Consider the following 61,318-nt stretch of genomic DNA (forward strand, 5'->3'; position numbering starts at 1 on the left):
AACCAGATTTAGACTGTTTGCACTGATGAGGCGTCCCCTAGTAGGAAGTCCACTGTCTGCAGCTCACCCTGCACTAACATAAATAAAATTAGAATATCTACTTCTCCTAAACTTCCCAGTAAAGCAATGAAAACAAAAACAAAATAGCCCATGTTAACATATGTAGTTTAAGCAACAAGGTTCCTGACATCAATCATTTGCTAGTAACACAATACATTCATATTCTGACCATCTCTAAAACTCACTGAGATAATACTCTTGATGATACAGTGGTAGTAATTCAAGGTTATAACATTTACAGAAAAGACAGAAATGCTAATGGTGGAGATGCTGCTGTTTATATTCAGAAGCACATACCTGTAAAGCTTAGAGAGGATCTCATGTTAAATGCTGTTGAAGTAATATGGCTACAGGTTCATCTGCCTCACCTAAAGCCCATTCTTATGAGAAGCCGCTATAGAACACCAAGTATCTGGATAACGTGTGAAATTCTTGATAATGTATATGATATCAACAGAGGTATATTTTCTGGGTGATTTAAATATTGACTGGATTTCATCAAGCTGCCCACTTAAAGAAAAAGCTTCAAACTGTAACCAGTGCCTGCAACTTGGTTCAGGTTATCAGTCAACCTACCAGGGTAGTTACAAACAGCACAGGAATGAAATCATCAACATGTATTGATCACATCTTTACAAATGCTGCAGAAATTAGCTTGAAAGCAGTATCCAAATCCATCGGATGTAGTGATCACAATAAAGTAGCCATATCTAGAAAAACCAAAGTTCCAAAGGCTGGGCTAATAGTGTATAAGAGGTCATACAATAACTTTTGTAGTGATTCATATGTTGTTGATGTAAAGAATATTTGTTGGTCCATGGTGTGTAATGAGAAGCAAACAGACGCTGCACTTGACACATTTATTAAAATTGCTTATTCCAGTAAATAATAAGCATGCACTCAATTGAGAAATCATGTGACTATACTGCATAAAAATAAACTACACTATGAAAGAAAGATAAATGACAAAGAATGATAGTAAAAAGCTTTAGAGCACCTTAAATGCAATTTTTGGGAAAAAGACAAACAGATCCATCAGTCATTGAATCAGATGGCTCATTCATCACAAAACCGACTGATACTGCCAACTACTTTAATGATTTTTTTCATTGGCAAGATTAGTCAACTTAGGCACTACATGCCAGCAACAAACACTGACACTACACATCCAAGTATATCTGATCAAATTATGAAAGACATGCATTGTAATTTTGAATTTCGTAAAGTGAGTGTGGAAGAGGTGAAAAAAGTATTGTTGTCTATCAATAATGACAAGCCACCGGGGTCTGACAACTTGGATGGAAAATTACTGAGGATAATAGCGAACTATATTGCCAATCCAATTTGCCATAAATCTGCGATAATTGAGAATTTCAATAAGCATTTTTCTACAGCTGGCCATGCTTTCCACCTGGCTACCCTTACCCTAGTCAACAGCCCTGCACCCCACAGCAACTTGCCCAAACCTCCCCCATTTCTCCTTCACCAAAATCCAGATAGCTGATGTTCTGAAAGAGCTGCAAAATCTGGACCCCTACAAATGAACAGGGCTAGACAATCTGGACCCTCTCTAAAATTATCCGCCGAAATTGTTGCAAACCCTATTGCTAGCCTGTTCAACCTCTCTTTCGTATCGTCTGAGATCCCTAAAGACTGGAAAGCTGCCCCTCTTCAAAGGGGGAGACAGTCTATATCCAAACTGCTACAGACCTATATCTATCCTACCCTGCCTTTCTAAGGGTTCAATCCTCGGGCCGACTCTTTTCTCTGTATACATCAATGATGTTGCTCTTGCTGCTGGTGATTCTCTGATCCACCGCTATGCAGACGACACCATTCTGTATACATATATATATATTTATCTCATCTCATTGCTTAAATGTATGCATAACTAAGACCTTATAGATGCCAAGTCATGGTCATGATATGGCCCTTCTTTGGACACTGTGTTAACTAACCTCCAGACGAGCTTCAATGCCATACAACTCTCCTTCCGTGGCCTCCAACTGCTCTTAAATGCAAGTAAAACTAAATGCATGCTCTTCAACCGATTGCTGCCCACACCTGCCCACCCGTGCAGCATCACTACTACTTAGAATATGTTGACAACTACAAATACCTAGGTGTCTGGTTAGACTGTAAATTCACATGAAGCATCTCCAATCCAAAATTAAATCTAGAATCGGCTTCCTATTTCGCAACAAAGCATCCTTCACTCATGCTGCCAAACATACCATCGTAAAACTGATTTTTACCAAACAGCCTCCAACACTCTACTCAGCAAATTGGATGCAGTCTATCACAGTGCCATCCGTTTTGTCACCAAAGCCCATATTCTACCCACCACTACGACCTGTATGCTCTCGTTGGCTGGCCCTTGCTTTATATTCGTCACCAAACCCACTGGCTCCAGGTCATCTATAAGTCTTTGCTAGGTAAAGCCCCGCCTTATCTCAGCTCACTGGTCACCATAGCAGCACCCACCCGTAGCACACGCTCCAGCAGGTACATTTCACTGGTCACCCCCAAAGCCAATCCCTCAATCGGCCGCCTTTCCTTCCAGTTCTCTGCTGCCAATGACTGGAACGAACTGCAAAAATCACTGAAGCTGGAGACTCATATCTCCCTCACTAGCTTTAAGCACCAGCTGTCAGAGCAGCTCACAGATCACTGCACCTGTACACAGCCCATCTGTAAATAGCCCATCCAACTACCTCATCCCCATACTGTTATTTATTTTGCTACTTTGCACCCCATTATCTCTACTTGCACACTCATCTTCTGCACATTTATTACTCCAGTATTTAATTGCTATATTGTAATTACTTCGCCACCATGGCCTATTTATTATCTTAACTCCCTTATCTTACCTCATTTGCACTCACTGTACATAGACTTTTTGTTTTCTTTTGTTCTTCTGTATTATTGACTTTGTTTCGTTTATTCCATGTGTAACTCTGTGTTGTTGTATGTGTCGAATTGCTATGCTTTATCTTGGCCAGGTCGCAGTTGCAAATGAGAACTTGTTCTCAACTAGCCTACCTGGTTAAATAAAGGTCAAATAAAATAAATAAAATAAAAATACAAATAAATAATACCAACTGAAGTGTGAACATAAGCGAGTGACATAAAGGGGAGGAAATGATGAAGGTAATGAAGTCCAGGTGTGAACCATAATGATTAACAGATGCGCTTAATGATGAGTGCCAGGTGTGCGTAAAGATGAATCCCAGGACCGGTGGTTAGGATTTCGGTGATGTCATATGTCGGAGGAGCAGATGTGACACCCCCCGCCCCCTCCACCGGAACCCAACAATGCTCCTCTGGGCCATACCCCTCCCAGTCCACCAGATACTGGAGCCGACCCCCACGATGTCCAGGGGGGTGGAGGTGTGTTGTGGGGGACTGTATCGGCTAGGTGACCAGGAACCACCAGCCTGAGAAGGGAAACATGAAAAGAGGGTGAGATACGATAGTGACTGGGTAGTTGTAACCTCTACATCACCTCGTTGACCCTCCGGAGAACCTTGAACCTTGAATGGATAGATGTGACCAAGGTCGCTGAGGCACGGGAAGCGGCAGGAGCTTCCCTGCTGGAGCATTCCAGGGTGACATTATTTGAGCACATACGGAACAGGAGTTGACATACCAAGTGATATCCTGCACCAAGGTGGGCCACCAGTACTTCTCAGCGATGGAGTGGATGGTGAGAGAAATACCTGGATGTCCAGCGACAACAGTTGTGCGTGCCCAGGTCAGCAACCAATCCCTTATCCCTGTGGGAACATAGATGCGCTCGAGAGGACAATTCCGGGGTGCTGGCTCCCTCTCTAGAGCCTGGCGGAGGTACACATCTATGTCCCAAACCACTGGACCCACGACTCGGGAAGATGGGATTATAGGTGCCCTCTAGACAGGAACCACTCCTGAATCGTAGATATGGGACAGAGCGTCGGCCTTGATTTTCTTAGAACCTGGGCGATAGTTCAGCGTGAAGTCGAGCACTGTCCATATGTACTCTAGGTTCCGATGGTCGGTGAGGATGACGAATGGTTCTTTGGCGCCCTGCTTTATGGCTGATGGGACCAACGGGAGAAGGTACCGATATCTCTTAGGGATGTCATTGAGTCCTCGGTAATTGATACATGGGCGTAATCCTCCCTCCTTGTTCACGAAGAAGAGACCGGAGGGGAGGAGCAGGAAAAGATGTGGCAACAGTCAATGCCAAAACATGTCAGAGAGTAACCAGGGTAAGTATGGAGAGCCAATCTCCAAAAGAAAACAAGACTCCGAGTCAAACACAGGCGATTCATGCTTTTCACCAACTGTTACGGTAAGAATGGAAACCGACCTTATAAAGTCAATAAAGGATCAATTGGGCATACCTGAACTAGCCAGTAAAGATATGAAGGCCTTCAGAGCCTCGAGATGAGTGACAAGAAAGCCGTGACACTGGAGAAAGAAACTGTTCTGAGGGCAAAAGGGATGCGTGCAACTCAATATTAGGAGATTATTTCCAAGCCTTTGATACTGGGTAAGCCTACAAGGTAGGGAGGGATTTACTTTCTATTTGTCGAGATTGACAGTGGTGTTGAAAATGCAAACTATGATATTGTTGTGCCCGTTATTGGTATGCTTTGTTGATTGTGTGTGTGGTGCATTGGCACAGAAACCTATTGGTGGAAAATTTGTTGCATATATTTTATATAATTATAAATACGGTATCAACATGTGGAAAATCTGATTTCTCCCTAGCTGATCATTGTCTGCAGCCGGCTCTGATCGTAGTTAATGAAACAAGCAGGGAGAGTGAGCTCATCTGTGGTGGTCGGCGAACCCTCAACCTTCTGACCCGTAGCCCTGTGTGGCATTGACTGTGCCACAAAGGCACGCTGAAGTGGATATCGGTGTGTATAAACACAGGGTTGCTACAATTATTGTTATTTGTGGTCGTAAACATTATTTTGAGTTAATTCTATGAGGGGGGAAGGTGTTCAATTTATTTTACAGTACAAGGGGAGGGTAATGTGGGGAGGGGGGGTGCATTTTTTTATGACACTTTTAGTTGGACCAGTCCCTCCCCCCAGTTAATGTTGATCTGTCCCTAAATGCATCGAAAAATAATTAATAGAATGTGAGTCTCCTTTCATGTCAATGAGCCATACTTTCTATTCATGTCATGTCCTGACCTGAGATATCTCTGTTTTCTTTATATTTTGGTTAGTTCAGGGTGAGACTAGGGTGGGTACGTTAGTTTTTGTTTTGTCTAGGGTTTTTTGTAAGTCTAGGGTTTTTGTAGGTCTAGGTATTTGTATGTCTATGGTGGCCTGATATGGTTCCCAATCAGAGGCAGCTGTTTATCGTTGTCTCTGATTGGGGATCATATTTAGGTAGCCATTTTCCTTTTGGTGTTCCTGGGTTCTTGTTCTATGTCTGCACTACTCATATTAGCTTCACGGTTCGTTTTGTTCGTTTGTTCAGTGTTCATTGTTAAATAAAGAAGAATGTACGCTTACCACGCTGCACCTTGGCATCCTCCTTACAACGGCCGTGACAATTCATTCTATTTCTATGCATTTAATCCCACCCGATAGGTAAAATCCAGATAGATAACTATAGAAAAATTGGGCCCTAAAGACCAAGCTCTGATATCAACTGTTTATGTTTCAGTTTTACTTATGAATTCATGGGCCGAGCAAAAGTTAGCTGTGTAGTTGGGAAGCGATGATTTATTATTTCCAAAACACTGCACACAATGATGAGGTCACAGTCGCTCCTCAAATGTAAATTGCGTCCTCATGCTAATGTCTAAGAGCCTCCTATCACAAATAAAATTACCAAGGATGTTTGTACGTTTTTCCTAAACAATCCTTGGGCGACTCGGGGAGGGAGCATGAGTGAGTGGATGTCAGGGAGCTTCCTCCTTTGTATTTCAGCAGGAAGTGTAGAGGCTTACTAGTTGTTGAATAGTCAAGCAAGTGGCCGCTTATCTGACGCAGTGACAACATACAACATGCATAAATTAATGATTTACAATATGTGTACTTGGGGCCAAAGGATCAGATACATATTTTGAGAGATGAACTACCCTTGAAGGTTATTAAACATGGTGTCCCTTACAGATAGGTGTATTATGTAATGCATGTAGATGTGTATGAGTATGCTTACCTGTGTGTGTGTGAACTGGTGTAGAAGCTGTGGCTGCAGGGTCAGAACTGGTGAAGACTGGACAGATGACAGTCACCAGAGCGGTCCTCAGCCTACTAGGACAGACCGAAGTCAAGGACTCGCACGCTACTTTGCACGCTACTACCAGAACCAGACACACACAGTGAGTCCCAAAGTTCCACAGATGACATTAAAAGGTTAATTCATGCTTAAACCAAGTTATAAAGCAATATACATACAAAATATTTCTGATGGGTCACGGTTTAACACCCTTTGAAAACAAGAAGCGGATCTCTATGTTGATCTGTTATGAAATAGAACAATAAATACACAGCCAGGAGAGTGTTAGATTCTCATTTTAATTTGTGTAGTTTATCTTCTATTATTCATTTACTTTATCAAATAGAACAGACAACTTAATTGCCTATCAACAATGCTTGACAGGAATTTGTTTTACTGTGAATTATGTTACAGACAATACAATCAGTACAGTGCTGTGTGACACCATTCTTCCACAATAAATTCCATAATGTGGTGTTTTGTTGATGGAAAACGCTGTCTCAAGCACGGCTCCAGAATCCCCATAAGTGTTCAGTTGGGGTGAGATCTGGTGACACACACACACTCCCAAAAGAGCATAAACCCCATATGCTCTTTTGAGACCCCTCTTTCAAAGTCACTGAGATCTTATAGCCAAAATAAATGGGCAACTGGGCATTTTTATACACGATGGGATGTTAATTAACTCAGGAACCACACCATACCTTCTTTCAATATACTTTATATGCCTAATTTACTCAAGCATTTCCTTTATTTTCGCAGTTACCCAGTGCGGCAAGTTATTGATTATGTAAAGATGTTGATTATAATAGTACTGAATTCATGTTGGAGGTAGTGCTGTCATGGTGCTAGATTTTTTACTTCAATACCGATACCAGGTTTGGTATTATATACTCTATACCGAAACGATACTCAATACCGAAACAATACCAGATTTTTTTTTATATCTAATTAGCTAAAGTCACAGAATATCCACGGGGGTTTAATATATTTTTTTTTTAGATTGAATAATTTGTTGATAACTGGTAGAACAAATGGAATTGTCACGCCCTGACCATAGTTTGCTTTGTATGTTTCTATGTTTTGTTTGGTCAGGGTGTGATCTGAGTGGGCATTCTATGTTGTATGTCTAGTTTGTCTATTTCTATGTGTTTGGCCTGATATGGTTCTCAATCAGAGGCAGGTGTTTGTCGTTGTCTCTGATTGGGAGCCATATTTAGGTAGCCTGTTTTGTCATTGTGGGTTGTGGGTGATTGTCTATGTGTAGTGTTTTGTCTCAGCTTCACGTTCGTTGTTTGTTATTTTTGTATAGTTCGTTCAGTGTTGTCACGTTCCTGACCTGTTTTCCTTTGTCATGTATTTGTTTTAGTTGGTCAGGGCGTGAGTTGGGTGGGTTGGTCTAGGTTTGATTTTCTATGTTGGGATTTTGTGTTCGGCCTGGTATGATTCTCAATCAGAGACAGCTGTGAATCGTTGTCCCTGATTGAGAGTCATACTAAGGCAGCCAGGGTTTCACTTGTGTTTTTGGTGGGTGTTTGTTCCTGTGTCAGTGTTTGGGCCACACAGGACTGTTTCAGGTTAGTCACGGTTGTTGGTTGTTGTATTTTGTAGTGTTTGTTGTTTTCCCATTAAAACATGAATACTTACCAATCCGCATCTTGGTCCGATCCATGCTCCTCCTCGTCTGAGGAGGAGAACGACTACGACAGCCGTTACAAGTGTTCTCTTTTCTAAATAAATTCAAGATGAACACTTACCTTGCTGCATTTTGGTCCTCCGATCCTTCCAACTACTCCTCTTCAGACGAGGAGGACGACGAGCGTGACAGGAATAGGTTTCTATTCTATATTACACCATATTAAATATCAGAAAAATACCTTAACTTTTTCTTATGCAAAACAATATTGGAGACTCAGAGCAGAATCGTTTTTTTCACAATTACAACCATAGAAAAAAATTATTTGATACATTTCAGGGTTCATTTGCTCATCGATGGCCATAAGTGTTAACCTGTTGAGGACAGAGGGCGCTGTTTTCACTTTGGGGGAAAATCGTGCCCAATTTAAACGGCCTCGTACTCAATTCTTGCTCGTACAATATGCATATTATTATTACTATTGGATAGAAAACACTCTGTAGTTTCTAAAACCGTTTGAATTATATCTGTGAGTAAAACAGAACTCATTTTGCAGCAAACTTCCTGTCAGAAAGTGGAAAATCTGAAATCGATGCTCTGTTCTAGGGCCTGCCTATAAATGTCCTTGATATTTATTAGTATACATGCACTTCATACGTCTTCTACTAGATGTCGACAGGCAGTGAGAGAAGAAATGGAGTGTATAACTTGATCTGGGGTCGAATAAAAGCTCTTTGTATGACGTGTCACCAGTTTCCTGTTTTCTGGAGCGCGCGCGAAGGGACCTGGTATTGCCTTCTGAAAGGCTGTCGTTATAGACGACTAATATCTCCGGCTTTGATTTTATTTGATAAATGTGACAATATCATCGTAAAGTATGTTTTTTCAATATAGTTTTATTAGATTATTGAAATTTATTCGGGACGTTAGGCGTGTTGCGTTGTGTGCCTTTGTTCAGGAAGGAGAGCTTTGCGTTACTTTGCTAGCTTTCCGTGCTAATTGAATGGAGAAGAGGACATTCTAAAACCAAACAACGATTGTTCTGGACAAAGGACCCCTTGTACAACATTCTGATGGAAGATCATCAAAAGTAGGACCCATTTTATGATGCTATTTCATATATCTGTCGAACATGTTGTACTAGTAGTTTGCGCCCAGATTTTGGCACGCTCTTGCTATAACTAAGCTGGATGTCGTAATGAAGTTATTTTTAGAATTCTAACACGGCGATTGCATTAAGAACTAGTGTATCTATCATTTCCTATACAACATGTATTTTCTAGTAACGTTTATGTATAGTTATTTGGTCAGAATAGTTGAGTGTCATAAAAATATCCGCACATTCTGGGAAAAAGATGCTACGTTAGCACAATGTATAACCACTGATTTCAGCTCTAAATATGCACATTTTCGAACAAAACATAAGTGTATGTATAACCTGATGTTATAGGACTGTCATCTGATGAAGGTTTATGAAGGTTAGTGAAAATTTATATATTTTGCTGGTTTATTCCCTATCGCTAACGTGCCTATTGCTATCGCTAACGTGCCTTGATGAATGAATGCGGTAGTGTGGTAGGCTATTGTAGTAAGCTAATATAATGCTATATTGTGTTTTCGCTGTAAAACACTTAAAAAATCGGAAATATTGGCTGGATTCACAACATGTTTGTCTTTAATTTGCTGTACACCATCGATTTTTCAGAAATGTTTTATGATGAGTATTTAGGTATTTGACGTTGGTGTCTGTAATTACTCTGGCTGCTTCAGTGCTATTTCTGACGGTAGCTGTGATGGTAGCTGCAATGTAAAACTGATTTATACCTCAAATATGCACATTTTTCAACCAAAACATAGATTTATTGTATAACATGTTATAAGACTGTCATCTGATGAAGTTGTTTCTTGGTTAGTTTGGTTGGTTCTTGGTTAGTTAGGTTGGCTTTGTGCATGCTACCTGTGCTGTGAAAAATGTCTGTCCTTTTTTGTATTTGGTGGTGAGCTAACATAAATATGTGGTGTTTTCGCTGTAAAACATTTTAAAAATCGGACATGTTGACTGGATTCAAAAGATGTGTATCTTTCATTTGCTGTATTGGACTTGTTAATGTGTGAAAGTTAAATATTTCTCAAAAATATTTTTTGAATTTCGCGCTCTGCCTTTTCAGTGGAATGTGGGAGGAGTTCCGCTAGCGGAACCCCGGTGCCAGACAGGTTAAATGACATTCATTAGACCTATAATTCATTTATTCATAACAGCTAAATAAGTTAATGTATTAAATGAATTGTTTAACCACTCCACAAATTTCTTGTTAACAAACTATAGTTTTGACAAGTCGGTGAGGACATCTACTGTGTGCATGACACAAGTAATTTTTTCAACAATTGTTAACAGACAGATTAATTCACTGTATCACAATAACAGTGGGTCAGAAGTTTACATACACTAAGTTGACTGTACCTTTAAACAGCTTGGAAAATTCCATAAAATTATGTAATGGCTTTAGAAGCTTCTGATAGGCTAATTGACATAATTTGAGTCAATTGGAGGTGTACCTGTGGATGTATTTCAAGGCCTACCTTCAAACACAGTGCCCCTTTGCATGACATCATGGGAAAATCAAAAGAAATCAGCTAAGACCACAGAAAAAAAATTGTAGACCTCCACAAGTCTGGTTCAATCCTTGGGAGCAATTTCTAAACGCCTGCAGGTTTGGGTTTTTTTCACCTTTATTTAACCAGGTAGGTTAGTTGAGAACAAGTTCTCATTTGCAACTGCGACCTGGTCAAGATAAAGCATAGCAATTTGACAAATACAACAACACAGAGTTACACATGGAATAAACAAAACATACAGTCAATAATACAGTAGAAAAAAAAGAAAACAAAAGTCTATAAAAAGTGAATGCAAATGAGGTAAGATAAGGGAGTTAAAGCAATACGTAGGCCATGGTGGCGAAGTAATTACAATATAGCAATTAAACACTGGAATGGTAGATGTGCAGAAGATTAATGTGCAAGTAGAGATACTGGGTCGCAAAGGAGCAAGAAATAAATAAATACAGTATGGGGATGAGGTAGATAGATGGGTTGTTTACAGATGTGCTATGCACAGGTGCAGTGATCTGTGAGCTCCTCTGACAGCTGGTGCTTAAAGCTAGTGAGGGAGATATGAGTCTCCAGCTTCTGTGATTTTTGCAGTTCGTTCCAGTCATTGGCAGCAGAGAACTGGAAGGAAAGGCGGCTAAAGGAAGAATTGGTTTTGGGGGTGACCAGTGAGATATACCTGCTGGAGCGCGTGCTACGGGTGGGTGCTGCTATAGTGACCAGTGAGCTGAGATAAGGCGGGGCTTTACATAGCAGAGACTTGTAGATGACCTGGAGCCAGTGGGTTTGGCGACGAGTATGAAGCGAGGGCCAGCCAACGAGAGCGTACAGGTCGCAGTGGTGGGTAGTATATGGGGCTTTGATGACAAAACGGATGGCACTGTGATAGACTGCATCCAATTTGGTGAGTAGAGTGTTGGAGGCTATTTTGTAAATGACATCGCCGAAGTCGAGGACCGGTAGGATGGTCAGTTTTACGAGGGTATGTTTGGCAGCATGAGTGAAGGATGCTTTGTTGCGAAATAGGAAGCCGATTCTAGATTTAATTTTGGATTGGAGATGCTGGTAATTGACAGAGTCGAAAGCCTTGGCCAGGTCGATGAATACGGCTGCACAGTAATGTCTCTTATCGATGGCGGTTATGATATCGTATTATTATTATGTATGTGTTATAAATTACTAAATGGGTGAGACTTTATAGTAAGTACAATGTCATGCGATAGAGTCTTTATGGATGTGCTATGAATGGCCGAAGGTGTCTCACTTTAAACAAATTATTACAGGACACTAAATGAAGTGTACATAAATTGGTTATTAACGTTCTGCTGATTTATGAAGGCTCTCTCATGATCCACAGGTTACTGTAGGGTGTGAGAGGTATTTAAATGGTCCATCCATGGGTTGATGGAACTGCTAAGCATGCATTTGTGTGTGTGTGTGTGTGTGTGTGTGTCTGAACCAAGATGATTTAATTAACATAAATACATTTAGCAACTCCTCGTTTCCACACACAGCCCACTGATGCAGACCTTTGAAACATCTACATTTTAAAAAGTCTAATAAATCCATGTAATATAGCCTACACCTAAATCCATTATTTATTTTAGACAGGAATAACGAGACATGATATGAAGAAAATGTATTCAATTTCAGAATAACAGAATAGGGTACTCTCAGTTGTCCTTATGTTAGGCCCTGATCTGGCTATGCCATAGGGCTGTGGGCTACACTAGTTAATTTAGCAGACAAGATTTGCTTAGAATTCCGTGGTATTATTTTATAGTTTGAAGAATACAATTGAACAAAGCTGAATAAAATAAAGAATATTTTCACCAAACAATGAGGTAGTGGGCGCATGCAGCTATTCAAGCGGTTAACAAAGAAACAGGTACTCCAAAATGCTTAATTTAGAGTTATTTATGTAACTTTAGTTGTGATACAAATGTGGGGCTATATGTTTCGATTTTTAATACATTCTAAGGCTGCATGATGTGACTCTAATCATGATTGCTTTTTAAGTCACATGAGCTCAGCTTTTTTTTGCAGGCTGTACACACTTCATCAGTCTCTCTGTCACAATTTGACAAGCACTTGATAATACCTCGAATTTCCCGGCGGCATCCCTTTGTGTGGCCATAATGCCCCCTAAAAAAATCCATGCCTTTTGCAGTCAGTGGCCGTTGTGCCCATAGGCTGAAAATAATAATAATTATAATTCCATTCTCCCTGGTTGCTGCATGCTCCGAACAACCTCTCACTCACATGGCTCTCTGTCGTATGATGGGTTCTGTAACGTTCTGACCAGAGTTCTTATGTGTTTTGCTTGTTTAGTGTTGGTCAGGACGTGAGCTGGGTGGGAATTCTATGTTGTGTGTCTAGTTCGTCTGTTTCTGTGTTCAGCCTAATATGGTTCTCAATCAGAGACAGCTGTCAATCGTTGTCCCTGATTGAGAATCATATATAGGTGGCTTGTTTTGTGTTGGGGATTGTGGGTGGTTGTTTCCTGTCTCTGTGTTTGTGTTCTGCACCAGATAGGACTGTTTCGGCTTTCACGTTTTGTTATTTTGTTATGTGTTAATGTTCACCGTGTAACGTCTGATTAAACATGTTGAACACTAACTGCGCTGCATTTTGGTCCTCTCCTTCATCCCAGGAAGAAAGCCGTTACAGGTTCTTTCTCACAGGCTGCAAGTGAAGACACATCCGGGATGCACCTGTGTGTGTCCTTATCCAATTTCGAGGCGCATATTGAAGATATTGGAAGAACTGTCCACATTTAGTACAAAAGTTGACCTATTCTGTGCGAGAAATAAATATTCCAAACATAGTCTGGGACTGTTGTGGCATGCGATAGATTCCAAATTAATACAACCACTAGCATCAAAAAAAGGCTGACGCAACATATCAGAATGTTTATCTTAAAATGTTGATAAACTATTAGGCTATTTCATCACATTATAAGCGCAGCAAGCGCGCACGGCAGTAGGCCATAAGCACGAATGTTCCATTAATGGGAAAACACCATTATCAAAAGTGACTGCAAATGCGATTATTCACGTAATGCTTTTATCATGAAGGTGCATTTTTATGTAGAAAATTTGTGCGCTGTGTATGTACTGTATGACAGTTAGGCTCTACACCCAGTTGTAAAGCAGATTAATGTGCTTAATTTTAAGAACTTATTTGGCCACTTTAGTTGTGATACTAACCTTATCAAAACATGTAGGCCTATGGGCTAGGCTACAAATAAAAAGGTCAGTGCCTTCGGGATGTAGTCAGAAAGCTTGACTTTCCCACATTCTGTTAGGTTCCTCTAAAGTTGACTCAATTGGAGGTTTTTTCTTCATCAATCTACACACAATACCACATAATCACAAAGCAAAAACAGGTATTTAGAAATTTTTGCTAATTTATAAAAAATGTAAAATCACATTTCCATAAGGATTCAGACCCTTTACTCAGTTTTGTTGAAGCACCTTTGGCAGTGATTACAGCCTTGAGTCTTCTTGGGTATGACGCTACAAGCTTGACACACCTGTATTTGGGGAGTTTCTCCCATTCTTCTTTGCAGATCCTCTATAGTCTCTGTCCGGATGGATGGGGAGTGTCGCTGCACAGCTTTTTTCAGGACTCTCCAGAGATGTTCGATCGGGTTCACTCAGTCCGGGCTCTGGCTGGGCCACTCAACGACATTCAGAGACTTGTCCCAAAGCCACTCCTGTGTTGTCTTGACTGTATGCTTAGGGTTGTTGTCCTGTTTGAAGGTGAAACTTCACCCCCAGTCTGAGGTCCTGAGTGCTCTGGAACAGGGCACTCAGTGAGTGCTCATTAAAGATATCTCTATACTTTGCTCTGTTCATCTTTCTGACTAGTATCCCAGTCCCTGCCGCTGAAAAACATCCTCACAGCATGATGCTTCCACCACCATGCTTTACCGTAGGGATGGTGCCAGGTTTCCTCCAGACTTGACGCTTGGTTATCAGGCCAAAGAGTTCAATCTTGGTTTCATCAGACCAGAGAATCTCGTTCCTGCGAGTCTTTAAGTGCCTTTTGGCATCCTCCAAGTGGGCTGTCATGTGCCTTTTACTGAGGAGTGGCTTCCGTCTGGCCACTCTACCATAAAGGCCCGATGGGTGGAGTGCTGCAGAGATTGTTTTCCTTCTGGAAGGTTCTCCCATCTCCACAGATTAACTCTAGAGCTCTGTCAGAGTGACCATCGGATTCTTGGTCACCTACCTGACCAAGGCCCTTCTCCCCCAATTTCTCAGTTTGGCCAGACGGCCAGCTCTAGGAAATGCCTTGGTGGTTCCAAACTTATTCCAATGAAGAATGATGGAGGCCACTGTGTTCTTGGGGACCTTCAATGCTGCAGAAATGTTTTGGTACCCTTCCCCAGATCTGTGCCTCGACACAATCCTGTCTCGGAGCGTTATGGACAATTCCTTCGACCTCATGCCTTGGTTTTTGCTCTGACATTCACTGTCAACTGTGGGACCTTATATAGACAGGTGTGTGTCTTTCCAAATCATGTCCAATCAATTGAATTTACCACAGGTGGACTCCAATCAAGTTGTTGAAACATCTCAAGGATGATCAATGGACAGGATGCACCTGAGCTCAAGTTTGAGTCTCATAGCAAAGGGTCAGAATACTTATGTAAATAAGGTCTTTGTGTTTTTATATTTGATAATTTTGCTTACATTTCTAAAACCCTGTTTTAGGATGGTTTCCCATTTTAGCTCCCCGCAGCTGGTCTAGGCGTATAGTCAGAGACATGGGGCTACAGATAACTTGAGGAACAACCTGTTATTGTTTCCAATCATCTTTGATTCTGAGAAATTTGGTCACGTGGCATAAGACAAAGAGCCTTTGAGAGTGTCCACAGTTCTTCAGTCCATCCTGTTCTTTTTCTGTCTTCCAAGGGCACAGCTGTGTGGAGATATGAAGTGAAGAGAGGCTGGCTTGAGCATCATTGACAATTCTATCGGCAGATAGGAGTAAAGTTATCACTTGGTTGTGTGCTATGACCTCACACATCCGGTACACATAGCCACAAGAAGAAAACAAGGTTGCTTATGATGCCCCGAGGGGTGGAACCAACCATGACAAAGAAGTTTTTTGGTTTCCATATGAACCCCTTGCGTTTCTGTATTATTTGTTCTCTCAACGATCACTTATTGGTGGTCATTGACCAGCTCCATTATTGCAATAATTAATCGACATTACAGGTTGATTGTTTGAAGAAATTGGAAGTCTCTTCTCCCTTACTTGATTAGAATTTCCACGACATAGGCCTGGCCTATAGAAAGCTGATGGGATTCTCCTCTTTTTAATGGTGGCCTTCACTCTGTTTTCTAACGCAATTGCATAGCTTATAGAAATGTTGCGCACCATGAGCTCATGGGCTCTCATGATGTGTTTGAGTAGATTTTTGATTACGGAGCTAGCCAACAACACAATCACTGAAGCTGTAAAGACAAACTAGCTGCACCATTTCGTTTGACCTTTTTTTCAACTGACATTGACTGGCTGAGAAACGCTGCCTGCCTGTCTATCGTCCCTACTCCTGACCCCTGACCCTGACACATGGAGATTGAATATTGAACCACTTTTGCAAATGTCGAAGAGACAGACAGCAAGGTTTATACAAATAAGTACAGCAAGGTTTATACAAATCACCGCAGTTGAAAAGTAAATGTTAGTCTAAAAGAAATGTGAGATAATGTCTAGATGCTTTAATAGTGGAGATCAATTGTATAATTTGCCTGGCTGGGCAGGTGAGACAGTGGATTGCGCAGTCAGATGGAACAGAGTATAAAGGCATTTATATTAGTAATTTGTGGAATAGACACCGGTTGGAAAGCTCTATTAACCAATCAGTATTCAGGATTATAAACACCCATTGTATAACTATAGCTAAACCCTGCCCATTTCCACAATTTATGTACTTAAATTTTGATTTTAAACCTAACCCTAACTAATGAAGGCCAAGTTTGATGCGTCGGTCAACCAGACCTTCCACGCTTTTGGGTGGACAAAATTAGGTGTAATGTGACTAACATGACATCCCTTTAGAGCATATGCAGTCCTTCAGCACAACATGTCACCCTTTATAAAGCACATGTTTATATTTGACATAGTGGGTTGTGTAACTTTTGACACTGGTGATTGTCACACAGTAATGCCACATTTATGACGCCTTTATATAGTGTAAAGTACGTTTTTTTTCAAGAAATTAAAATAAGCTTGTTTTCCAATGTCATTGATTATGCTACTGGCCCTCATTTTCACTGCTTATTAAGTGCGGCAGATCAGCTGCAATTCAACTCTAGACTTGTCTTGTATATGTGCTCTTTTGTTCATTTTTAGTTCCAAGTGTCCTAAGTCTGATAAAGTTTGCTACTTTCAGTTTTATTTTCAACTTTTTGTCATTTTAAGGTTCTCCTGCAGTCATGGACCAGATGCTTGAACAGCTGTTTCTCATTTGCGCATGTCCCTCGAGTCGGTGGCTTGTACCACTCTGTTGCTTGCTGTGACTATTACGCAGAAAGGAATGTCGGCCCCTATGATGGAGCCTAATTGCAGGAGCTAGTGAGATGGGCTAGGGTCTAGGGCAGGGGACTGCAATGTGTGGCTCTGGAGACGCATGTAGCTCTTTAACTGCTTGTTTGGGTTCCCAACCCCTGGGCTAGTGGCTAGGAAACTGCAGCTAACAATGCACACCGTCTTTCACCGTCACGCAATTTATTTTCAGGAACTCTGTAGTCAAAGCTGCATTTTACCTTTCCAGCACTTTGTTAAGTCTTTTAGTGACCTGATAATGGATTGATTACATTAACAAATGAAGTCTAATTAGTACAGGTGATTGAACGTGAAATAGATTAATCCAGGCTAGGCCCAGCAATGTGGAGAGTGCCATGTGTCTCTCACACTTTAGTGATGTGAAATGAATACGGGAAATATCTGGTCTGCTAGTGACTGCACATTTCACCTCCTCTGTGCCCATTTCACAGTTCCCAAAACCAGTCGAGCCATCACCACCACAGACATCAGCCATCTGTTTTGGATCTGCTCTCTGCCACACAAAATGGCAGACTGGTATCAGCAGAAAAGGTTCAATCTGGTACTTTTTCCCCAAAAGATAGCAAACAAAGAACATGAAGCTTACATTGTATTCAGTGGGGGGGGGAGATTAATGTCACAATATTGACGCCTAGAGACAAGCCTCAGAGACATGATGACTAGGTGAATACATTGCATTCAATGAGATTGACGCATAGATACTGTATAGGTCAAGTTGTTGACACAAGTCAGTTGCATTCATGATGTCAATTCTCTCTCTATTCTCTAATCCAGGAATCAACAATTATATTCAGTCACGGGCCAATTCTTTCTCGTAGCAAATTGCCCACAAGAAGCCCAGACAGATATAATATTTAACTAAATCATTATAATTTCAAACCTTGTTTACATTTGTGTACGATCATATGTCTCTCTGTTATGCGTGGGAATACTTGCGAACAGATTTCCAACATTTGAATCATTTAGAGCTGATTTCCTGGTGTTTTTACAGTCTTTTTTGTCCAACAATAAACACCCCCCCCCGCTCATAATGTTGCTACCTGTATACTAGTAGCATTACACGCCTACACTGCCTGCAACATTTTTTTACCAGATAATTTAGCCAAAGCATCATAGCCTCTCTTTTCTAGCTAGCAACCGTATTCAGCTTGTTAACTTGTGACTGTGACCTGCTCCAAAATCATATCTACACATTGACGCGATTGAGACATGGGAGCCAGCCAGCCACATTTCTAACATCAGCTAAAGATTTTAATGCTGATGGTCCTGTTGGTCAATGTCTTGGTATTGCATACCAAAAGTTGTCTGCCAAAGTTTAAGCGCCAAAAATGATCCGCCCAATGAAGTCAATATAATTGCACTGCTTACCAAAAGTTGTACACCAAAAGTTGAGCGCCCAAAATTGCCTGCCAAATTAGTCAATTTACCATCTAGAAAATAACACGATACTAGCTACAGTGCCTTGCAAAATGATTCATCCTCCTTGGCATTTTTCCTATTTTGTTGCATTACAACCTGTAATTTAAATTGATTTTTATTTGGATTTCATGTAATGGACATACAGTCGTGGACAAAAGTTTTGAGAATGACACAAATATACATTTTCACAGTCTGCTGCCTCAGTTTGTATGATGGCAATTTGCATATACTCCAGAATGTTATGAAGAGTGATTATATGAATTGCAATTAAAGTCCCTCTTTGCCATGCAAATTAACTGAATCCCCAAAAAACATTTCCACTGCATTTCAGCCCTGCCACAAAAGGACCAGCTGACATGTCAGTGATTCTCTCGTTAACACAGGTGTGAGTGTTGACGAGGAAAAGGCTGGAGATCACTCTGTCATGCTGATTGAGTTCGAGTAACAGACTGGAAGCTTCAAAAGGAGAGTGGTGCTTGGAATCATTGTTCTTCCTCTGTCAAGCATGGTTACCTGCAAGGAAACACGTGCCGTCATCATTGCTTTGCAAAAAAAGTTGATTCAGCTGCGGGCAGCAGGCAGGTGTGAGTGCATCTGCACGCACAGTGAGGCGAAGACTTTTGGAGGATGGCCTGGTGTCAAGAAGGGCAGCAGAGAAGCCACTTCTCTATAGGAAAAACATCAGGGACAGACTGATATTCTGCAAAAGGTACAGGGATTGGACTGCTGAGGACTGGGGTAAAGTCATTTTCTCTGATGAATCCCCTTTCCGATTGTTTGGGGCATCCGGAAAAAAGCTTGTCTGGAGAAGAGAAGGTGAGCGTTGCCATCAGTCCTGTGTCATGCCAACAGTATTGCATCCTGAGACCATTCATGTGTGGGGTTGCTTCTCAGCCAAGGGAGTGGGCTCACTAACAAGAATTGTCTAAGAACACAGACATGAATAAAGAATGGTACCAACACATCCTCCGAGAGCAACTTCTCCCACCATCCAGGAACAGTTTGGTGACGAACAATGCATTTTCCAGCATGATGGCGCAAAAGTGATAAGTGGCTAGGGGAACAAAACATCGATATTTTGGGTCCATGGCCAGGAAACTCCCCAGACCTTAATCCCATTGAGAACTTGTGGTCAATCCTCAAGAGGTGGGTGGACAAACAAAAACCCACAAATTCTGACAAACTCCAAGCATTGATTATGCAAGAATGGGCTGCCATCAGTCAGGATGTGGCCCAGAAGTTAAACGACAGCATGCCAGGGCGGATTGCAGAGGTCTTGAAAAAGAAGGGTCAACACTGCAAATATTGACTCTTTGCATCAACTTCATGTAATTGTCAATAAAAGCCTTTGACACTTATGAAATGCTTGTAATTATACTTCAGTATTCCATAGTAACATCTGACAAAAATATCTAAAGACACTGACGCAGCAAACTTTGTGAAAATTTATATTTGTGTCATTTTCAAAACTTTTGGCCACGACTGTAGATGCTGAAAAAGCGTTTGATTCAGTGGGATGGGATTATCTATTCCAAGCCATTGAAAGATTTGGTTTCAACAGAAAAGTGATACAGTGCATCAAAACAATGTATTCGTGTCCAACTGTCACAAACAATAAAATTAGAGCGAGGGGCAAGACAAGGCTGTAATCTTTCACCCACGATCTTCTCCTTGTACATCGTGCCATTAGCACAGGCAATTAAACAGGACCCATCTTTAGAGGGAATAACAATAAGAGGTAGTGAACATAAGATATGCATGTATGCTGATGATGTTCTGTTATTCCTTAAAGACCCAGGCTCAAGTGTACCAAGATTGATGGATGTTTTACAAACATTTGGAACATATTCAGGATATGTGCTTAATGTACAAGACCCAAGCCTTAGTATATAATTATACCCCACAGGAAGAGCTCAAGAGCAGGTATAACTTCCAGTGGACCTCTTCATCCATTAAATAACTTGGAGTAAATTTACCAAAAGATAAACCCAAACTTTATGACATGAATTACGATCACATCAACAAGAAAATATATGATGACCTGGACAGGTGGAATCTTAGTAGTAGAATTGAAACAACAATGAACATCATGCCAAGGTTACTGTATTTGTTCCAATCACTGCTTATAGAAATCCTACCTAAACAGTTTAGAGAATGGGATAATGTCAGAAATGTCAGAAATGTCAGAAATGTACATACACCTTAGCCAAATACATTTAAACTCAGTTTTTCACAATCCCTGACATTTAATCCTGGTAAAAATCCCTGTTTTAGGTCAGTTAGAATCACAACTATATTTGAAGAATGCAAAATGGCAGAATAATAGAGAATTATTTATTTTTAGCTTTTATTTCTCCATCACATTCCGAGTGGGTCAGAAGTTTATGTACACTCAATTAGTATTTGCTAGTATTGCCTTTAAATTGTTTACTTTGGGTCAAACTTTTCGGGTAGCCTTCCACAAGCTACCCACAATAAATTGTCTGAATTCTGGTCCGTTCCTCCTGACAGAGCTGGTGTAACTGAGTCAGGTTTGTAGGCCTCCTTGCTCGCACACGCTTTTTCAGTTCTGCTCGCAAATTTTCTATAGGATTGAGGTCAGTGCTTTGTGATGGTCACTCCAATACCTTAACTTTGTTGTCCTTAAGCCATTTTGCCACAACTTTGGAATTATGCTTGGGGTCATTGTTCATTTGGAAGACCCATTTGCGACCAAGCTTTAACTTCCTGACTGATGTCTTGAGATGTTGCTTCAATATATCCACATAATTTTCCCGCCTCATGATGCCATCTATTTTGTGAAGTGCACCAGTCCCTCCTGCAGCAAAGCACCCCCACAACATGATGCTGCCTCCCCGTGCTTCACGGTTGGGATGGTGTTCTTTGGCTTGCAAGTTTTGCGCTTTTTCCTCCAAACATAACGATGGCCAACAGTTCTATTTTTGTTTCATCAGACCAGAGGACATTTCTCCAAAAAGTATGATGTTTGTCCCCATGTGCAGTTGCAAACCTTAGTCTTGCTTTTTTATGGCGGTTCTGGAACAGTGGCTTCTTCCTTGCTGAGCGGCCTTTCAGGTTATGTCAATATAGGACCCGTTTTACTTTGGATATAGATACTTTTGTACCTGTTTCCTCCAGCATCTTCACAAGGTCCTTTGTTGTTGTTCTGGGATTGATTTACACTTTTCGCACCAAAGTACGTTGATCTCTGAGACAAAATGTGTCTCCTTCCTGAGCGGTATGACGGCTGCATGGTCCCATAGTGTTTATACTTGCGTACTATTGTTTGTACAGATGAACGTGTTTCCTTCAGGCATTTGGAAATTGCTCCCAAGGATGAACCAGACTTGTGGAGGTCTACAATTTTTCTTTTGATTTTCCCATGATGTCAAGAAAAGAGGCACTGCGTTTGAAGGTAGGCCTTGAAATACATCCACAGCTACACATCCAATTGACTCAAATTATGTCAATTAGCCTTTCAGAAGCTTCTAAAGCCATAACATAATTTTTCTGGAATTTTCCAAGCTGTTTAAAGGCACAGTCAACTTACTGTATGTACACTTCTGACCACTGGAATTGTGATACAGTGAAATAATCTGTCTGTATGTCACGCCCTGGCCTTAGTATTCTTTGTTTTCTTTATTATTTTAGTTAGGTCAGGGTGTGACATGGGGAAGGTTTGTGTTTTGTCGTTTTGGGTGGTTATATGGTAAAGGGGGTGTTGGGTGTAGTGTATGAGTTTGTGTTGAGTGAATGTTTCTAGGTATGTCTATGGTTGAGTGAATGTGTCTAGGTATGTCTGGTTGCCTGAGTGGTTCTCAATCAGAGACAGATGTCTTTCATTTGTCTCTGATTGGGAGCCATATTTAAGGCAGCCATGGGCATCATGCATTTGTGGGTAATTGTCTATGTCTAAGTGTTTAGTGTCAGCACTTATGTTTGATTAGCTTCACGGTCGTCTGTTTTGTTGTTTTGTTTAGTTGTATAGTGTTCGTGTCGTTTTCGTCTTCTTTCTTTAATAAAGAAAATGTACTTTCCACACGCTGCATTTTGGTCCTCACTCTCTTCGCAAGACGATCGTGACAGAATTACCCACCAATGCGGGATCAAGCAGCGTGATAAGCGGCAACAGGAGCAGCGGCAATGGGAGCGTAATCTGGACTACACTACGTGGGAGGAGATCGACAGGTGGGCGATCGACCCAGGGCGAGTGCCGGAGCCCGCCTGGGATTCTCTAGCGCAGTGCGAGGAGGGATACCGGCGAATGGAGGCAGCACAACGACGCGGTAGGAAGCCTGTGAGTCAGCCCAAAAAAATTCTTGGGGGGGGGCTTAGAGGTAGTGGGCCGAGGGCAGGTAGGAGACCTGCGCCCACTTCCCAGGCTAACCGTGGAGAGCGGGAGTACGGGCGAACACCGTGTTACGCAGTAGAGCGCACGGTGTCTCCTGTACGTGTTCATAGCCCGGTGCGGGTTATTCCACCTCCCCGCACTGGTAGGGCTAGATTGGGCATTGAGCCGGATGTCATGAAGCCGGCCCTACATATCTGGCCACCAGTACCTCTCCTCGGGCCGGCTTACATGGCACCAGCTTTACGCATGGTGTCCCCGGTTCGCCTACATAGCCCGGTGCGGGTTATTCCACCTCCCCGCACTGGTCGGGCGACGGGGAGCATTCAGCCAGGTAAGGTTGGGCAGGCTCAATGCTCAAGGGAGCCAGTACGCCTGCACGGTCCGGTATTTCCGGCGCCACCTCCCCGACCCAGCCCAGTACCACCAGTGCCTACTCCACACACCAGGCTTCCAGTGTGTCTCCAGAGCCCTGTTTCTCCTCCACGCACTCGTCCTATGGTGCGTGTCTCCAGCCCGGTACCACCAATTCCGGCACCACGCACCAAGCCTCCTGTGCGTCTCCAGAGTCCTGTGCATCCTGTTGCTGCTCCCCGCACTAGCCCTGAGATGCGTGTCCCCAGCCCGGTACCACCAGTTCCGGCACCACGCACTAGGCCTAATGTGCGTCCCCAGGGTCCAGTATGCCCTGTTCCTTCTCCCCGCACTAGCCTGAAGGTGCGTGTCCTTAGCCCAGTGCCTCCAGTTCCGGCACCACGCACCAGGCCTACAGTGCGCCTCATCCGGCCAGAGCCATCCGTCTCCCCAGCGCCATCTGAGCCATCCGTCTCCCCAGCGCCATCTGAGCCATCCGTCTCCCCAGCGCCATCTGAGCCATCCGTCTCCCCAGCGCCATCTGAGCCATCCGTCTCCCCAGCGCCATCTGAGCCATCCGTCTCCCCAGCGCCATCTGAGCCATCCGTCTCCCCAGCGCCATCTGAGCCATCCGTCTGCCCAGTGCCGTCTGAGCCATCCGTCTGCCCCGAGCCATTAGAGCCGCCCGTCTGTCCCGAGCCGTCAGAGCCATTAGTCAGTCAGGAGCCGCTAGAGCCATTCGTCAGTCAGGATCTGCCAGAGCCGCCAACCAGACAGGATCTGCCAGAGCCGCCAACCAGACAGGATCTGCCAGAGCCGCCAACCAGACAGGATCTGCCAGAGCCGCCAACCAGACAGGATCTGCCAGAGCCGCCAACCAGACAGGATCTGCCAGAGCCGCCAACCAGACAGGATCTGCCAGAGCCGCCAACCAGACAGGATCTGCCAGAGCCGTCAGCCAGCCATGAGCGTCCAGATCCGTCAGCCAGCCATGAGCAGCCAGATCCGTCAGCCAGCCATGAGCAGCCAGATCCGTCAGCCAGCCATGAGCAGCCAGATCCGTCAGCCAGCCATGAGCAGCCAGATCCGTCAGCCAGCCATGAGCAGCCAGATCCGTCAGCCAGCCATGAGCAGCCAGATCCGTCAGCCAGCCATGAGCAGCCAGATCCGTCAGCCAGCCATGAGCCGTCCAGCCAGGATCCGCCAGAGCCGTCCAGCCAGGATCCGCCAGAGCCGTCCAGCCAGGATCCGCCAGAGCCGTCATCCAGCCAGGATCCGTCCCTCAGTCCGGAGCTGCCGTCCCTCAGTCCGGAGCTGCCCCTTATCCTGGTGCTGCCCCTTAGTCCGGTGCTACCCCTTAGTCCGGTGCTACCCCTTAGTCCGGTGCTACCCCTTAGTCCGGTGCTGCCCCTTAGTCCGGTGCTGCCCCTTAGTCCGGTGCTGCCCCTTAGTCCGGTGCTGCCCCTTAGTCCGGTGCTGCCCCTTAATCCAGTGGGGTTAATGTGGAGGGTGGTCATTTGGAGGAGGCTACGAAAGCGGGTAGTGACTATGGTGGGGTGGGGACCACGACCAGTGCCAGAGCCGCCACCGTGGACAGACGCCCACCCAGACCCTCCCCTAGACTTTATGCTGGTGCGCCCGGAGTTCGCACCTTAAGGGGGGGGGTTATGTCACGCCCTGGCCTTAGTATTCTTTGTTTTCTTTATTATTTTAGTTAGGTCAGGGTGTGACATGGGGAAGGTTTGTGTTTTGTCGTTTTGGGTGGTTATATGGTAAAGGGGGTGTTGGGTGTAGTGTATGAGTTTGTGTTGAGTGAATGTTTCTAGGTATGTCTATGGTTGAGTGAATGTGTCTAGGTATGTCTATGGTTGCCTGAGTGGTTCTCAATCAGAGACAGATGTCTTTCATTTGTCTCTGATTGGGAGCCATATTTAAGGCAGCCATGGGCATCATGCATTTGTGGGTAATTGTCTATGTGTAGTGTTTGTGTCAGCACTATTTGTCTATATAGCTTCACGGTCGTCAGTTTGTTATTTTGTTAGTTTGTGTATAGTTGTTCGTTTCTTGTTTTTCTCTCTTCTAAAATAAAAGAAGATGTATTTTGCACACGCTGCGCCTTGGTCCAATCTCTCACAAGAAGACGATCGTGACACTGTAAACAATTATTGGAAAAATTACTTCTGTCATGCACAAAGTAGATGTCCTAATCGACTTGCCAAAACTATAGTTTGTTAACAAGAAATTTGTGGAGTGGTTGAAAAACGAGTTTTAATGACTCCGTCTTAAGTGTATGTAAACTGAAAAAGAATTGACTGACGAGTTTCAGAAGAAAGTCTTTGTTTCTGACCATTTTGAGCTTGTAATCAAACTCACAAATGCTGATGCTCCAGATACTCAACTAGTCTAAAGAAGACCAGTTTAATTGCTTCTTTAATCAGAACAACAGTTTTCAGCTGTGCTAACATAACTGCAAAAGGGTTTTCTAATGATCAATTAGCCTTTTAAAATGATTGTCACGCCCTGACCGTAGAGAGCTGTTTATGTCTCTATTTTGGTTTGGTCAGGGTGTGATTTGGGTGGGCATTCTATGTTCATTTTCTATGTTTTTTATTTCTTTGTGTTTGGCCGGGTGTGGTTCTCAATCAGAGGCAGCTGTCTATCGTTGTCTCTGATTGAGAATCATACTTAGGTAGCTTTTTCCCACAAGGTTTTTGTGGGTAGTTATTTTCTGTTTAGTATTTTGCACCTTACAGGACTGTTTCGGTTTCATTTATTCTCTTGTTATTTTGTTATAGTGTTGTAATAAAAAATGAATGAACACTTACCACGCTGCGCTTTGGTCCGACTACTCTTCTTCAGACGACGAAAAGCGTTACAATGATAAACTTGGATTAGCTAACACAACATGCCATTAGAACACAGGAGTGATGGGTTAGTGATAATGGGCCTATGTAGATATTCCATAAAAAAACTGCCGTTTATGCTACAATGGTCATTTAAAACATTAACAATGTCTACACTGTATTTCTGATCAATTTGATGTTATTTAAATAGCCAAAAAAAATAGATTTTCTTTAAAAAACAAGGACATTTCTAAGTGACCCCAAACTTTTGAATGGTAGTGTATACTGAGATCATGTGACACAGGTGGACGTAAGTTAACTAATTGTGACTTCTGAAGGTAATTGGTTGCACCAGATCTTATCCCAAGGGGGATGAATACTTTTGCAAGGCACTGTACTTAGTAATTGTGCATTAAGTTGTATGCCTTGTTCAACTTTGAAATGTAATGTTTTTTGTTTGGCATACATTTTAAAGTGAAAAATCAGAGTCTCAGCACATTTGAATTACTATTGAATTGCCCTTTTCCAGGCAGGGTTGTAGTATGGCTCTGATTTATCAATGAAAACATGAGTATAGGTTTCGTCCGATAATTGAACCTGGATGGTCAGCTCCCAGCATATTCATGCAGTGTAGTAACGACATGATTTGGCACAATGTTCATTGTTGTTTTACTAGCTAGCGTTAGCTGGCTCCCTAGCTGACAGTGTTATTCGTATCCTACAGCTGTTTGCTTCGCTAGTTAGATCCTAATGTTAGCTAGCTAACATTGAACCTGGATGGTTAGCTCCCAGCATATTCCTACAGTGTAGTAACGACATGATTTGCCACTATGTTCATTGTTGTTTAACTAGCTAATGTTAGCTGGCTGGCTCGTTAGCTGACGTGACGTGTGTGATCTTACATGTTGTTTGCCTAGCTAGGTTCATTGTTTACTTAGCTAGCTACATGTCTTAAACTACAGTGTACATCACGAGTTGAATATGGCCAGTGTCAGTAAACGTCTGCAAAGAAGTGTAATGAAATTGTTTCCTGCAGAGCTGGTTAGGCTATTTTCATGTTATCCATAGTTAAACAACTCATCGGCCAGAGCGTGCGCTCTAAATGCTCCGAGGGCGAAACAAGATGGGTGGGGCTAAAGCTTAAGAGGGTGTGAACGATGCTGAATGGGTGTAGACAAAGAGCTCTTCATTAGATACCAACCCATTCAAAGGCCAATTTCTCAAAAGTGTGTTTACAAGTTTATCAACTTTCAAAGCAGAATTACTTTCCCATTGTTCCTCAACAATGCATTATGATATACAATTTTGTACCTCTAAGTCTCTACGTTTATCCAATGTAAAAAAAACACCATTTCAAATTTTGCTACATAAGACCGAATCCAGGTGGTGAGTCACATTTGTTGTGCATGCATATCCTAGAATACGCCAGAATTTAGTAAGAAATGTACACATGGCTGATAAATGAGGCTGTGTTTACATAGGCAGCTCAATTCAGATATTTTGCCAGTTATTTATATCTCATCTTTTCCCTAATGAGTTAACAGCAAAAGAAACACATGGAATCGGATGATTTTACCACCTCAACATGTGGATCTGAATCCTGATACAAACCCAATCCTTCATATGTGATCTCTGTCTGGATGCAATTTTTTTTTTTACCATGACAACCACCCAAATTTTAAAGGAACACTGACAGGAAATGAGCATTGCACCATTCTTGAATGGTGGTGGTAAAATGCAGTCCCTTGACTTTGGCACCATGTAAAAACATGACAAATAATACATTTTCTGTTTTATTTAACTGTTATTTAATAAGAAAACATACACTGAGTGTACAAAACATTAAGAACACCTGCTCTTTCCATAACATAGACTGGCCAGGTGAATCCAGGTGAAAGCTATGATCCCATATTGATTCCACTTGTTAAATCAACTTCAATCAGAATAGATGAAGGGGAGGAGACAGGTTAAAGAATGATTTTAAAGCCTCAAGACAATTGAGACATGGATTGTGTATGTGTGCCATTCAGAGGCTGAATAGGCAAGACAAAATATTTGTGTCTTTGAACGTGGTATGGTTGTAGTTAGGTGCCAGGCGCACCGGTTTGGTGTTAACCAACAACACTCTACCAACAGGTCCTGACCCTGACTCTTTGCTGTCACTATATACAGTAGGCTACAGCCAGCTATAGCGCGAAAGAGCATGGCTGCTCAGAGGACAGACAGACGTGTAGCTTGTGAGAATAATCTAGTAGTATGGTTCAGTGGTGGTCTCAGGCTAGCACCTAACGCAGTGAAAACTCGGACACTGTTCTGACCAACTAGTTCTGAGCTGACGGCTTGTTAGCAAGTTTATTCTAGGCTAAGTTTCTCCGCTCACCCTATATAGATCTAGCAATTGTGATAATCTCAAAAGGATGGAGTCAGGACATGATTAGGAGAAGGCGACCTGTGTTCTCTGTGTAGAGCCTACATGGTGTTTGTGTGATCAGCGTTATTTTCAAAAGATGACTGATGTCCACACTGAGATGCAGCTGGTCCATCGGTGCTATTTGTCCATCACCCTCAGCCTTACCACACCTCAACACAATAAACGGAAGGGGTGATGGACAGCACCTGTCAGCGTTTGGACTAAATGAGAGTGCAGACTGCTCTGATTATTTATGGAAGGTCACTAAAAAAGATCCATCAGTGAATTATTAAATGAGAGTCGAACATGAGGCTTGTTTTGTTTTGCTGCATCGTTGACCGTATATGTCCATGGCGGACAAAAGAAACACACATAGATATCAACAGTATTGTTGACGAACCCACCTATGTCTGTCTGGATCATGTTTAAGCTATTGCTAACCCCAAAGTGGTAAGGGACTATAATAATAGAAACAGAATAAAATCAGTGTCTAATGTAATGATGTGGTCAATCATGCCTCAGTATTTTTTTGTTGTTGCTCCTTTGCACCCCAGCATCTCTACTTGCACATTCATCTTCTGCACATCTATCACTCCAGTGTTTAATTGCTAAATTGTAATTATTTTGCCACTATGGCCTTACCTCCCTTATCTTACCTCATTTGCACACACTGTATATAGACTTCCTATTGTGTTATTGACAGTATGTTTGTTTATTCCATGTGTAACTCTGTGTTGTTGTTTGTGTCGCACTGCTTTGCTTTATCTTGGCCAGGTCGCAGTTGTAAATGAGAACTTGTTCTCAACTGGTCTACCTGGTTAAATAAAGGTGAAATAAAAGTATGAATGGACGTTGTTATTTTTCTCTAACATCACGTATTGATCTTCTGTGTCAGTGTATGTCACCTCCTCCCACTACACAGCTTCTATCATCTGACCTAGAACATTGTCCTAATGTTAAATGTCCTTCTGAAAGCAACATTTTTCCAAGCAGTTGTGTTGAATGAATCAATACTAAATAAGGAATCACAAGGCTAGCATTCATTCTCAATCTAAATCAATAATAGTTGTGGCCTGAGGACTAGTTGTTGTAATACTGTTTGCGTTATTTTTGCAGGGAGTTTACACTCCATTTGACCCCACATGTGTTGCTGTGTTTCTGGTGAACAGCAGTGGGGAGGTGAAAGAGAGATCATGTCCCGTTGAACAACTGGCAGAGATTGAAAGTGACATGTTGACCACGGCAGTCTGGCTCCCCTCTCCTCTGGTTCAGAGAAACTTGTAAGAGCTGAGAGGGAGACATGGTGCAGGAGTGAAGGGGGGGGGGGAGGGAGGCCTCTCACTCTGTCTCTCTCTACCCTTTTAGTGAATCTAATTCATCAAGGTCTAATGTGACCCAGGTGTCCCTGATGGCTATACAGGCCAATTTAATCAACAACAATTTGTCCAGAGTGTCAAGTTAAAGCATAAATACAATATGGTGTAGGGGACACGCTCTGTAATATCGTCATAATGGAGGTAATGGGACCTTGTGACATCCCATACTGTCCATAATATCTGGGCTAATAAGGATGGGATTGGCTCACAGATACAACATGCATGGAGAAATGTATATATCAACACAAACACAGATTGAAAATTGATAGTGTATGGAGTAAGAAAGAATAGAAACCTTGGAACTGCTTTTCTCTGAGAATTAAAAATTGAGACGGGATTAAGACTATTTTATCTCATATTTTCCTTGTAATGTCTGTGGATGTACTATGTTATATGGGCTTTCTGTGTATCTCCTGCTTTACGATGGTATCGTTCACATTGATTCAGACACAGAAAATAGAATAACTTGTTTTAAAAATATATAATCTTATTAATCAACCGTTTTCCTTGTATTGTCTGTGGATGTACTACTTTATGTCATCTCACAGATGCTAATGCTTGCTGAGTTTGCCCTGTTCACCAATGGTTTTGTACATAATGATTCAGAAACCCAGACAGCATCACAACCAATAATTGCTTTTAAAAATATATTTTAATCCAGTACAGACATTAGTTTTTCTAACAACTAGCATGCATGACCTGCAGCTCAAGACAAAATAGTTACACGAAAAACACAGCAGAACAATTCTCAACATGCCACTGTAAGTACAATACAACAAACACTGTTGGAGGTGCATGATAGTGAGGGCAAAAATGAGAAAAATATATAAATTATACTTATCCGTCCACATTTGGACTGCTTCCTCAACTTATCAGTCTGTGATTCCTGTCCAAATCTCTGATGTGTTCTTAAAAATGTTCCTCTCCCTGTATTCTCGAAGGCGAGGTTACCACCCCTAACACCTGCTCATGTATCCTCAAAAAACGGAACATTGTCATATTGCTTTTGTGTGTGTAATGTGTATAGGCCTACAGTTTGTGTGTGCGAGTGTGTGTGTTTTGGTTTTACTATCCTTGTGGAGACTTGTAAGTATCAACCTTTATTCATAAAACCTTCATTTTCCGGCTTTGTTACATTCGTTCCAAAAGCCCAGTGAACAAGACCTTGAAGTGTGGAAATGCGAGATTCATTTGTACATGACGTATTTGTTGAGACTGACTCATGCAATATGATCAGGGTCTCTGCTGTACCTGGCAAATGGATATTATCACATATTATTACTGTTTAACTTATTCAATGATGGTGCTGCACAGAATGGTGTCAAGATAAATTTACATAAGTTCGAATACACCTGAAACGTATTACTACATCTACTGTAACCAGCTCTAAAGTCAACAGTGTTACAGTATCTTGTGCTAAAATATTGCTGACTGTAGACCTATGCTTTGTTGTGATCCTCATTGTACAATGCTTTTGTGTACATTGCTATGGTATTTATCGACGCTAACAATGAGCAGAGCTACTCGGATTCACTGGACCCATTCACGGTGTCCATATACATTATTTCATAACATACAATGTACAGTCACAGTGTGTTGACGAAAGAAATGATTTTTTTGTGGACTGATCATAAATATACAGTCCCTCAGTGTCCCAGCAGAGCCAGCAGGGGGCCAGCTGCACCAAGTCTCCTTGACTGTCTTTGTTTTGAATGGAAACTCCCCATCGAATCTGCTCAAGAGAAAGAAAAATGTACAGAAACATATAGAAAACAACACCCTCTCAGCAGTTGCCATCACAGGGGCTTCAAAGGTGAAAAGAGCTCCAGATTTAAAGCATTCTGACGGTAGCCAGCTCTCATCTAGTAAGTCTGGCTTTTCTGGGTAAGAGTAGGACTCGACACCTCCCCCCTCTGACAACCTTGATAATGCAGGTGGTGCACACTCAAGTTGTACAACTGATGTGCAGCGCATAAAGAGTACATCAGTTGTACAAGCTGAGTGTGTACGGGCCCCCTCTAATACAACAAACTGTTAGGTATCTGATGACAATTAGGCCTACCAGAACAAAAATAACTCATGACTCAAGTAAAGTGGGAGGGAATCAGACAAGCAAATAGTACATTTACAGCCACTATTTCTAGCTTGCTGAATTGTTAATATTTAATCACTGTCAAAAAACATTTAATATTCTTGTCATAATAATGATAAGTAATGATGGAGGGGACTTAAAGAATTAGCGGTTTTCGTGCTGAAAGAATCTTGTATTGTAGTGGAGAGAGGGCTAACGGGAGGATTAGGTGGCCATGATTGTATAAGAGTCAGGACTTTGGTTTAAGGGCACCCTTTGGGTGGCAGTGTCCCCCCCCCCCATCACAGCCTAAGGTATTGAGGCGGGAAGAATGCCTCTCACTGGCCCTCTAACACCACTTCCAACAGCATCTGGTCTCCTACCCAGACATCAATCAGGCCTGACCCTGCTTAGACTCAGATGAAAGCCAGCAGAGAGAGGCAGTCAGGGTAGTCTGTCTGCTTGCCATACATTAAAGTATTATGTCCCTCTTTTGTGCTCCGGTTTTGGACAAGTTCCCTCTATTTTTACTAATACATACAAAGTTAACCAGAGAACCCTTGTGGTTACAGCTGGCATCTTTAAACTAACAATTATCACAAGAAGTTTGTGAGTAAGAGAAGATGCATCTGTATAAGAATGGAAAGGGAGGATGGAAAGGCAGTGAGGACTGGAGGTGGGGGGGGAAGTCTTCTGTTGGCCTACATGGGGCAGACTTTGTTCTCTGGGATCGGTAGCTGGGCGACGGAGCTGCGCTCGCTCGGGGACTCCTCCTCATTCTTAGGCTGAGCGTTGCCGCAGACCGGTATGCGGGCGGCGATGGCTGACATCTCGCCCCCCGTGCAGCTCTCCCCAGTCATTCCCGGTCGCTGCGATGTTGCGTTCATGTTCTCTGGCGCAGGCTTGCCGGTAAAGAGCTGGATCAGACACTTCCTGAACTGGACAAAGGTCAAAGGGCATTAGAACAGCTAATCAAAAAGAAAATGTCAGAAAGCCAGTGAAGGCAGTGTTCCTTCAGTACGAAGGGGGAAAAACATTTTTAAACGGGAATGAAATAAATGTTATTTTTGGACAAGTTCTTAAAGCACATTCATTGTTTCTTAACATGTAGGCTTCTGATTGGTGCCTTATGAACAGCACCCAGGTGATAGCCACTTATTGCCTTGCAGTGTGATATCTGAACTGGCAGGATACTGTAGCTCCTCTTAAAAATAAGCAGATAAGCGGTAGACAGTTACATGGCTCTGCAGGTAGGAGATATGTATCATACTTATCAAGAGATGTACAGCACATATTGCAACATTGCAATTGTTTTTTGCTATTTGTTTAAAAAGGCAGATAGGATGGAGTACTGACCACCATCCTTCTGCTGAAGGGCACACATCAATGGCCTGCCAATTTTGTCTAAACGGGTGGGAGAAAAAAACTCTAAAAAGCTCTGAATCATTACTTGTTTCCACATTACCTTGCAGATGAAACTGTTACGTGACTGACCTTTTTGCGAGCTTTTTCTGTCCCAAAAGCAGATTCCAGGAAAACCCTCAATGCATCGCCCCCAGCAAATTCAAGCATGACCTGTGCCACTATTGAAGTTTCCATTTCAACATAAAGTCCAAGCTAATGCTTCTCACATCTTTACCTTCCCAAAGGCTGCTGAAAATAAACACTATGGCCGGGTTTTCAATTAAATCGCGGGTTGTAGACAATGCTGCTTTTAAAAGGGAATTTCACATTGAGACGACATATCCCGCTGGGAACAGACGTCAGTTCAACTTCTAGTTATGATTTACATTTGGTTGAGTTTTCAGCTGATGTAAATTCAACATGAAATAAATCAAATCAAATTCACCATATCATTGGATTTATGATAAAATTTGGGTGAAAAAAGACAAAATGCCCTTACGTTGATTACTTTTTGCAAATCCAATCAGTTTTCAATGTTGATTCAACGTCATCACATCATTGATTCAACCAGTTTTTGCCCAGTGGGATGCTGCGTTTGCAGTGAAAGCAATCTCTGCGAACGTGGGAACATTGCCTTTAAAAGTTGCATTGACTACAACCCACGATCGGATTGAATCCTGGCCTATTCTCAAATGGATGTTCACTTTAGATTCAGTGTTTTGTCCACTGACCTTGAAATCTTTAAGGCTTTAGCAGAGAATACATTTAAGTATTTGTTTGAGAAATGTGTTCGCTTGATGTTCCAAAATAGACCTACAAGAAAGCAACTATGGCACTAAGCTACAGTATGTGTCATGCCAAGCATAAGGTCATAAATGTGTCACCTTAATGGAACTATGAATGGCTTGAGCAAAATAACGTCAACAACACTTTTTCTGTCCCATTGAAAGGCTATTCTGGAGGCTAGATGGTTTTCCAAGATGAAGAAGGCAAACATCATAACATTTCACACCTCTCAGCTAAATGGAGAACACATTTCAATTCCCATATTTCTGTGCACTGGACATAGACAGCAGGATTGTGTGTCAGAAGAACTTTGGTGAGTGGTACTGTATAGCTCATTTGGTAGAGCATGGGTTTGGTTCTTGGGACCACCCATGTAAAATGTATGCATGATGACTCTCGTTTTGGATAAAAGCTTCTGCTAAATGGCATATATTATTATTATTATTACTAATAATAATCATAATAATAATATGCCATTTAGTAGTATTATGGTACAGAGCAGGATGTACTGGCATTCTCCTAAAAAATTGTTTTTCATCTTGCCACATACAGTGCCTTGCAAAAGTATTCATCCCCCTTGGTGTTTTTCCTATTTTGTTGCATTACAACCTGTTATTTAAATCGATTTTTATGTGAATTTCATGTAATGGACATACACAAAATAGTCCAAATTCGTGAAGTGAAATGAAAAAAATTACTTATTTCAAAAATATTTAAAAAATTAAAAACGGAAAAGTGGTGCGTGCATATGTAATCACCCCCTTTGCTATGAAGCCCCTAAATAAGATCTGGTGCAACCAATTACCTTCAGAAGTCACATAATTAGTTAAATTAAGTCCACCTGTGTGCAATCTAAGTGTCACATAATACAGTATATATACACCTGTTCTGAAAGGCCCCAGAGTCAGCAACACCACTAAGCAAAGGGCACCACCAAGCAAGCGGCACCATGAAGACCAAGTAGCTCTCCAAACAGGTCAGGGACAAAGTTGTGGAGAAGTACAGATTAGGGTTGGGTTATGAAAAAAATATCCGAGACTTTGAACATCCCACGGAGCACCATTAAATCCATTATTAAAAAAATTGAAAGAATATGGCACCACAACAAACATGCCAAGAGAGGGCCGCCCACCAAAACTCAAAGACCAGGCAAGGAGGGCATTAATAGAGAGGCAACAAAGAGACCAAAGATAACCCTGAAGGAGCTGCAAAGCTCCACAGCGGAGATTGGAGTATCTGTCCATAGGACCATTTTAAGCCGTACACTCCACAGAGTGGGCGGAGCTGGGCGGAGGTTCACCTTCCAGCAAGACAATGATCCTAAGCATACTGCTAAAGCAACACTTGAGTGGTTTAAGGGGAAACATTTAAATGTCTTGGAATGTCCTAGTCAAAGCCCAGACCTCAATCCAATCTGTGGTATGACTTAAAGATTGCTGTTCACCAGCGGAACCCATCCAACTTGAAGGAGCAGGAGCAGTTTTGTCTTGAAGAATGGGCAAAAATCCCAGTGGCTAGATGTGCCAAGCTTATAGAGACATACCCCAAGAGACTTGCAACTGTAACTGCTGCAAAAGGTAGCTCTACAAAGTATTGATTTGGGGGGGGGGGGGGGGGGGTGAATAGTTATGCACGATCAAGTTTTCAGTTTGTCTGTCTTATTTCATGTTGTGTAAATTAAATGATACAAATCTCCCAAAAATCCATTTTAATTCCAGGTTGTAAGGCAACAAAATAGGACAAATACCAAGGGGTGTGAATACTTTCGCAAGCCACTGTATGGCCAGGGACATGAGTACACACATGATGTAATGCTAGCAGAGTGTACTGTGTCAAGCATTCCTCTGCAGCGATCCCTTTCTTAGTGCAGCAGCTGCTTGTGTGCAGTGAAAGTTGTGCTGGGACCAAATAAAGATCTATATGTCTCTCTGTAGTAACTTTCTCTCTAAGTTTCTCTAAAATCCTTCACAACAGTCAGAAGTACCCCTCCAAACTCGCAGAGCCAGGGCTGAACAAAGCACATCACAATCAGCTTAGGTAAGAGAGAGATGGAGGAGAGAGGAGGAAGGGAAGGGGATGCTCCTTGATAATGCACTAAAGTAGCAGTCCTGTCAATCAAGTCATTCCCAAATGTTAATTCTCTTCAGGCTTCACAACGCTTCAATCATGTGTATGTGCCCCTCTGTAGGACTGGGCATATTACAGTCCCAGGATGCCATATAACCTATTTTGTATATAATGTTTCTGCCACCGTTTCTTATGACTGAAAAGAGCTTCTACATATCAGGACAGCGATTACTCACCTCGTACTGGAAGAAGATTTTTTTTAAACGAGTCGGACGCAAAGGATTTACTTCAGACACCCGACAAGGCCCTCATTCCCGTCATACGCAGGAGAAAGAGACGGAGATATCGGGGAGGTAGGTCGGGGTGCCTTGTAAGGATCCATCGGCGAGTGGGTAATCTGCCTTTACCATCAGTCCTATTAGCCAACATACAATCATTGGATAACAAAATAGAAGAACTACGATCAAATATGTCCTACCGACAATTAAATACTGTAATATCGTATGTTTCACCGAGTCGTGGCTGAACGACAACATGAATAACATACAGCTCTAGGGTTTTACCCAGCATCGGCAAGATAGAACAGCCGCCTCTGGTAAGACATGGGGTGGCGGTGTGTGTATATTTGTAAAGAACAGCTGGTGCAGAAAATCTAATAGTAAGGAAGTCTCGAGGTTTTGCTTGCCTGATGTAGAGTATCTCAAGATAAGCTGTAGACCACACTATTTACCAAGATAGTTTTCATCTATATTCTTCGTAGCTGTCTATTTACCACCACAAACCGATGCTGGCACTAAGACCGCACTTAATGAGCTGTATAGGGCCATAAGCAAACATGAAATCGCTCATCCAGAGGTGGCGCTCCTAGTGGCCGGGGACTTCAATGCAGGGAAACGTCTACCAGCATGTTAAATGTGCAACCAAGAGGGGGGGGGGGGACTCTAGACCACCTTTACTCCACACAGAGACACATACAAAGCTGTCCCTCGCCCTCCATTTGATAAATCTGACCATAATTCTATCCTCCTGATTCCTGGTTACAAGCAAAAACTAAAGTAGGAAGTACCAGTGACTCGGTCAATAAAGAAGTGGTCAAATGATGCAGATGCAGGACTGTTTTGCCTGCACAGATTGGAATATGTTCCGAGATTCTTCCGATGGCATTGAGGAGTACACCACTTCAGTCACAAGCTTCATCAATAAGTGCATCAATGACGTCGTCCGCACAGTGACTGTACGTTTATACCCCAACCAGAAGCCATGGATTACAGGCAAGATCCGCACTGAGCTAAAGGGTAGAGGTGCCGCTTTCAAGGAGCAGGACTCTAACTCGGAAGCTTATAGGAAATCCTGCTATGCCCTCCGACGAACCATTAAACAAGTAAAGCATCAATACAGGACTAATATTGAATCGTACTACACAGGCTCCGACGGTTGTCGGATGTGGCAGGGCTTGCAAACTATTACAGACTACTAAGGGAAGCACAACCGCGAGGTGCCCAGTAATATAAGCCTACCAGATGAGCTAAATCACTTCTAAGCTTGCTTCGAGGCAAGCAACACTGAAGTATGCATGAGAGCATCAGCTGTTCCGGATGACTGTGTGATCACGCTCTCCGTAGCCGATGTGAGTAAGACCTTTAAACAGGTCAACATTCACAAGGCCGCAGGGCCAGACGGATCACCAGGACTTGTACTCTGAGCATGCGCTGACCAACTGGCAAGTCTCTTCACTGACATTTTCAACCTGTCCCTGACTGAGTGTAATACCAACATGTTTCAAGCAGACCACCATAGTCCCTGTGCCCAAGAACACTAAGGTAACCTGCCTAACTGACTACCGACCTCTGAAGTGCGTTGAAAGGCTGGTCATGGCTCACGACACCATTATCCCAGAAACCCTAGACCCACTCCAATTTGCATACCGCCCCAACAGATCCACAGATGATGCAATCTCTATTGCACTCCACACTGCCCTTTCCCACCTGGACAAAAGGAACACCTATGTGAGAATGCTATTCATTGACTGCAGCTCAGCGTTCAACCCCATTGTGCCCTCAAAGCTTATCACTAAGCTAAGGACCCTGGGACTAAACACCTCTCTCTGCAACTGGATCCTGGACTTGCTGACGGGCCGCCCCCAGGTGGTAAGGGTAGGTAACAACACATCCGCCGCACTGATCCTCAACACAGGGGCCCCTCAGGGGTACTCAGTCCCCTGTTCACTCACGACTGCATGGCCAGGCACGACTCCAACACCATCATGAAGTTTGCCGATGACACAACAGTGGTAGTCCTGATCACCGACAACGATGAGACAGTCTATAGGGAGGAGGTCAGAGACCTGGCCGTGTGGTGCCAGGATAACAACCTCTCCCTCAACGTGATCAAGACAAAGGAGATGATTGTGGACTACAGGAAAAGGAGGACCGAGCAGGCCCCCATTCTCATCGACGGGGCTGTAGTGGAGCAGGTTGAGAGCTTCAAGTTCCTTGGTGTCCCCATAACCAACAAACTATCATGGTCCAAGCACACCAAGACAGTCGTGAAGAGGGCACGACAAAACCTATTCCCCCTCAGGAGACTGAAAAGATTTAGCATGGGTCCTCAGATCCTCAAAAAGTTCTACAGCTGCACCATCGAGAGCATCCTGACTGGTTGCATCACTACCTGGTATGGCAACTGCTCGGCCTCCGACCGCAAGGCACTACAGAGGGTAATGCATACGGCCCAGTACATCACTGGGGCCAAGCTTCCTGCCATCCAGGACCTCTATACCAGTCGGTGTCAGAGGAAGGCCCTAAAAATTGTCAAAGACTCCAGCCACCATTGTCATAGACTGTTCTCTCTGCTACCGCACCGAAAGCTTCTACCCCCAAGACACAAGACTAAAGAACAGCTAGTCAAATGGCTACCCAGACTATTTGCATTGTCCCCCCCCCCCTCTTTTACTCCCTGTTTATTATCTATGCATAGTCACTTTAACTCTACCTACAGTACATGTACATATTACCTCAATTACCTCGACTACCCTGTGCCCCCGCACATTGACCCTGTATATAGCCTCGCTACTGTTATTTTAATTATTTGGGGGTTTTTCTCTATTTTTTACTTAACACTTATTTTTCTAACTGCATTGTTGGTTAAGGGCTTGTACGTAAGCATTTCTACACCTGTATTCGGCACATGTGACAAAAAAAAGTGATTTGATTTGATATGGCACAACAGAGAGACTATGGCATGCCAATCATTCATCACACAGCCACAGACCAGACTTAATTTGCTCAATTATTAATCAAAAACTTCTGCCTGACAACTGTGATCTTTGGGGACTGTGGTTCCTCATTTGTATTTTGAGGGACTGACCTTGTAAGATCAAAGCTCTTTCTTTCAAGAAATATCAAAGGATAATGGTAGAACGTTCCTCCTTGACATTGCTGTGACCTGTGTATGATATACTTTGAACCTGTCTATGGTATCAATCTGCTTTACTGTACAGAAGTCATCCATTGTAGGAAGCCTCCTATGTCCCTCTGACACTATTGCGTAACTTCCACACAGACCCCATTGCTTAAGGTCAGTTGACTTTTACAACTGTCCTACATCTGAGGTATCTTGATGCCAGGATCTGCCTGCTAGCTGTCCTTATTTACATTTATTCACATCCCCTGCTCTTTTATAAATACAGTGACCTATTAACAGGACAGATCTAAAGTGGAGCAGCCAGTCAGATGGACAGGCAGAATTCATGCACCCACATGTGACCAAAATCTCCCTAACCAAATCAAAAATGTTATGTAAACAGCATGCTATTGAAGTTTTTAGATACTATTTTTGTGATTTTCCTTGGTTTTGAAAAATGTACCCCACCACAGTGATAGACATCCTCAGGCTCATTTGGCAATATGAGGGCATGCAGAAAACAAGTATAAATGGCCATATCAGAGAGAATACTATTTGTTTTGCTCTATTTGGTTGTCATAGAAGCCATCAGTCCCGAGAAACCATCAGTATCACCACAATGGGAATGAGAAAGCACGCGCATGAGGCTTTGTAACTTCCATATACATTAAAAATATAGATTTGGTAAAAAAAAAAAGGAAAAATGTGTTATTTAATGTCTATCCTTGACCAAATTCATTGTGGCTTTGTGTAAATCTAAAACTACAGTGCATTCGGAAAGTTTTCAGACACCTTAACTTTTTCCAAATGTCGTTACGTTACAGCTTTATTCTAAAATGGATTAACTAGTTTTTTCCCTCATCAATACACAATAATGACAAAGCGAAAAAAGGTTTTTAAAATTTGTGCAAATGTATTTAAAAAATGAAAACAGAAATTACTTATTTACATACACTACCGGTCAAAAGTTTTAGAACACCTACTCATCCAAGGGTTTTTCTTTTTTTGTACTATTTTCTACATTGTAGAAAAATACTGAAGACATCAAAATTATGAAATAACACATATGGAATCATGTAGTAACCAAAAACGTGTTAAACAAATCAAAATATATTTTATATTTGAGATTCTTCAAATAGCCACCCTTTGCCTTGATGACAGCTTTGAACACTCTTTGCATTCTCTCAACCAGCTTCACCTAGAATGCTTTTCCAACAGTCTTGAAGGAGTTCCCACATATGCTGAGCACTTGTTGGCAATATGAGGGCATGAGTTCCTCTGTGGAGATGGGAGAACCTTCCAGAAGGACAACCATGTCTGCAGCACTCCACCAGACGGAAGCCACTCCTCAGTAAAAGGCACATGACAGCCTAAAGGACTCTCAGACCATGAGAAACAAGATTCTCTAGTTTGATGAAACCAAGATTGAACTCTTTGACCTGAATGTTATGGGTCACGTCTTGAGGAAACCTTGCACCATCCCTACGGTGAAGCATGGTGGTGGCAGCATCATGCTTTGGGGATGTTTTTCAGCGGCAGGGACTGGGAGACCAGTCAGGATCGAGGGAAAGATGAACGGAGCAAAGTACAGAGAGATCCTTGATGAAAACCTGCTCAGGACCACAGACTGAGGCAAAGTTTCAGGACAATGACCCTAAGCACACAGCCAAGACAACACAAGAGTTGCTTCGGACAAGTTTCTAAATGTCCTTGAGTGGCCCAGCCAGAGCCCGGACTTGAACCCAATTTAACATCTCTGGTGATAGCTGTGCAGCGACGCTCCCCATCCAACCTGACAGAGTTTGAGAGGATCTGGAGAGAAGAATGGGAGAAACTCTCAAATACAGGTGTGCCAAGCTTGTAGCGTCATACCCAAGAAAACTCAAGGCTCTAATCACTGCCAAAGGTGCTTCAACAAAGTACTGAGTAAAGAGACTGAATACATATGTAAATGTTTTTTAATTTAATACATTTGCTTAAAAATATGGCTTTGACATTATGGTCTATTGTGTGTAGATTGATGAGTAGACTTTTTTTTTATTTTTTTAAATAGGCTGTAACGTAACAAATTGTGGAAAAAGTAAACAGGTCTGAATACTCTGTATATCTCTCTTTTGATGAGCAGAGAGAAATAAAGAACCCCTGATAATAATATATATTTTTATTTATTTAACCTTTATTTAACTAGGCAAGTCAGTTAAGAACAAATTCTTATTTACAATGACGGACTACCCCGGCCAAACCCTAACCCGGACGACGCTGGGCCGATTTTGCGCCGCTCTATGGGACTCCCAATCATGGCCGTTTGTGATACAGCCTGGAATCAAACCAGGGTCTGTAGCGACGCCTCTAGCACTTAGACCGTTGTGCCACTCGGAAAATAATACATTGTGTAACGCATTTCCCATGCTCAATGTGCAGAATATCTTTTGGTAATTGCAAAACAAACTGGTTTTGCGGATCGAGGAGCTGATGCATTTTTAAAGCAGCCAGCCAGCATGGACAGTTCTACATTCTATATTTCACATGTCATTTATTCATACACCATACATTATTTAAGGACAGGCTAACACCCAAAAAGAAAAAAAAAGAACTGTCAGCTGAGTTTTCCTCAAAGGCTTTCATCCCAAGACTAACAATTGATGATGCCTCTCAGCTCTGTGTCAGTTGAGTGAGACTTGCCACAACCTGGCAGAGAACTGGTGGGCATTTTTTCTCCTGAAAACTGCCAAATTGTATTCCCATTCATATTGCAGAATTCAGAGAATTCATAAGCAACATGGCCAGGATTAAATCAGATCAGCAGTAACCCATGTTAGCCGACAAACGCATAATTTATCATTGCTTTTGTTTAGGCGGTGTCAGTGGTGTAATTGCGTTAGAGCTGTCAAATCGGTAATTGGCTGCTCTTGTGGTAATTGTCATGAAACCACATTTGTCCTTAAATCCAACCCGCATTACAAGTTCAGAATGAGAAAGTGTAGGCTACATAGAAATAACGACACCAGTAATAGGGATTTATAGAAGCCTGACCGAGGTGTAGATTATATCACACATTCCAGTGTTCAAATTTTGTAATGTAGCTGCATGGGATTTCTACTAATGCAATTCAGTGCATCCAACGGCAGGTCCGCGATAGGTAACGCCAGGAGCAGGTTGTGGATATGACAGCTCTAACACAGTTACACCCCCGACACCACCAAAACAAAAGCAATCACAAACTATGTTACTGCTGTGTTACTGTTGATCTGATTGTATCCTGGCCTTATTCACAGTACACCTGGAAATGGTTGTCTAAAACCTTGGACAACAATAATAACAGCAATAACAGCAATATCACAGATCGATACGGTGTAAGCCTTCAATGTAATTAACAACCCAGAGAATGTCATAAGTAGCCATGCGTTCAGGGGGGAAAGAGTGAGATACCTGTTTGTTCATGAAGACGTAGATTACTGGGTTGTAGACTGCAGCCGTCTTGGAGAAGAAAGCGGGTGCGGCAGCCAGTCTGGGGTCCAGGTAGATGGTGGGACAGGCTGTGACAATGATGGAGAAGGCTGCGTAGGGTGTCCAGCCCACCAGGTAAGCGACGATCATCACCACCACCATGCGGCTCACCTCACGCTCCGGTTTCTTGGCATTACCCAGCCTGCCATGGGACACCTGAGGATTGACGTGACAACAAACAGCTTTGGTTATTGAGCTATAAAGTCTATTATGTGAGTTTATTTAAAGACTTTAAGAACTGACCTGAAAGTCTTGAATACACCAGGACATAATGACTAGACAATTACAAAAAATATTCCCAAGCATGCGCTTGCTAGTCAACCAAGGACTACTTTGGTTCAGTTGCATCCTCTACCAGTAGTGCCAGTATTCTATACATGGAAACTGACCTTCCTCAGCTTCTGTAGGAGCTTCCCATAGCAGTAGATGATCATCCCCAAGGGCATTATGAAGCAGGTCACAAAGAAGGTGATGATGTAGGTGTGATTCCAAATGTTGTTGGAATACCTGAGGTCAGAGGAAAGTAGACCATAAACATTTAAATTACATTTCCACCATTTTCTACATGGCCCAGTCATATTATGACATTGTTAACTATTCCTTTAAAAGGGATATCTGTAGTTCATACAACCATTTTTGCCATGCCCAAATGCCACTGCAATTCAAGAATGACCCGTGTGTACCTAAGTGCGTGTATGATACAAACAGGAGGTTGATATTGCTGTACATCTACAGTATGATGTGTGCCCTCTGCTCTCTCTGTTGCCTCTCACCAATTGGGCTCGCAGGTGGTGCCGATCTTACTGACGGTGTAACTACACCAGCCGAACACAGGAGGGATAGTCCAGATGAAGGAGAAGGTCCAGACGAACAGCAGGCCCAGCGCTGCATGCTTCCCCCTCAGACGGACATTCCCCAGAGGCCGGCAGATCACAAAGTAGCGCTCAAAGGACAGGACCGCCAGGGACCACATAGCCACAATCCCTGAAAGAAGGGTATTATGGGCATTATGTAGAGCCTAGAAGCCACATTACTACTTAACCCATATACCTGTGACTATATTCATTACATAGCACTGACTTGCATGCCTTCTTACTATTAATAAAACGATTACTAACATGTTAAAATAACAATAAATGACATATTTTCATTAAAAACGTTATTTTTAAAAGAAGATATAGTCTGGACAAAAATCTGGTCATGTTGCTATGTAAAAGGACTGGTCGTCCGTTCTAAGCTAGCTAGCCAACTTCAGCTAACTCAGTCACGCTTATATTAACCCCCACTTTACCAAACTAAATGCTGTTTCAAATATTTTTTATTGTGGAACAGAGTCAAATGTACAAGTTTATAAACAGGCTTGAGGGCTCCCTTTTAACCCTTTTAAATATAGAAGCTAACAGTGAAATGCATTAAAGAAAATGGACACAACAAAAAAAAGGAGGCTACATCAAAACAGTGTGAAAAATGAATGGAAAATTAAAGAAAAGGGGCTAACTAGAACCCTAAAAGGATTTTAGGCTGTTCCTGTCGGATAACCCTGTCTGATTCCAGGTAGAGCACTTTTTCGTTCCAGGTAGAACCCTCAAATAACCCTTCGGTGTTAAGGTTCTAGCTGGAACCAAAAAAGGGTTCAGTTCTACCACAGGGACAGCGGAAGAACACTTTATGGTTCTAGGTAGCTCCTTTTTCAAAGATTGTATGTATATGATATTCACATACCATTGTGACATTGTCAGTGAAAAGGCAGAGCACTATGATTCCAACCACAATAGGATTTTGAGTTACATTCTCAGAGAGAGAGTTATCTAAATGTAATTGTGACAGCACTTAGGGTATAGCTACATCAATTTGCAGGATATATATAATCCATGTAAGAGGTACATATTGAAGTACTCTTACCTAAAATAGGCTAATGATGCAGTAAAGGTACATTAGTCTGCCTCCTAATGGAGTGAAAAAGTTGTACTTAATTACAGTATAATTCACTCTCAAAGGTTTGCTTGTGTACTACAGTCTCTGGGGCAAGACTACAGTACACGTACTCTCTCCTTAACACTACATTTAATTCAGAATTGTTGTTGTAGAAAAGTATATAAATGACCCAAATAAGTGCTATTTGGGTCACATGTGAAATAAGGAGCAGCCCCTATTCCTTTTGTGTAATCATAAAAACTGCTCAACTCCATTGCTATACTAATAATATGCTAATGTCAATACAATGCTGTTACTAGTATAATGACAGTGTTATTACACAGGTATACTTATAAAGTATTACCTTACTGCCTTTTGGTTCAAATAATTGTCTCAGCATGTCTTACATACAAACCAGCTCCAAAACAAATGGATTAAGGCGTCATAATAAACAGATTACTGCCTTCTGATGTAATGAGTAGCTACTGTAGCTACTGTAGCCTACTTTCTCAGCAACAAACAGTGTTTTCACTGTTGACTATAAGGCTATGTTGTGCAACAAAAATGTGTGTGTTTCCTAAGTTAGATAATGTATTCACATTTTTTTAAATGTTATCACACGATCATATCTGTCTGTGTGTCATTTTGCCATCAGTTTTAGGTCGATTTTTCACCGCAACAAAATGCTTTAAAAGAACTGCGAAATGCACTACAAATGATGGATGGCTTCTTTTCGGCTATGTCTTTAAAAAAAACTGTCTAAGAAACCAATCTAACAAATAAACAGTCAATCAAACAATCAGTCTTTGACTTTCAAATGGTATTATTTTTGCAACATTTTGGAATCTAAACAGCTCCAACACTGACACCTACAGTAAGTGTGCGATTACCCCAGCATCCAATTTATTCAGATACATAACCATGCTGAACTTACCGAAATAGGTGACAGCAAAACCTTCCAAAACGCAAGCCCAATTTCCAAGGAAAAAATACCCTTTGGCGTTTGTTAGAAAACTTATGGTTCCACCGGTGAGTGACACAAGGAAGTCAGCGAGAGATAAATTAACGATGATATAATTTAAGGGCTGTCTCAGCTGTTTGAACTTGTAAGTGGCCAACATAACAGTGAAATTTTCAAAGAGAGACAGAGATGTTATAACAAACATCAAGGTAGCCAAAACTGCGAAATTCCAAGGTGCAAGATTTGTTATTGGACCAGTGAACGGATCAGCATGTGGTTTGTAGATCTCTGATGCCTCGGTATAAGAAACACCATTTACTGCAATTCTTAAAGTATCCATTGTCCATGTCCAAATAATTGCACGCGATCTTAGAGAGTAATATTAATATTGCACTTGGGGGTTATGTAAGGGGTCTGAGATTTTGTGGTCCATATGTCTCATTTTCACAACTTAATTTGGACTCTCATCCTCGGAGTCGCGCGTAAAAAAAATTCGTTTGAAAGAATGACTGGATCAACAGCCATCGCTTGAAATCTTTAGACTACTTGTCTTTGAGTAGGTTGAACTTCAGATCTTGATATCCGCATTTTGTATGAAATAACCTATTTTGGACCAAAGCGACGAATCCACAGTTATTCAGAGTTCATGAAAGTGAGCCTGCATCTCGAAAACAGCAACGGTAAACCAAAAGGGCAAAAGCAGTCCAGCAAATAAACGAACACTTTATAAATTAATCGGTGGGGGCCGAATCGGAGTCTTGAGAAGGCACACCAACAACTAAATAGGTGACTGATGAGCAGCATTTTGTATGCGCTTATATAGCCGGTAGTCGACTCGCTCGCAACAACTCCTGCCCTCGAGGAAATGCAAAACCTAGCTACTTGTCAGATGTGCAAATGAGGTCTGTATGCGACGAATCCGCTGCCTTTCACTTTCATATTTTGAATGTGTTTTTTATTCGTAATTTTGCAACTACATGCATTTTGGGCATTTCTAAATTTCCAAAAAATGTGTTTGTTGAAAAAACTTCTCATTTTGTCAGGACCGTAAACTTGTATTGGCTGTGACCATTTTATTAGACAATACATTTTACTCAGTTTTCAAAACACTTTTCTGCAGTTTTCATTGCCATCTCATAATAAAACATTCCATTTTAATTTAAAACTGAATGACAAACAGATTGGATTTTTTGATGATTTGGATTCTGTCTATAGTATTTGGTACTACCACATTTAAGAAATCATTATTTGAATTCCTTAATCCATAAATATGGGCCTGCGCTGTCTGTGCTTGTATACCTGCACGGAGGCTACCATCAACAATGCAATGTCCTGCTGAAATAGTTATATATTTATAATTTTGACAGTAGTTACACTGTAAAGAGGTTACCTTGAATTTAACTGTTGTTTACAGGTGGCAAATAATATTCTGTATTTAAAATTACAATACACCTACTGTAATATAAAGATGGTATCAGAGCAAGTACTGTGTAATGACACACAGTACAATACAATAAAATGTACTGTATTATACTATAAAAAAAGTAAATGCTACCGTAATTGGAATGGATGAATGAAATTTATTGAGGGGAGGGGCTTGTACTTCACATTATTTTACTGTAATTACAAGGGATTGGTGCAAGCAGGTTGGCTGCTAGGTAAAGTATTTACACATTACAGCATATTAATTCATATTTGGTGTTTTATATCACTTGCACTTCTAGAGGCCTAACAAAGGCTTCCAAACTTGCAGCGACAACAGGGAAAAACAGACCAAAAGGACATGGCAAGATGCTCAACCTGTTAAGGTTAAGACTGGCTGCAACTCCAATCTTGCCTCATAAACAACAGAGGAAGACTAACAGTGAAATTACTAACGGGCCCAAAAAAATGCAATAATGTAGAAATAATAACACAAGGAATAAATACACAATGAGTAACGATAACTTGGCTATATACACGGTTATCTAATCTGTCCCCTATACATTCTAAATTGATGGGGCACTATAATCACATAGGAGTTCAATTGTTACAGAATTTCCCCTCACTGGTGCAACAAATCAAGCGTCTTACAAGGCATGCTTCAAAATGTGTTAATAGGCCCGAAACAACAATTCCAAATCAAATTTTATGTCACATGCGCCGAATACAACAGGTGTAGACCTTACCATTCACTCACTAGTGCTCAAACGGGTTTTGGTGCTCCCAAGATACTATATGATACTGTAGTCTGATGGGGTGGAATTACAATTCCATTTGAAATACACCAATTTTCCCACAAACCATCATCATTTACGGCAGAGGTGTGGACTCAAGTCACATGACTTGGACTCGAGTCTAACTCCAGTCACAAATTTGATAACTTGATTGGACTGGATAGAAAATAAAATAACTTGACTTGCACTTGGAGCCTCAAGATTCGGGCCTCGACTTTGACTTGAGACTGATAACTTGAAGTTATCTGGCCAGGTTTTGTAACTCACTTTGTAGCACAGGTTCTTGGTGGATTAGCCTACTCTCCACGCAGCCAGTGACTGTAGCTGCAGGCAGCATTATATAATGTAATTATGAAGTTGTATTTGGAATTTGTTGGTAAAATTAAATATTTATCAAATCACATTTTATTTGTCACATGCACCGAAAGTGTAGGTGTAGACCGTACCGTGAAATGCTTACTTACAAGCCTTTAACCAACAATACAGTTCAAGATATAGAGTTAAGAGAATATTTACTAAAGAAACTTAAGTGAAAAATGTAATTAAAAATTAACTAAATAAAATAACAATAACGATGCTATATACAGGGGGTACCGGTACCGAGTCAATGTGCGTGGGTACAGGTTAGTCGAGGTAATTTGTACATGTAGGTAGGGGTAAAGTCACTATGCATACTGTAGATAATAAACAGCGAGTAGCAGCAGTGTAAAAACAAATTGGGGAGGTGTCAATGTAAATAGTCCGTGTGGCCATTTTATCAATTGTTCAGCAGTCTTATGGCTTGGGGGTAGAAGCTGTTAAGGAGCCTTTTGGACCTAGACTTGGCGCTCCGGTACCGCTTGCCATGCGGTAGTCGAGAGAACAGTTTATGACTTGGGTGACTGGAGTCTTTGACCATTTTTTGGGCCTTCCTCTGACACCCCCTAGTATATATGTCCTGGATGGCAGGAAGCTTGGCCCCAGTGATGTACTGGGCCGTACGCACTACCCTCTGTAGCACCTTACGGTCGGATGCCGAGCAGTTGCCTTACCTGGTGGTGATGCACCCGCCAGGATGCTTTTGATGGTGCAGCTATAGAACTTTTTGGGGATCTGGGGACCCATGCCAAATCTTGTCTCCTGAGGGGGAAAAGGTGTTATCGTGCCCTCTTCTTGGTGTGTTTGGACCATGATAGTTTGTTGGAACTCTCGACCCGCTCGACTACAGCCCAGTCAATGTTAATGGGGGCCTCTTCGTCCCTCCTTTTCCTGAAGTCCACAATCATCTCCTTTGTCTTGCTCAAATTGAGGGAGAGGTTGTTGTCCTGGCACCACAGTACCAGGTCTCTGACCTCCTCCCTATATGCTGTCTCATCGTTGTCGTTGATCAGGCCTACCACTGTGTCGTCAGCAAACTTAATGATGGTGTTGGAGTCGTGCTTGGCCACGCAGTCGTGGGTGAGCAAGGAGTACAGGAGGGGACTAAACACGCACCCCTGATGGGCCCCAATGTTGAGGATTACCATGGCAGATGTGTTGTTGCCTACCCTTACCACCCAATCCAAATATGTTGTAGACAAAATAATGAAAAAGTCTTTTAGCCTCAATAAATAGACAAAGATCTGTAGTTGAACAAGTCATTGCATATATAGATATATTTTTCTTGACTTGAGACTTCAAAAAGCTTGTGACTCGACTTGACTTGCTCTTAGAATGCACGACTTGGATTTGACTCAAGACTCGAACCTGTAACGTCCTGACCAGAGTTCTTATGTGTTTTGCTTGTTTAGTGTTGGTCAGGACGTGAGCTGGGTGGGAATTCTATGTTGTGTGTCTAGTTTGTCTGTTTCTGTGTCCAGCCTAATATGGTTCTCAATCAGAGGCAGCTGTCAATCGTTGTCCCTGATTGAGAATCATATATAGGAGGCTTGTTTTGTGTTGGGATTTTGTGGGTGATTGTTTCCTGTCTTCTGTCTTTGTGTTCTGCACCAGATAGGACTGTTGTCGGTTTTCACATTTATTGTTTTGTTGTTTGTAGTGTTCACATATTCTTTATTAAATTATGTTGAACACTAGCCGCGCTGCGTTTTGGTCCTCTCCTTCATCCCAGGAAGAAAACCGTGACAGAACCGTTCTACATGGGACTCGACTAGTGACTTGGTCCCACCTCTGATTTACAGAATGCTGCAGTAAAACAGGTGTTTTTTACTTTTAATATTACCTCAAATTGCCATATAAATTCGTTTTCCAATACGGTGTATATTGGAAACAAGTAATTGCACTTGAAGTAGACAGAAGTGTGATATTATTTATCTTTTTTAACCCCTCCACCACCCCCTGTCTTCGGAGGACAAATATCTTAGTTCTTTTTTTACAGCTTTTTTGCTACATATACATACATTTTACCTATACATTTTACATACATGGTACTTTTATATATAACAACAATACATTACCAAAGAAGTGTTAATCTCAACCCACTCTCAGCCCATCCCACCTATCACCATAGACCACCCTTGTTTGGTTTCCATGTGCCCTATATTTTTCAATTGTGCTGTGATGTTTTACAAAATGTTTGAATCTTTCTAATCGTATATTATCCACAGATTGTGAGCTAAAGATGAAAACCTTTCCTACGTGTATTATTATATTATTTATTGATTGGCTATGGCTTACCAGATCGCCCAACACCGCTATTTGTAATGTTAATTTTAAGTGCATGTTGTGATTTTTTAACCATTCCTGAACCTGTGACCAGAAACAAGCTACATAGGGGCAATACCAGAATAACTTAAGTATTGATTCTACAGAGCTGAGATTGTTGTATGCCCCATATATATCACATTCTGTTGGTGGCAAGAAGTTTATATAATAATTTAAATTGAAAAACTCTTAAGTGTTGAGTAAAGTGCAGTTTTTTTGTACCAGTTCATAAACCATGTGCCAAGGAATTGGTACATCGAAAATCTCCTCCAATTTACACAGCGCCGCTGTTAACATTTTTGTCCTCAGATGAAACTGGTATATTTTTCTATTTATGCCAGTTCCTTTCATATCAGGGATCAAGGTAACACCCAGATGCAGACTGTCGAAGTAACAATGTTTATTGTAGCAACAGGGGCAGGCAAAGACAGGTCAAGGCAGGCAGGGGTTGAAGATCCAGGGTAAGAAAAAGGTACAGGACGACAGGCAGACTCAGGGTCAGGGACAGGCAGAGTTCAGTAATCCAGAGGTGTAGCAACAGTACAGGACGGCAGGCAGACTCAGGGTCAGGGACAGGCAGAGTGGTCAGGTGGGCGAGATCAGGGTCAGGACATGCAAAGGTCAAAAACCAGGAGGATGAAGAAAGAGTGTCACACCCTGATCTGTTTCACCTGTCTTTGTTATTGTCTCCACCCCCTCCGAGTGTCGCTTGTTTTCCCCAGTGTATTTATCCCTGTGTTTCCTCTCTTTCTGTGCCAGTTTGTCTTGTATGTCCAAGTCAACCAGCGTTTTTCCCGTTCTCCTGCTTTTGCTATTTATCCTTTTTCTAGTCCTCCCGGTTTTGACCCTTGCCTGTTTCTGAACTCTGTACCTGCCTGCCTGACCATTCTGCCTGCCTTGACCTCGAGCCTGCCTGCCACTCTGTACCTTCTGGACTCTGATCTGGTTTTGACCTTTTGCCTGTCCACGACCATTCTCTTGCCTACTCCTTTTTGGATTATTAAACATCTAAGACTCCAACCATCTGCCTCCTGTGTCTGCATCTGGGTCTCGCCTTGAGTTATGATAGAGAGGCTGGAAAACGATAGGAGCTGACAGAAAAAATGCTGGTTAGCTTGAACGAACAAGACAAACTGGCAACAAACAGACAGAGAACACAGGTATAAATACACAGGGGATAATTGGGAAAACGGGCAAAAACACCTGGAGGGGGGTGTAGACAAGCACAAGGACAAGTGAAACAGATCAGGGCGTGACAGTACCCCCGCCCCCTTCTAGGGACGCCACCTAGCGTTCCACCTGGACGGATACATAGTTGACTGGGGTGCCGGCGGTGGAAGTCGGCGTTGAGGGCCGGGTCCAAGATGTCTTTAGCGGGAACCCAGCACCTCTCCTCCGGGCCATAGCCCGCCCAGTCAACCAGGTACTGGAAACCCCTGCCCCGTGGTTGAACCCTCAGTAGGCATCTCACCGTGTATGCTGGCTGGCCATCGATCACACGGGGGGAGGGGTGGGCCTAGAAACAGAAGACAAGGGGCAGACAGACATGGTTTTCACTCTAGACACAGAAAAAGGTGGGGAAAATACGAAGGGTACAGTACAGGGCAACAGAGGACGAACAGCAGAGGGGCTAATGATCTTGGAGTGGGGGCAACAGGTCTCGACTTCCGGGGGTGTAGCCGCGGCCCTATAGTGACGTGCCAGTGCCTCAGACTTGACTTTCTTGGATACCGGCTAGTGCTGCAGAAGCGAAGTGGCCCGGGCCTTACTGACCCCCCAGGACGGGTTCCAGCCCACGATGGCACCGGTAGCCCAGTCAATGTAGGGATTGTGTCGCTGGAGCCAAGAGAATCCCAATACCACGGGAACCTGCGGAGACTCAACCAGCAGGAATTGGATAGCCTCGCCGTGGTTCCCCAACACCCTTCTATCCACCCTTCTAAGCCCTTCTATCCAGCGCCCTTCCAGAGCGCCCTTCCAGCGCTCTAACACCCATAGGAATTGAGAGTGGTTGAGTGGGGATTCCCAGCTCGGATGCCAGGGTAATGTTCATGAGACTCACATTGGCCCCCGAGTCGATGAGTACCTGGAGAGACTTGGACTGGTCGCCCCACATCAGGGTGGCATAGACAGGGGGGCGAGTAAGGAGAGAAGAACAATTATCTTTCAAACCCACCAGTGTACTCATTCCAAAGTAGACACAAAATGACCGGCAGTACCACAATACAGACAACTCTGCGTACGCGTTCGGCTGGAGGCAGCCTAGCCCTGCCGAGCTGCATCTGCTCGGGAAGATGTGAATTGGCAGTCTCCGGAGGCTATTGTAGCAACAGGGGCAGGCAAAGACAGGTCAAGGCAGGCAGGGGTTGAAGATCCAGGGTAATGAAAAGGTACAGGATGGCAGGCAGACTCAGGGTCAGGCAGAGTGGTCAGGCGTGCGGGTACAGGGTCAGGACATGCAAAGGTCAGAAACCAGGAGGACGAGGAAAGAGAGGCTTGAAAACGATCGGCGCTGACAGGAAAAGTGATGGTTACCTTGAACAAACAAGACGAACTGGCAACAAACAGACAGACAGAGAACACAGGTAAAAATACACAGGGCATAATTGGGAAGGGGGTGGAGACAAGCACAAGGACATGTGAAAAAGTTCAGGACGTGTCACTTTCAGCCAATTTGTATCTTTAATATATGGCAGGCAAACAAGTTCCCTACCTTCTCCCTTTTCCACTTGCCTCCTCCATTTTTGTATAGTAGTGCTGCAATCAGTTGGTTGTAAATTTGGATTGAGCAGATATTCCCAAAAATTTTCGATAACTGCATATGTGACATAACTCCTCCATTTCTATTCAGAATATTATTAATAAATATAATAAAATGTTTGTTTTTTAATTCCATAAAAAAATATTTTTTATTACTCAATATATTTGAATTTAACCATAACATTTGTTGTAATATTTGTTCTATCTTTCTGGAAATTGTTACCAGCTTTGTATGGCTTGTTTAAGAAAGGGCAATACTTTAAACAAAATGTAATTTTCAATTAGTCGGAAATGAGAAATTTTTATCTGTATGATGGCAAAAAAAGCAATTTTTGAACAATGGATGAGCTTTTCTTAATAATCTACTGGAGAACCATTTTGGGTTTAAGAATAACTTATAAGTGCAGCTTTTAGAGGTAGGTTTAAAGCTTTAATATTTAATAATCTTAGCCCCCCAAACTCATATTCTTTATTTAAATAGGCACGTTTAATTTTGTCTGGTTTAGCATTCCAAATAAAATGAAATATTTTTTGCTCATATGATTTTAAAAACAAATCATCTGGAGTAGGCAATACCATTAGTAAGTAAATAAACTGTGATAGGACCAAAGAGTTAATCAATGTAATTTTTCAATAAATAGACAACCTCTCCGTGGTTGCAAAATATTATCTATTTTTGCTAACTTTCTATTGAAATTAATTGTGGTAAATTAATTTATATTTTTTGAGATGTGAATTCTGAGTATGTCTACTTCACCATCCACCCATTTTATTGGTAAACTACAAGGTAGTGTAAACACTATCTTTAAACGATCCAATACATAATATGGTACACTTGTCATAATTAGGTTTTAATCCAGAGAGGCTAGAAAAGGGATCAAGATCTTCAATGAAGCTGTGCAGGGATCCAGATTGCGGACTTAAAAAAAACTAGAGTCATCAGCGTACATTGACACTTTTGTTTTTATCACCTGGATTTCTAATTCCTTGATGTTCTTGTTGGATCTAATTTTAATAGCTAGCATTTCAAAGGCCATTATAAATAGATATGGAGACACGGACAGCCTTGTTTTACTCCTCTTAAAAGCTCAACACTTTCTGAGAAGTAACCATTGTTTACTATTTTACATCTGGGGTTGCTGTACATAACTTTTACCCATTGTATGAGAGATTCACCAAAATTAAAGTATTCCAGGCATTTATATATAAATCCGAATCAAACTTTATCAAACGCCTTTTCAAAATCTGCTATGAAGACCAGACCTGGTATCTTCAATATTTCATAATGTTAAATTGTTTCAAGTAATTTTCGTATATTATCTCCAATATATCGTCCATGTAAAAAACCTGTCTGATCAGGATGAACAATTTCTATATGCTATGCATTTCGGCAGGATTTTCACATCACAACATTGAAGTGTTAGGCCTCCAGTTTGTTAAATGGACTGGATCTTTATACTTACCAGTGTGATATTGAATGTGTAAATATACACATCAAGAAATATGTGCATATTGTGGCGGTAATGACTGTGTGGTGGTAATGACAGGGTAATGGTAAATTTCAGTTGTCAGTTGATGAATTCCAACCACAACATAATAAGATGTACTCTTTCAAATAGGGGACAATCTAAGTGTGTTATAGCCGTTGAGGTAATGACGCAGAATTCAAATATTATCTTATCTTGACATAGTCAATTACTTTTCTTGAAGGTGGTGATACAGTGCCTACAGAACATATTTACAGTTGAAGTCGGAAGTTTACATACACTTAGGTTGGAGTCATTAAAACTCGTTTTTTAACCACTCCACAAATTTCGGCAAGTCGGTTAGGACATCTACTTTGTGCATGAATTTTTCTGTGCACAGACCGTGCAAGCGGCTACAAATGCGGAGACGTCAGGAACCATGGTAGGCCACCAAAAGTGGTGTCGCACAAAAGCCAGGGTCCAGCAGGAGCCCGGGTGGCAGGCAAGCCTGGAGGAGTGGGCCCACTCCAGGACCGAGGAGCAGACCGCGTCAGGAATGAACATCCGGTTATCTGGGAACACTGCGCCTCAAGAACATGCTTCCCTATTCCTCAGCTGAGTAGCGTCACCAGGCACAAGGTGGGAAGGATGGTCTCAGGTTCCGGGGAAGTAGCCGTGGGGCTATAGTGGCATGACAGCGTATCTGGCTTGACATTCTTGGATCCCGGCCGGTATGAGAGGGAGAAGTTGAACCGGTGAACAGTAGGGCCCACCTAGCTTGCCTGGAATTGAGACACTTGGGAGGTGTGGAGATATTCCAGGTTCTTGTGGTCGGTCCACACAATAAAAGGATTCCACCCCCTCTAGCCAGTGCCTCCATTCCTCCAACGCCATCTTCATCGCAAGAAGCTCACGATTCCCCACATCATAGATCCTCTCCGTGGCGTTGAGGCGGTGGGAGAAAAAGGCACAGGGATGTAACTTGAGGTCCAGGGCAGACCGCTGGGACAGAACAGCCCCCACTCCAACAGCCGAAGCGTCGGCCTCCACCACGAACTGGCGAGACGGGTCAGGATGTACCAAGATGGGAGCTGTGGTGAAGCCGTGTTTAAGATCCCAGAATGCCCGGTCAGCAGCTGGGGACCACGTGAACCGAACCTTGGGAGAGGTGAGTGCAGACAGGGGGAAGCCAGGGTGCTGTAGCCCCGGATAAAGCGGCGATAAAAGTTGTAAAACCCCAGGAAGCATTGCAACTGTACTCTGGGCGTAGGCTGGGGCCAATCCACCACCACTCTCACCTTCCCAGGATCCATCTGTACACTCCCTGCAGCGATGATGTAACCCAGAAAGGGGATGGTGGAGCGATGGAATTCACACTTCTCTGCTTTTACAAAAAGCTGGTTCTCCAGGAGGCGTTGGAGAACCTGTCAGACGTGGAGCCTGTGTTCTTGGGGGGAGCGGGAGAAGACAAGATATGTCGTGGAGAACATCATTAACCAGAGCCTGGAACACAGCAGGGGCGTTAGTAAGACCAAATGGCATGACCAGATACTCGTAGTGACCGCTGGCCGTGTTGAAGGCAGTCTTCCACTCGTCGCCTTCCCGTATCCGCACCAGGTGGTAGGCGTTCCGTAGGTCCAACTTGGAGAACACGGTGAGCCCCTGCAGTGGCTCGAAGGCCAAGGAGATGAGAGGTAGGGGTTCTTCACCATCATGTCGTTGAGACCCAGTAGCCGATGCACGGCGGAGGGGGAGTCCTCAATGTAGGTTTCCATAGCCTTGGTCTCCGGACCCGACAGACAGTACAGTCGTCCCCGGGGTGGAGTGGTGCCTGGGAGATGCTCAACCCTCAATCCTATCATATGGTCGGTGCGGTGGAAGCGAAGTGGCTCGGGCCTTACTGAACACCTCCCAGAGGTCCTGGTACTCCGCAGGGATGGCGGAGAGGTCCGGGGCAACTTCCGAGCCCCCAGGAAGACGTCCCGGGGCAGGCTGCATTGACTTCAGGCAATGGCCGTTGCAAAACGGACTCCAGCCCATGATGGCAGACCAGACCAGACCAGTCAATGACGGGATTGTCGCTGGAGCCAGGAGAATCCCAATACCACAGGAACATGAGGAGACTTAATGAGCAGGAACTGGATCGTCTCGTTTGGTTCCCAGAAACATAGGTTGATAAGGGTGGTATTGTGGGTGACCCGGCCTATAGAGCGCCCGGGCAATGCTCTAACGTCCATGAGAATGGAGAGGGGCTGAGTGTGGATATCCAGCTGGGAAGCCAGGGTAGCGTCCATAAAGCTCTCATCGGCCCCAGAGTCGATGAGGACCCGGAGAGATTTCAACTGTGTCCCCCACAGCAACATGGCATGAAAAGGGATGTGAGTAAGGGGAGAGGAAAAGTTCTCCGTATGGCCCACCAGAGTACTCACTCCTACCGGTGAGCCTGGTCTTTTAGTGGACAGGTGGAGACGAAATGAACAGTAGTCCCACAATACAGGCAACTCTTAGTGTGAAGCCTGTATAGCCGTTCAGCTGGAGACAGCATAGCTCTGCCTAGTTGCATAGGCTCAGGAAGAGGTGAATCGGTAGTCTTCGGAGGCTCTCGGGGGAACTCGGGTAGCCTCGGGTTCTCTCTGCAATGGAGCCGTAGGGGACTTCCAGGAAAGCTTGGAGGGGAGGTAGAATCTTTGGATGGGTGAGTGAAATCGAATCTCCTCTCCTTTCTTAGTTTCCGTACTCGCCCATCGATCCGAATGGTCAAGGCGATCCGTCGGTAGTTCCCGGGCTGCGAGCTCATCCTTTACTTTCTCCGATACACCATGTAGGAACATGTCGAACAGCGCTTCTGGGTTCCAAGCACTCTCAGCTGCCAACTTGCGGAAATCCACAGCGTAGTCTGCCACACTACGGGAGTCTTGACGTAGCTGGAGCAGCTTGCGAGCAGCCTATCTCCCAGACAATGGAGAATCAAACACCTTCCGAACCTCCTCCAGACTGAGGCAGATGGATTGTTGCTCCCACACCGCCGTGGCCCAAGCGAGTGCCCTCCCAGACATCAGAGTTATGTACTCTATCCTCAAGCGGTCCGAGAGGAACGAAGAAGGCTGCAGCTCGAAAATGAGGGAGCACTGGGAGAGAAAAGCCCAGCAGGTTCCGTTATCTCCAGCGTAGTGCTCCGGAGGAGGTAAACGGGGTTCTCGGGACACTGGGGTAGGCTGGGGGATTACAGGTGTGACCCGCTGCCCAGTGGGAAATCCACGGAATTGCTCCAGTAAGGTATCGAACGCCTGGTCATGGCGCTCTGTCAGGGTATGGAGTCCCTCTATAAGACTTTGAAGTAACTCCTCGTGTCTTCCAAGGGTGGCTCCTTGCAGGGAGACAGCATTGTGGAGCTGGTCTGAGTCTGCTGGGTCAGTCATGGCCAGTTCGTACTATCAGATTTCAGGTATGATCCAGATGCAGACAGTGTCAAAGAAACAAAAGTTTATTTCTAGTACAGGGGCAGGTAAACGACAGGTCAAAGGCAGGCAGAGGTCAGTAATCCAGAGAGGGTGCAAAAGGTCCAGAATGGCAGGCAGTCTCAGGGTCAGGGAAGGCAGGGGTCAATAATCCAGTGAGGTGGGGCAAGGTATCGAATGGCAGGCTCGGGGCAGGCAGAATGGTCAAAACCAGGAAGGACTAGAAAACAGGAGCAAGAACAGACAGGAGCAGGGGAATAAACACTGGTAGGTTTCACGGGGGAAAAAATTATTGGCAACAGGCACAAACGGAGGACACAGGTATAAATACACAGGGGATAATGGGGGAAGATGGACGACACCTGGAGAGGGGTGGAGATCAACACAAAGACAGGTGAAACAGATCAGGGTGTGACAATTCCACATTTTGTTGTGTTAAAATTCAAAATGTATTAAATATATATTTTTCTCACCCAACTACACACAATGCCCCATAATGACAAAGTGAAAACATGTTTTTAGACATTTTTGCAAATGTATTGAAAATGAAATACAGATATCTAATTTACATAAATATTCATAACCCTGAGTCAATACTTTGTAGAAGCACCTTTGGCAGCGATTACAGCTGTGAGTCTTTCTGGGTAAATCTCTTAGAGCTTTCCACACCTGGATAGAGCAACAATTTACCATTATTCTTTTCAAAATTCTTCAAGCTCTGTCAAATTGGTTGTTGATCATTCTAGACAACAATTTTCAGGTCTTGCCATAGATTTTGCCAAGATTTAAGTCAAAACTGTAACTCGGCCACTCAGGAAAATTCAATGTCTTCTGGGTAAGCAACTCCATTGTAGAGTTGGTTTTGTGTTTTAGATTATTGTCCTGCTGAAAGGTGAATTCATCTCCCAGTATCTGGTGGAAAGCAGACGGAACCAGTTTTTCCTCTAGGATTTTGCCTGTGCTTAAGGCAAAATAGCGCCATTCCATTTATTTTTCATACTGACCTGGAACTGAGTTATTGTTACACCATTCAGGTGCCCTTCTTTGCGAGGCATTGGAAAGCCTCCCTGGTCTTTGTGGTTGAATTTGTGTTTGAAATTCACTGCTCGACAGAGGGACCTTACAGATAATGAGGTAGTCATTAAAAGTCCATGCAACTTCTTATGTGACTTGTTAAGCACATTCATATATGGCACAAGAAAGGGGTTGAATACTTATTGACTCAAGACATTTCAGCTTTTCGTTTTTTATTCATTATACTGAACAAAAATATAAAAGCAAAATGCAACAATTTGAGTTACAGTTCATATAAGGAAATCCGTCAATTTAAATACATTCATTAGGCCCTAATCTATGGATTTCACATGAATGGAAATACAGATATGCATCTGTTGGTCACTGATACCTTAAAAAAAAGTTAAGGCCTATGTGGTGTTAAGGTCAGTATGTGGTGTGACCACCATTTGCCTCATGCAGCACGACACATCTCCTTCGCATAGAGTTGATTAGGCTGTTGATTGTGGCCTGTGCCAAATACATTTAAAATCAGTTTTTCACAATTCCTGACATTTAATCCTAGTAAAAAGTCCCTGTCTTAGGTCAGTTGGGATGACGACTTTATTTTAAGAATGTGAAATGTCAGAATAATTGTAGAGGGAATTATTTATTGAAGCTTTTATTTCTTTCATCACATTCCCAATGGGTCAGAAGTTCACATACACTCAATTAGTATTTGGGAGCATTGCCGTGAAATAATTTAACTTGGGTCAAACCTTTTGGGTAGCCTTCCACAAGCTTCCCACAATAAGTTGGGTGAATGTTGGCCCATTACTCCTGACAGAGCTGGTGTAACTGAGTCAGGTTTGTAGGCCTCCTTGCTCGCACACACTTTTTCAGTTCTGCCCACAAATGTTATATAGGTTTGAGGTCAGGGCTTTGTGATGGCCACTCCAATACCTTGACTTTGTTGTCCTTAAGCCATTTTGCCACAACTTTGGAAGTATGCTTGGGGTCATTGTCCAGTTGGAAAACCGATTTGCGACCAAGCTTTAACTTCCTGACTGATGTCTTTAGATGTTGCTTCAATATATCCACATAATTTACCTTCCTCAAGATGCCATCTATTTTGTGAAGTACACCAGTCCCTCCTGCAGCAAAGCACCCCCACAACATGATGCTGCCACCCCTGTGCTTCACGGTTGGGATGGTGTTCTGTGGCTTGCAAGCCTCTTCCTTTTTCCTCCAAACATAATGATGGTCATTATGGCCAAGAGTTCTATTTTTGTTTCATCAGACCAGAGGACATTTCTCTAAAAAGTAAGATCTTTGTCCCCATGTGCAGTTGCAAACTGTAGTCTGGCTTTTTTATGGCCGTTTTGGAGCAGTGGCTTCTTCCTTGCTGAGCGGCCTTTCAGGTTATGTCGATATAGGACTCTTTTTACTGTGGATATAGATACTTTTGTACCTGTTTCCTCCAGCATCTTCACAATATCCTTTGCTGTTGATCCGGGATCTCTAGGCGCAGAACGCGTCTCCTTCCTGAGCGGTATGATGGCTGCGTGGTCGCATGCTGTTTATACTTGCGTAATATTGTTTGTACAGATGAACGTGGTACCTTCAGGCATTTTGAAATTGCTCCCAAGGATGAACCAGACTTGTGGAGGTCTACGAAAAAAATGTGGGGTCTTGGCTGATTTCTTTTGATCTTACCATGATGTCAAGCAAAGAGGCACTGAGTTTTAAGGTAGGCCTTGAAATACAT

At 42.7% G+C, this 61,318-nt stretch overlaps 1 protein-coding gene across 1 annotated transcript; it reads right to left on the reverse strand.

The window, feature by feature from the left end:
* Positions 1–32,635: 32,635 nt before the first annotated feature.
* Positions 32,636–46,315, reverse strand: LOC120017903 (vertebrate ancient opsin). Its single transcript, XM_038960859.1, has 5 exons — positions 45,949–46,315; positions 43,874–44,084; positions 43,490–43,607; positions 43,023–43,256; positions 32,636–32,872 (listed from the first exon to the last, which is right to left on the reverse strand). Exons 1-5 carry the CDS (start codon positions 46,313–46,315, stop codon positions 32,636–32,638), a joined length of 1,167 nt encoding a protein of 388 aa, XP_038816787.1.
* Between the last annotated feature and the right edge of the window lie 15,003 nt (positions 46,316–61,318).

The sequence above is a fragment of the Salvelinus namaycush genome, chromosome 22, assembly GCF_016432855.1.
Source record: "Salvelinus namaycush isolate Seneca chromosome 22, SaNama_1.0, whole genome shotgun sequence".
In the NCBI taxonomy this organism is placed as follows: Eukaryota; Metazoa; Chordata; class Actinopteri; order Salmoniformes; family Salmonidae; genus Salvelinus; species Salvelinus namaycush.

Bases quoted from the DNA above. Each gene is read 5' to 3' on its own strand.
- LOC120017903 (XM_038960859.1), bottom strand. From the start codon at position 46,315: ATGGATACTTTAAGAATTGCAGTAAATGGTGTTTCTTATACCGAGGCA. The intron at 44,085-45,948 runs GTAAGTTCAGCA...CCCTTCTTTCAG, and splicing joins TTTTGCTGTCACCTATTTCG to GGATTGTGGCTATGTGGTCC. The intron at 32,873-43,022 runs GTATCTCACTCT...ACCTTTGTCCAG, and splicing joins ACGTCTTCATGAACAAACAG to TTCAGGAAGTGTCTGATCCA.